The sequence below is a fragment of the Lycium barbarum genome, chromosome 1 (assembly GCF_019175385.1).
Source record: "Lycium barbarum isolate Lr01 chromosome 1, ASM1917538v2, whole genome shotgun sequence".
NCBI classification, from domain to species: domain Eukaryota; kingdom Viridiplantae; phylum Streptophyta; class Magnoliopsida; order Solanales; family Solanaceae; genus Lycium; species Lycium barbarum.
The window spans coordinates 165,711,798-165,783,886 of NC_083337.1; the positions used below are offsets into that span (position 1 = coordinate 165,711,798).

General features: G+C 33.9%; 4 protein-coding genes across 6 annotated transcripts; 2 read left to right on the forward strand and 2 right to left on the reverse strand.

Annotated features, from left to right (window-relative positions):
• The first annotated feature begins 12,507 nt into the window (after positions 1-12,507).
• Positions 12,508-24,341, forward strand: LOC132605215 (V-type proton ATPase subunit a1-like). Of its 2 annotated transcripts, XM_060318432.1 has the most exons (18): positions 12,510-12,961; positions 14,336-14,380; positions 16,409-16,531; positions 16,671-16,778; positions 17,074-17,187; positions 17,291-17,464; positions 17,848-17,985; positions 18,412-18,519; positions 18,646-18,753; positions 18,830-18,978; positions 19,556-19,709; positions 19,809-19,969; positions 20,730-20,936; positions 21,015-21,198; positions 21,690-21,773; positions 23,100-23,296; positions 23,386-23,445; positions 23,650-24,341. In XM_060318432.1, exons 1-18 carry the CDS (start codon positions 12,821-12,823, stop codon positions 23,852-23,854), a joined length of 2,460 nt encoding a protein of 819 aa, XP_060174415.1. In that variant the 5' UTR covers positions 12,510-12,820; the 3' UTR covers positions 23,855-24,341. The 2 variants fall into 2 exon arrangements, with proteins under 2 accessions (XP_060174424.1, XP_060174415.1); XM_060318441.1 differs by lacking the exon at positions 20,730-20,936 and having other exon boundaries at positions 12,508-12,961.
• A 6,651-nt stretch (positions 24,342-30,992) lies between these two features.
• LOC132605231 (uncharacterized) lies at positions 30,993-40,174 on the forward strand. 2 transcript variants are annotated; one of them, XM_060318449.1, is made up of 11 exons: positions 30,993-32,090; positions 33,457-33,648; positions 33,783-33,988; positions 34,099-34,181; positions 34,293-34,453; positions 34,687-34,817; positions 35,122-35,388; positions 35,508-37,942; positions 38,052-38,160; positions 38,636-38,716; positions 39,921-40,174. In XM_060318449.1, the coding sequence occupies exons 1-11, from the start codon at positions 31,766-31,768 to the stop codon at positions 39,993-39,995; spliced, it is 4,065 nt and encodes a 1,354-aa protein (XP_060174432.1). In that variant the 5' UTR covers positions 30,993-31,765; the 3' UTR covers positions 39,996-40,174. The 2 variants fall into 2 exon arrangements, with proteins under 2 accessions (XP_060174432.1, XP_060174435.1); XM_060318452.1 differs by having other exon boundaries at positions 35,146-35,388.
• A 573-nt stretch (positions 40,175-40,747) lies between these two features.
• Positions 40,748-48,731, reverse strand: LOC132605251 (protein NRT1/ PTR FAMILY 2.3-like). Its single transcript, XM_060318458.1, has 4 exons — positions 48,494-48,731; positions 47,643-47,860; positions 42,169-42,719; positions 40,748-41,676 (listed from the first exon to the last, which is right to left on the reverse strand). The coding sequence occupies exons 1-4, from the start codon at positions 48,594-48,596 to the stop codon at positions 40,857-40,859; spliced, it is 1,692 nt and encodes a 563-aa protein (XP_060174441.1). The 5' UTR covers positions 48,597-48,731; the 3' UTR covers positions 40,748-40,856.
• Positions 48,732-53,805: 5,074 nt separating this feature from the next.
• On the reverse strand, positions 53,806-60,081 carry LOC132626316 (protein NRT1/ PTR FAMILY 2.7-like). Its single transcript, XM_060341145.1, has 4 exons — positions 59,869-60,081; positions 57,574-57,791; positions 56,025-56,563; positions 53,806-54,825 (listed from the first exon to the last, which is right to left on the reverse strand). Exons 1-4 carry the CDS (start codon positions 59,936-59,938, stop codon positions 53,994-53,996), a joined length of 1,659 nt encoding a protein of 552 aa, XP_060197128.1. The 5' UTR covers positions 59,939-60,081; the 3' UTR covers positions 53,806-53,993.
• Between the last annotated feature and the right edge of the window lie 12,008 nt (positions 60,082-72,089).

Genomic DNA, 72,089 nt, shown 5'->3' on the forward strand with positions numbered 1-72,089 from the left:
TAACATCTGTAACTGTGTAAAGCTTAAATCATTATACAAACTGACATATCGGCTGATGGAGCCGCTGACAGACTGACTCCCGATACCTACGACTCTGTCTGCAAAGTCTCTAACATCGACTCAGAAATTCTAGCACACAAGCTCTGACTCGGCAGCACTCCCGGGAACAAGTGGGATCTACTAACATCGACTCAGAAATTCTAGCACACAAGCTCTGACTCGGCAGCACTCCCGGGAACAAGTGGGATCTACCAACTTCACTGGAACCCCTTCTATACTAGCTTCTCCTCGTCTGGGTGTACCTGCGCGGCATGAAACGCAGCCCCCGAAAAAGAGGGGTCAGTACGAGCAATGTACTGAGTGTGTAAGGCATAAATAGAAACATAGTAAGAGATGAATATATGAATATTAACTGTATGGAAACATAGAACATATCATAAGGTATAGGAATAACCTGTACATGTGAATATCATATGATAAGGGAATAACCTGTACATGTGAATATCATATGATAAGGGAATAACCTGTACATGTGAGTGCCTCTGAGGGCGGATGCCATGCATGCTTATCTTTCCTTTGAAAGGCATTTCTTGTTCATATATATATGAAAATAGAACATGTCATGTTGCCGAGGCGTCGGCAGCCGATCCATTTAACCATAATTGTTTATATATATCCCGCGTCCGGGATGATAGCATGTCAAATACGGATACATGTACCGTGTGTATATCCCAGCGTCTATAGCGCTCTGCCCTTTTTCCCATCTTCCCCATATACATATATCATATCATAGCATGCAGGAGAGCCCAAAGAAAAACTACAACTCTATCGGAGTGACGTAAGGTCGGTAACCTCCGATTGTATTATGGAATCATCATGGTCGTCATGTCTCATCTTGAAGGAACAATTAATGAGACTAATAGTAAATAACATAAGATTGGATCATAAATTTCATAAGACGTTGAATCATATGCTTTGAAGTTTTTGAAAAAAAATAGAATCGTTATCAAGGAGTAAAATTGAGAATCAAGAAATAACTCAATATTCTCATATTCGTATCGAACCCATAACTTAGGATTTCCCAACATGGAACTGTTATTACATACTCATCATCATAGACGTTTTCTCATATCTGGCATTGTCATTGTCATTATAAGAATCATATTCGTCGTTTTAGTCATAAAAGCTTTCAACTTCTTAAAACTTGTTTTTTTTTTTTTTGGAAAAAATATGGGTATTTTGGAAAACAGTTTGTAAACTATTAGGGAAAAACTTATACCTTAGTGTCATAGGCTTCTCACTTTTGAAGATAAGGAAACTATGAAAACATTCGTAAACTTACGACATAGAGATCATGCCATAGAAGGAAAGGGTCGAGCCTTAACATACCTGTGTCGCGCCTTACTAGCTACGCCTATTCGTCCAACTTGTTTGTCTACATTCAAGAAGATTGACATAATCATTAGACTCAGCATCATACACTTGTCTTAATCCTTCAAATGAATTCATTTATAATCTGCCGAAATTTCGGCAGCATCTCCCCTGTAAATACACCATCCCCGAGATTCTAGCTCGGCTAATTTTAATCAACAACAATCCAGGAATTCAACCCGGCCAAACCAACAACAATACCAACAATTATTCCAACAATATCAACATCACAACACTATTATTCATACCAATATATTTCATAAACATCCACACGATGTTTTTCAACATGCAACAACAATATGCACTTCCTTTCATCTCAATCAAGGAATATAATCTCACCAACAGACCAACAATTTTAGATACCATTTTTATACGCATAAATTAGTTCATCCACACGACCACAACATGTTCAAAACAGTCCATAAACACAACAACTACAACACGACACTTTATGACCCTTCTTCCATAACTATTTTCATTTTTAAAGCTTGCTAGACCTTCAAATAAATTCAAAATAAGAGATGGAATAAAAAACATACCTTAAACTTGAAAAAACCTCAGCCACATCAACCTTTTTCCAACACCAAGCGTAAGCAAAGCAAGAACAATCACCTTTCACGGACTAGTTTGGCGTAATCTTGCCAAATTCTTGATTTATTGGACTATAATATATGGGAGAGGTGTAGAGAATTTTCTAGGAACTTTTAGAAGGTTAATATGCTGAAAAGAACAGATTTATGGGATATTTATAGGCCCCCTAGGTCGGTTTCACCGACCTCCCCTTGTGGGGCCCGCGGAGCTTCTCTTTGTTTTTTTTTTTGGCTGCTTAAGGTCTGGTTACTAAAATGGCCATAACTTTTGATCCCGATATGGTGTGAGGGCCCACGACCTATGGTTGGAAAGCTATTTCAATTATCTACAACTTTTATTTCTTGGTGTTTTTCCAAATTCCAAACGTATAATGCCGTTTTAGCCCCTCCAAGTCAGGTCATCCGAAAACGTTTTCTTAAATCGTCCTTTTGGAGGGCATACACTCATTTTGGCTTATGGGTCTTTCTTAGGACTTGCTCAACCTCGCATGTACTACCCATATATCTCTTCATATGTATTTTATAAAGTCCCGATGTGTGGGCCCCACCTTAACTTATGGTTAAGAGTGCTATCATCAAGTAACTTGTTAACCGATTTACCCCGTACGATCTCCAAATGTCATATATATATATACATTCTTATACTCAGATAATATAATCTTTATTCCTAATCCTTGTGTAACTTTGCTCTCCCTTGAGCTCATACTAAGTCGTCGACAGTCTTGGTAACGCAAAAATTTTCGGGGTGTAACATTTATTATACTATAATTATAATTAGACATACACGCATAAAATATTGGATTTTTTTAAAAATATAACTTTAATATATTTCAAATATAATATATTATTATACCATCTATGTCTTTATTATACTAGGTATATCTTTATTATACTATATATATATGTTACATATATTTATATCTTTATTACTGAAAATACCATGCATATTTATGAGATAAATATGTTACATGAAAAAATACCATGTATATTTATGGTATAAATCTATTTCTTGTGAAAATATCATGTGTATTTTGTAATATATATATATATATATATATATATATATATATATATATATATATATATATGTGTGTGTGTGTGTGTGTTTATGTGGATAATTAGATATATACACAGATATTGGGCAGTTTTATTTTATTAGATATATACACAAAGGTTGGGCAATTTTATTTTATATGCAAAATACATCTTAGGAAAGGAAAGAACGAAAAAAAAATTTGAGTGATTGTTTTAGTTATGAAAGATAAATAATTTGTCCAAAAAAATAGGAATAGTTTCTTTTGGGTCTAATCCTCATGCTTACTTCTAGGGATTCTTTTTGAGAAGTTAATATTTACTTGCTATGAAATGAAAACTAACTAATGCTGCTACCATCGTGAAATTATTTTTGAACTATTGCCTAGTTATGTTTTTTTCCCTTTTTTTTTTAACCAACACGCAGCCCATGTATGTCTTCCAGCAACAGACATCATAGACTAGTCCAACAATAAGTAGTCTGCGATGTCGAAATCCAGGAACTAAAACAAATTTCGCCCAGTCATAGTGAATGGGCTGGATCAGATCCATCTAACAGCTTAGTCCAGGCCTTATTTGGACTAAGTGAAAGAAGGTAGGAGTAATAGATAAAAGACTTTTTGTTTTGGGAACTTTACATTATACAGCTTGTTTCTATTTACTCTTTTACTTTTTTCATTGTTTTCTTTTTCTGGATTTGCTCTATCAAAGTGTGCTCAATTTGGCCAGTTAACAATATGGCCAATAGCTAGATTGATGTGCTCAAAAGTCACATTTACAACTGATTAAAAGTATTTTACTCTCTATTCAAGTATTCTGGTATCAATTATTTCTACTATACCTAAAAAACTGATTCAATTCATTGACTATATACACAAGCTTCAAACTTTACTGGCCGAAGGACAAGTTGTGCTGGCCCAAAGTAGCAGGAGGGCTTCATATTTTGGATATTCAAACTTGGAACAAGGCTGTCATGTAAGCTACGATGGTATATTTGTAAGACGAATGACAACATAGGTGATCTTTAATTTTTACCCCTCAAAATGGTGGTCTTTAAACTTTGCCCTTCAGGCAGAATTTACATGGCACAGACAGAATTTTGCAAAGTTTGCCTTGCAAAATTCTGCATAGCGATTTTTTTTTTTACCTGAGTTGGGGTTCGAACCCACAATCCCGGGGTGTTAGGCGAGGGGTAAAAATTAAAGATTACCAATTTGAAGGGCAAAAATTAAAGACCACCCCAAATGAAGGGCAATCCGCGCAAAAAAAAATCTTTTATGTAAGAAATTGTGAAAGATATTTGTGTGAACATTTTCCTTTATCTTCAGAATTTACTTTCTGAATTTTCCGGTGATTATTTGGTTGTAAAAATTGGTGATGGTGGAAACAATATAAGGTGGAACACTGAGAGGAGTTCTTGTATTTGTTGAGTTGTTAAACATTGAGAGGGGTTGAGCTGGTGTTTCTCCCTTGGTTTTGTATTTCTCATATGGATAATTAATAAAAGTCTTTAATTCCCAAATTTTGAGTATAAAACTCAATGGCACTTGTAAAATATTCGAGTGATAATTAAAGTAAATAGAGTAATATTTACGAAGAATTGAAATATTTATAAGTAAAAAAAAAAAGACTTTTGCAATAAGGATACAAAAACACTTTTTATTTTTGGTGACATATTTTCGTGTGAAAGCATACTTTCGACAATTTACGTTAACCAATCACTGGATTTTCTAGGAATAACAGCACCACACCTTTAATTAAAATATACAACAAGTTATACCATCTTTTGCCAGATTATCGTTTTTTTTTTTTTTTTTGCGTCCCTTTGGAAAAAAATAAGAAGCTCAACTGGCAATTTCTTAATTACTAGTATTTGTATCCGCGCGATGCGCGTATCATATTTGTTTGAGCACATTAAATCTAATTATTTTAATATTAATTTTGCTTCCTATGTAATTTACAAAAACTAAAAATATATGAAATCAAACAGTGACACTTACGCGTACCGTACCAGTGTTTTGACAAACCTAATATATAAATGACATATGAATCATACATTCTAATCACTGAATCATAATTTATTAATACATATTCACACCTTAGCTAAGTTAATGATACAATAATAAATTAATATGAATTAGTGTAAACATTGGGCATAAATATATTTTCACCATAAACAATAACTTATCAACTACGTAATACTGAAATTTCTTTAATTACTTTAAAAAGTTACTAAGCAGCTCATATCTTTTTGTTGAAATAGACCTTTCTTTTTAATATGTTATAGTAAATAAGGTAAAAAGGAGGATTTATCTTGAATTTCTAACATTACATACTATTTAAAAGTGAATGTAGAAGAAAATTCGAATAATACCCATTCATTCAGTTAAGTCTTGATACTGCTAAATCCTTTTGCTTTTTAGGATGGTGTCTAGTATTTGTTATTTCTGATATAGTTTGAATAAATTCCTTTTCACTTCCTTGATGTATTACTTAAGCTCATTATAATTTCAACTTATGAAAAAAGCAAAACGACCTAAATCTCACCCTTAACTCAAATTGATAAATCAGTCAATGCTTCTAGTAACCACAATTTAATCTCTTTACATGCACATTAAGGAAATTCAGTTTTTGTCCAAATTGATGCTCACATGAAACCAATTCAAGCATGTATGACATAAAACTAATCAACAAACTAAACACCTCATCATCAAAATATAATAAGATACAACTGCGAACTTTGATAAATTCACAATCATATATATTGGGATTACTATTTATCCAACTCGTTTGGCAGTTCTAAGTTGGACTTAGCCAAAAAAAAAAAAAAAAAAAAAAAAAAGGCAAGAATGAAAAAGTATCAAGCAATCGAATATAAAGTACAATGTATGTGAAATTAACAAATCATAGTTCATGAATAATATTTCTGTTACTTATTTTGCTTTATAGTTTGTCATTAGATTTTAAAAACATTCTCATTACCTATTTTAATATATATAAATTAATATAATTTTTTCTTACTCAGGAAATTTGGTAGATATTGCTATATTGTAATACATATTTGCTGCAAAAAAGAAAAGAAAAGATATTAATTCTGGTAATAGCTTCATAAGATATATTTCATTTATTTTAGACTTTTATTCTACTATTTAAAATACTTTTTTTTTTGTTTAAATGGAAATAAATAAAATAAAAAAAGTTTTACATGGTCCTACAATTACGCACATGTAGTTGTGGGCAGTTTTAAATGTGTAAAAAGAGTTTTAGCTGGTCCTAAAAATATGCACTATTTTCACGCCTAAGTCTAAACCAACAGATACGTTTTAACTAATTTTAAATGTAATTTTTTTTTTATCATATTTCATATATAGTAAGAACATAAGCATTCTTTTACTGCCAAAAAAAGAAAATTAAGAATATATGAAGAAATTACGACTATTAATTGTGATATCAAGAATAATCCATAGAAGGACATGATTTTTAGTCTTAAAGCTTAAGTCTCTTCTTACAAATGACATGGCTCTGACAAAGTGAAATCTCTCAGGATCTGCTAAACTATAAAACATGTTAATATATTGACCTTAATTTCTTAGGCCGGTTAAAATACTGCGATTTTCAAAGCACGTCTCATAAAAGATTGACTCATCGTTAAAGAATATCCGTCGAAAGTCTGTCTAAAATGTTCTAACTTCTTTATAGGAAATTCATATTTACTAATGTACATGTGTGTATATACATAGGGTTTTCTTAACCTACAATACGAAGGTTTTGGGTTAGCAAGGTACCAATTTTTTGATTCACTAAAATACCCTTGAAAGCACATTGCTATCTCTTTATTAATGAGGGCATTTTTGTCTTTCCATAAGAAAATCTAATAGAATACTACCAAATAAGTCCAAACATCTGGGTCTCTATACTTTTCTTTTTTCACGTTTCCGGAAAGTCATCGGAAAGTTGCACCGGCCTATTTCTCCCGAATCTCTCTACTCCATTTCTATCTCAGGCGAATTGTTCCTCCACCATCTTTGTCAAAAGATTTCATGTGTTCTACATGCAGTGAGATGGCGGAAATCACACTCATTTCTCGTTTTTGCATCAATCTTCTCAAACTTCTTTTTTCACAGATTCTTTTAGTTTTTTCATAGATTTTGATTTCCTTTTAATCTTTGTTGTTGTAATATAATCAATATGATGTTTCTGATTCACTTTAATTAATACATAAAGTTGGGTTGTTTTATATTGACGCCCTCATTCATACTCAAACTATAAGTTTTGAAAAAAAGGAGAGGGGTTCTTTTTTTCCGCTGGAAGAAGAGAGTAATGGAACAACCGGAGGACTTTGTTTTCTATGCTGAAACAGACGAAGAGGACATGAGATTGGGGCTTTTTTTATTTGAAAATTTATCCCCTCAATAAATGAAAACGTTATATGCTTCCAAGCGTATTTAGTGAATCAAAAAGTGACTATCTTGTTAACCTACGACATGAAGTTAGCAAAACCCTTTTTATATAATATGGGTGGGAAAAAATGAATATTAAGATGAAATTTACCGTGAGCAAATTGGTACTCTGCTGTTCTTGTTTCATTTTCCCATGTCTTCCAATAACTCATCTGAAATTAATAAAACGCAACCTAAAAATGGGTCAAAATGCAAGAAGCAAATAAAAATAAAGAAGATTGAGAGATTTTCTATGTATTTATTAAGGAAAAATATGAAGTAATTTTTTTTTTTTTTTGATAGAAATACCTTAACTCTTCCCAAGCTAATGTGGTAACACAACAGTAGAATATGTGAAATATAGCCAGCCCAAAACTAAAAATATATATTGATGAACACCATCACAAATGCCACTTTCCCCTGCAAACAATCTAACAAAATAAACTCCCTCTTGGTTTAAATAATAAAAAATCTAACTTATATTCATTTAAACAACAATGATATTTTCCACGATACGTGAAACAACTTGTTATTAAAACTTAGATTTTTTGATGATCAGATATCCGCACACTTGGATCTCTTAGTCTTTTTGTTTGATTCTTCCTTTTGCTCTGTAATTGAGTGTACAACAAAATTGAATGAAAATTACTGAGAGATGAGAAAGAGAAAGAAGAAGTGTCGAGAGAAGCACAAGTAATATTGATGAGAAAAGGACCAAAATCATCCATAATGTTTGAGTTTGGATCAAAATCATACATATTCTTTCACATGGTGCACTAATAGTACATTATGTTTGCATAAGTGGTGCACTTTTAGTCACAATCCCAAATAAATTTAACGGAAAAGAACAAAAATGCCCCTGAACTTTTAGAAAAGGTATAAAAATACCCTTTATTCATCTATTTTGCTAAAACTACCCCTCAATTCAACTTTTTGAGAATTTATTCCCCTTGACTAACGGACAACACTAATTTTTTTTAAAAAAAATAAAAATAAATTGCACATGACATTTTATTACTGAAAAATTGATTTATTCTTTTAAAAAGAAATCTGAAACCTTGGAATTTTTTTAAATTTGGAAAACCTTTTTTTAACGAGTAAAACCTTGACTAACGGACAACACTAATTTTTTTTCTTTTCAAAATGTGAAAAATTGGATTTTTATAAAAATCTGAAAAAATTAATTTTTTTATGGAAAAACTGTGTTTAAAAAAAAAAACAGAAAACTATCTTTTTTTAAATCTAGAAGAAAATTATGGAGTATTAGTTTTTCACATTTTACTTAAAAAAACAATCAGTTTTTCAGATTTAAAAATTGAATTTTCTAAAAAAAAAATGGGGTTTCCACCCTTAAATTTTTTTTTCCAAACTTAAAAAAATTCCACATGTTTTAATGAAAATCCAATTCTGTTTTATATATATATATATATATATATATATATATATATATATATATATATATAAAAGGCTTACTACACGTTTTTTTTAAAGAAATGGATGTTGAAAAATTATTTTTCCTTATTCTACAAATAACGATTTTTCAGATTTCTTTTTAAAAGAATAAATTAATTTTTCAGTAATAAAATGTCATGTGCAATTTAATTTATTTTTTTTAAAAAAAAAATTAGTGTTGTCCGTTAGTCAAGGGGAATAGAGAAAGCCTCAAAATTTTCTAAAAGTTGAATTGAGGGGTAGTTTTAGCAAAATAGATGAATAAAGGGTATTTTTATACCTTTTCTAAAAGTTCAGGGGCATTTTTGTTCTTTTCCGTTAAATTTATTTGGGATTGTGACTAAAAGTGCACCACTTATGCAAACATAATGTACTATTAGTGCACCATGTGAAAGAATATGTATGATTTTGATCCAAACCCAAACATTATGGATGATTTTGGTCCTTTTCTCTAATATTGATCCTAAAAATGTCAGAGTAGTTGGTGGTTTATCTAAGTATGGTTCCATAAAATAGGACACATTTGAATTAGCAGTTTTTTTTTTCTTCCGTTTTGTATTAGTTTAATTGCACTTTTTTTTTTTTTTTTTTGTACTTCTAAATTGGAGTTTTGTTGTATTTATAATTTGAATTTTTGCGGTGATTACACTTGGCAGCCTAACAGCCTTTTGTCTCTCCTATTGTATATATATAGACTAGTGAATTTGTCCGCGCTTCGCGCGGTCTTATGAAATACCATACAATTTATATATAATAATAATAAATAAATAAAAACTATTGAGATAGAAGAGATAATCTTTTTCATGTATATGCATGCAAAATATGATTCAATATATAGATTAAATCACAAAAAAATTATCAGAATTAGAGCTTAGAAATGTGAGTCTATTATCACAATGACAAAGAAATAATACCCTATAATATATATGTATACACATCACTCAAAAATTAAGTATCTTGATATCTTGGAATTGTTTTTAAGCAATATCTTTTAAAATAAACAAATTTTCAACTAAATATGTGTTCCCCTTGAATTACTGAGCAGTGTTCCATTAAACTTCTTCTCGAGGAAAAGATGATGTTGATGAGTATATATGCGTCAAACTTTTCTCTTACTTTTGTCATACCAGCTTCTCTCCATTTATGGTCCAAAAATCTATTGGTTTCACCAACATGAAATAAATCAATATTTGTTTAATTATAATTTCAAAAACTTAAATTATCATCGTAATAAAATTTTAAGAAAATAGACTCCAGAGAACAGAGAAGGAAAAGTGTCAACACCTTTATATACTTATCCTACATAAAAATTTATGTTGTTTAGTTTCAACAAATTATTAATTCCCTTATACTATATCTCAATGACAATTTTGCTTAAATTTATCCACATTATTTATATTACTCCACGCCTATCAACACCTGCAAATTAAAGAAAATAGAGAGATCAATGAGAGCAAATTATCATGAACAATGGTAGTTAATGAGTTCTAAAAATATTTTAGATGATTGATAAAAAAAAGGAAAAAGCTAAACGTTACATAACTATGTTGAGCATTTAACCAGGAGGAGTAATCTTAACGTGGAAGAGGTAAAGAATTTCCACCTTCCTTTTATTAACATGGAATATGTAACGGATGGAAAGAGAAAAGTATCAAGATAATAAATAGATATGTGACGTTTTAGAATAAAGTGAGTAAAAAAAAATACAAAAAGAAGTAAAAAAAAAAAAGTTAAATAAATTTCTTGGCTAAAAAAAGGCGCAGAGTAGCTTTAATTTTTTGTTATCACAATCCATACTTCACAAAAATACTAACAAAAGCTGAGAAACAAATTGATACTATTGGAATTTTGTGAGATAAACGAATGAATCTTGTTTTGAAATAAAAAGCACAAAAAGTACTAAACATTGTTACCTATCTCCTCTAGAAACTTCAATGACGTTGGCCCTCAACTTCTGCTTAAAATAAACGAAATATAGAGAAAGTTTACTAATTATCATAACAAGTCAACATTCAAAATCATAAAATGCCAATTAATAAAATAGACTTTAAAGAAGAGAAGGAAGAGATTCTTGTGGAAAAAAAATAAAGAAGATAAGGAACTAATTTGGCTTAATCTTAAAATCAAAATAAAAATAATTACCTACCATCTAATCTACAATTTTATTTTCTTTTTTCCCTGGCCAAGATGATTCAATGTACACAATAAGAAACCACATAACCAATCCAAACGACCGATTCATGTTGATCACCAAGATATTTTTTTTTTCCCCCGAAATCTCCAAGATATCATCTTTAACCAAAATCTGATTAGTAAGCATTTTAACTAATCAGAGAAAATTACAAGTAGCTTATTTATTATTATAGATTTAGGGAGCCACAGAAGATGCCTCAATAAATCTAAATAATTAGCACAATACTAAGTAATGTAATAGATCTAAGAATCAATTGATTTACAGTAAATTATTGACTGTCATATCTTTGAAAATTTCAAAACAATACCTGGAGTTTTTCCTGAAGCATTAACAGTTTGAAAATTTTACTTGGATGATAATATTTGCGGGATCCGTGCTGAACAATACGATGACTTTAATTCATACAAGAAAATTTATCAATAGAACTATCTAGTAAGGATATTTTAAAAGTACCTGATGGAATGTAACGTCATGAGGTTGTCACCAAGGTTAGTTGTGAAAGCTGTTGGCGCCTTTTTTTTTTTCTTCTTTTTTTCCTTTTGTTATTTCTGTATCACGACTAATGAAGATATCTCGAGTGCATAGTTGGAGAGAAGAAGAGGAAAAATTGGAAGAGATGAAATTACAATATAAAGGAAACTAAAAAAAAATAAAAGAATGCCACAAAACAATACGTGGTCAAAAATTAAGAAATATCAAGAAATGAAATCTACATTGTAAATATGGGAGGAAATAATTAAGGTTAAGTATGGTATTTTTGCAAAATTCATTTGCCAAATCTTGATGTGATTGTGATAGCTGCCCTCCCACCTTGTGCAAAGCTTTCTTCGATTGAATGATCCACCAATGTTCTTAAAGTAAGCTTCTCTTCTTGAAATACTGGAGTTGTGCTGCCATAGATTAGTTTGTGAACATTTGTTTGTGTCTTAGCTTGTAAGATTTTATTGAGTGCAAGAATTTCCAGTAGTGCAACATTAATACCTATTAATAACAATTAATTATAGGGAACGGAAAGAGATTTCACGTCATGCAGTTTTTGGCACAAGAAAATTAATTATATTAAGATGAATTTTCTGGCACAAGAATTTCACGTCATGCAACATCAACACATATTAATGAAGAGGACAACTATAGTAGGAGGTGAAAAGTTGATTAATTATATTGAATTTAAAGATTTTTTAGATTGTTAAAATAAAATATGAATAGATAAATGAAGGGAAAATGTCAAAAAAAAGAAGAAAAAAGATAAATGGATTTTTAGGTCATAGAGAGATGCAGCATCACATTGTCTATGCTTAACTTTATATTATATATTATATATAAATATAGATGTAGATTATTTTTTTTTCTTTCCCAGAACTAGTTTTTTCTTGTTCAAATTTACTCAGACCTGCAATAGACCATAGAAATCAGCGTTCATTTTCCTTCAAAAAAGTCAGCGTGTATTAGAATTTTATGCGAGTGCCTTTTATCTTTATCCCAATGAAAAGTAAGAGTAAAAAAAAGTGCGAAAAATGCTCGATGCCCACGGAATTCATTCCCCATGGCAGTTACCTTTGCCCACTCTTAACGAAATCACGCAAATTAAACTAAAGTCCCACTAATAGGCGCGGTAGAGAGAATCCCTTTTCTCAGAGAGCAGATCTAACAAATATAGATCTTCTCTCTGTCTCTTCTTAAAAATGGAGTACATAGATAATATGCCGTCCATGGATCTGATGCGCTCTGAGAAGATGACTTTCGTTCAACTTATTATTCCTGCTGAGTCTGCTCATCGCGCTGTTACTTATCTTGGCCAACTCGGACTTCTTCAATTCCGTGATGTACTCATTTCTCTCTATCTGAATTTCATTTTTTTTTTGATATTCGTGATTGTGTGATTTTTGAGATGTCAATATATGTACGTGATTAATTCGTCTGATTTTGACTCGAATAGATTATTAGGCTTCGAGAGTGATTTCGGTTATGGTAGATGCAATGTAACAGGAGAGTGTTGTTTTTCTACTAAGTAACATTAATTCACGACTGATATTGTGGCTGTATGAATTTGAGATGTCACTATTTTGTTACCTGATTAATTGGCTTCGTTTTGACTTGAATACTTAAAGGCGCCTAGATTAGAAGGAAAGTCCCACATCGACAAAATACAAGAGAGAGATGCTGGGTATATAAGTAAGCATGGCTTACTTCCTAGTGACGCGTTTTAATGCCGCATGGGTGTAGGCCCAAAGCGAACAATATCACTAGTCGGCTGGGCTGTTACGGGCTTCGAGAGTGATTTCGGTTATGGTAGATGCTTGTAACTGGAAATTGTTGTCTTTAACTAAGTAACGATTCTCTAGTTTTATTTTCGAAGTTTGATTGTTGATTCGTGATTGTATATTGTGGTTGAATGATTTTGAGATGTCACGGTAGTTACGTGATCAATTGGCGTGATTTTGACTCGAAAACTTAGGCTTCCAGAGTGATTTCAGTTATGGTAGATGGCAATGTAACAGGAAAGTGTTGCTTTTTAACTAAGTAACGATTCTCTAGTTTTATTAGTCTATCTTGTGAAGGATTTCGAAGTTTGATTGTTGATTGACGATTGATGTTGTGGATGTATGAATTTGAGATGCCACTATATGTACGTGATTTTGACTCGAAAACTTAGGGTTCGAGAGTGATTTCGGTTATGTAGAATGCAATGTAACAGGAAGTGTTTTTTTTTGACTAAGAAATGGTTCTCTAGTTAATTAGTCTATGTGGTGAAGGACATAGTAAGTGCTTGTTCTTCAAGTGCCAAAGAGTACCTATTTGAGGGGACCTTAATTTCATTCTCTTAATATTGTTGTTCTAATAATCCAATGTACTATTTGTGCAAATTGAGGTGAGGTTTCAAAGGCATCAATTTACCGCGCTGATTCTTTCTTTTGGGTTGGGGTAAGGCCGGAATTAACTAGCATGTTGCAGTCAATTTTTTCATGATTATAAATTGTTGTCACTTTCAATAATTTGAATGTTACTGATAACTAGTTTTCTTTCCATCAAGGGGTGTGGAAAACTTTTAAGTGTTATTATCTTTTTTTTGTTACCATCTCAAAAACAAGTTGTTTTTATCTTTTTATGATCATGCCATCCTGACTTTTATCTCCATTTAACCTGCTTTATTTTCATTATTCAGCAAATATACTGACTACCTAGCTTCTTTTGCGCAGCTAAATGCCGAAAAGAGTCCTTTTCAGAGAACATTTGTAAACCAGGTACTTAGAATTTCTGTGAATACAGCACATTCATCTTCAAAATTCTACATGTTTGTTACTGAAGTGGAACTTTCACTGTAATTAGCTTAGACTTTTGACAAATTTTAATGTGCTTGTATTGTTGACAAACCATTATCGTTGCTAACTTTTGCTGGAAATGTGCTCTCTGATAGCAAATGAAAGCTAGTTGCTCTAGAAATTAGGTTGCTCTGGTGCAAGAGCATTTTACTTCCAAGTTCCAACCAAGAGGTTGGAATCTAATTTTCACCAAGGGCGTCAATTGGGAAAATGACCACTGCTGACTCCTAAGTTTTGGGTGGGTTACCATATCAAGAAGAAAGAGAAAACGAAAGGCCGAAAGCTAGTTGCCGTAGTCAAGATAAGATTATGTATAGGATTGTTATTGGAACTCTTAGGACTAAATAGTTACTAACAAGCTCCTGCTGTGTTTTCACCATCAGATTGGTCTTGATTTTTTAATAAATGGCCCGCCATTCTTTGTAAATAAGATAGATGTGCACATTTGGTGATATCTTCAATCATACCTTAAAGTAAATGCCAAATGTGTGAAACTTCTGATCTGCTGAAACTTCTTTGAAATGGAGTAGAGAGCAGGACTTTCTATGTGTTCTCATCTTTTAAGTTGGACTAATATCTGTACTTAAATATAAAGTTTCAACACACTAAGTGGTCCTTAAGGTCTTAAAACATATTTTCGTGCATGTTCCTGCTGCTTATTTCAATACCCGATGGCTAAATATGAAGCTTACAACATAAGATGATTTCGGTTATTGTCTTGACCTCTTTGATATAATCCAATTCACTCTTCTATTTTAAGCCTATTATTATATTATTGTTGATAATTTAAAGTAAATTTCATTAAAAGAGTAGCAAGAAGGTACTGCAAAATACAATCACAAAAGCAACAGTTCAAAGAATTGCGACATGTTTTCAATCATGCTGTTCCTACACCAAATATACCAATTTTGCAGACATCTATTTTTAATAACAGAAATATGGCTCCTGTGGCCTTCAAAGCATCGCTTATTCCTCCCTAACCAGATCGTCCATATGATGTAATATAGGGATGGTATTTCAGATATTTGTTTCAGTCTTCTTCTTACTCTCTGACTTGCCACCACCCCAACAGACTTCTAATACTCTGGGTATCACCCATAGCACACCACAGATATACAGAAAGGGATCTTAAACCTGTCTTGTTTGCCTGTAATGTGAAAAAGATGACTGGAAGAGTCTTGAGCTTCTTCACAAAAAATGCATCTGCTACATAGAGCTATTCCTCCTCTAGACGGAATCCTGGGTTAAGCAAGCATCCAAAGCAGAAACCTATCCAAAGCAAGCAACTAATGATGGTGCTTAAAACCATGAATTCCCTATGACCTGCTTGTTTCTGCAGAAGGCTATAGCAGCTTTTAATGGAAAATTTCTTATCTTTACCGGCAGTCCATGTCTGAGAATTTTCTGTTCATGTCTAGTGTTACAGGTTCCAACTAATACAGCAGTTGACTAATATCTTCTATTTTTATCGCGTTTTTCCTATAAAATATCTTCTATTGTTATCTCATTTTTATTTTTGCTAGAAATTATAGTTAAATTTTAGAAGTACTTATACACCTTTGAATTACTATATTTATTCAACAAATTTAAACAATAAATGAATTTATTAGTGAAACAATTATGGCATGTCAAGGATATCTAGTGTGAAGATACTAGTCAGTAATGAAAAAGTCCTATTGATGATGAAGTTCTATCCCAAAATTCAGAATTGTACTGATAGACTTTCCTATTATATGTCCTCTTTGTTGAAGACTGATAGTTTCCAGAGCACTGTTATACTTTTGAAGAGAGAATATTGCTACGTTGTACTCAAATTTCAGTTCATAATTTTGTGAAATTAAGTCAAACTGCTTAGAAACAGGTCTTTCCAGCCTTTATTGGACCTAGAGATGAGTACATATTGATTTGTCTTTTATGTTAATAATTACTATTTTGTTGATCGGTTTGTAGGTAAAAAGATGCGTGGAGATGTCAAGAAAACTGCGATATTTCAAAGATCAGATGCACAAAGCCGGTCTATTGCTGCCTCCTCTTCCTGCTTCCCAACCTGATATCGAATTAGAAGAAATAGAGGTCTCTTTCTCTAGCTGTTTTGATTTATTTGCTGATAAATGAACTCTCCTCTGTTTTCTTCTTCAATTATGCATTTATTCAAAAGCTTTTCCAATTCAACAAAAGCTCATATGGACAATGTGGGTCTTCTGAATTTCAGATACAACTTGCAGAGCATGAACATGAGTTGATTGAAATGAATGCCAATAGTGAGAAATTGCGGCAGTCATATAATGAGCTGCTAGAGTTTAAGATGGTATTGCAGAAGGTACATTTCTACCTTGATTTCTGGCAATATTATTAATGTGCAAGTGTTCCAGGTAAAAAATGGATTTTCTGAGTACTTGCTTTGGTGTTATTATCACTGAACATGCTTACCTGGGTGCTTACCTATCATATTCTCTTCCAAGTTTGAACTTGTGAACTGAAATTCGAAGCTTCTTAGATCACTTTTTTAGCAGAATTACCTGAAGGACCAAAGTTATGTTTTTCTTGGGTTTAAAATGAATCTGTTCCATTCAGGAATACTTATTTTTTTGGTCATTATCACTGTACAATTCCAGGCTAGTGGCTTCCTTGTTTCAAGCAGTAGTCACACAACTGATCGGGAAGTAGAATTGGATGAAAATGTATACTCGAATGATAACCATGCAGATACAGCATCATTACTTGAGCAGGTAACTGGCAAATAAAAGCTATTTCTTGTAGAGTAGCTACATTCATTAATTAGATGATTAAGTTTCTTAAAAAAAGTTCAGCAAAGTTATTTTCAATCTTCAGGAGATGCGTTCAGAACTTTCAAATCAGTCTGGAGTGAGATTTATTAGTGGCATTATCTGCACGTCCAAGGTTCTTCAATTTGAAAGAATACTATTTCGTGCTACAAGGGGTAATATGCTTTTCAATCAGGCAGTTGCTGATGAAGAAATACTGGATCCTTCGTCAAACGAAATGGTAATCCTCTTTCTTTAAAAATTCTCATAAAATTGAACCCACACGTGATGTTCTGATTGGGGGACATTTTCACTGCCATCTTTCTAAACCTGGATCAGCACAAAAGGAACTAGTTCATTGAGAAAACTTCCAAATAAAGGAAAATGCTAAATGCGTAAGATTTACTCACAGGTCATGAATAAATAAGGAAAGAGTAGAAGCATTTCTCCCCATTTGGAATGACCAAGCTCTAACTTCCTCCCAGTATGCAATGTGATTTCTTCAATGATTTTTATGTTTTTTTTTTATTGTTATTATTACTATTATTATTATTATTATTTTTAATTTGTTGGCTCCTTGCTGAAAGGAACGTCTGATTATAAAGTTCATCTTTGCTTCTGCAGGTTGAGAAGATAGTCTTTGTAGTATTCTTTTCAGGTGAGCAGGCGAGAACAAAAATACTGAAAATTTGTGAGGCATTTGGAGCAAATTGCTATCCTGTTCCTGAAGACACAACAAAGAGGAGGCAGATTACTCAAGAAGTATGTCTCTAATGGAAAGGAGTTTCATCGGCATTACAATTTAACTTTTTTGTCTACTAATTATCACTGCATAATTTGTTGAAATATTGCTAGCAGGAAATCAATAACTTTATGGTATTTCTGCCTAGTAAGCAAGCTAAGTTTTAGGTGCCTTCATTTTTATGCGTCGATTGACATTCAACATCATAATATATACATAGAAAAAGGGCCAATTTTCTGTTTTCCCCTTATTAACTCTCGTAGCGTCTGATTGCCTTCACATTTATTCCACAATCACCTTAGCCTGCTGTGCCACATTTGCCACTTCAATGAGTCTTAACCCTAAATCTGCTCAGACATACTGTCATATAGTATTTTGTTTGTGATCATTCATTCTCGAGTGCTCTAAAGTAAGATATGTGGATGAGATAAACTTCTTGATTGTAGGTTTTGTCTCGGCTATCTGAATTAGAGACCACTCTGGATGCTGGACTGCTCCATAGAGATAAGGCTTTGACCTCCATCGGATATCACCTTACAAAATGGATAAACATGGTAAGAGATTAAGAGTGAACATAATAGTTGGAGTTATTGCTTTATACTACAGTTTATTATTATCTGGTGGGAGCAAGTGTCTTGTGGTCTTGACAAATGAGTTAATGCTCCAATTCCATTTTCTAGGTTAAAACACAAAAGGCTGTGTATGACACATTAAATATGCTGAATTTCGATGTTACAAAGAAGTGTCTAGTGGGTGAGGGCTGGTGTCCAATATTTGCGAAGACCAAGGTAAATTTCTCTTTTACTTCTTTACTTCTTTTTGTAGCAGTTAAATATACCAAGTAATGACTCATGAAAATTTTAGATACAAGAGGCTTTGCAACGTGCAACATTTGATAGCAGTTCACAAGTGGGCATTATATTTCATGTGATGGATGCCGTGGAGTCACCTCCAACATACTTTAGGACAAACGGTTTCACAAATGCATTTCAAGAAATTGTTGATGCGTATGGGTAAGTTAAACATGCAGTAGCATTTCGTTATGCGAAGAAAATGATGTAAGCATAATTTAGTCTTGTCTTGATTTAGTTGATGCAGTAGGTCATGGGGATAAAATGTTTTTTGACAGCCTTAGTTCTTTTCCATCATTTTCGCTGATTCTACTGATACGAGCATGTCCATTTGAAATTGCTTCAACACAATCCAAGAGATGTGAAGGGGTGATGCTGTTAATGTCATGATACGAAATAGGCATGTTTGTTGAAGTTTCTTTTAGATGGTACAGTAACATTATTTTGAATTTCCTGTTTCATTGTACGCGTTCACCCATTTTCGCAGTAAGACCTTTACTTATTACGAAAATGTTCTTCATATGCCTGAAGAGGCAAAATAAAACCTAATCAAAAGAGAGTCTACTTTTCAACATAAGGCATGCCGTGGTTTTGGTCTTTCTTTAACAATGCTTTAGCTCTTCAGATAAATTTCAATTTCATTTGTTTCTCAAAAGAATATCTGAATATGAATATCCATGTGTTGTGCACTTATGCTGGTCCAAACAGAAGGCACTTATAGTGTTGTTTTTCTTGGCAGTGTTGCCAAATACCAGGAGGCAAATCCGGCTGTTTATACCATTGTCACATTTCCTTTCCTTTTTGCTGTGATGTTTGGGGACTGGGGTCATGGGATCTGCTTGCTCTTGGGAGCATTGGTTCTTATCGCAAGGGAAAGCAAACTTAGCTCTCAGGTTAGTACTCCTATTGATTTAAGCTTCTTGTTTGGAGGGTTGAATAAAAGCAATCATATAATTATATATTTCTTTCGTGAATCAACTTTGTCCTGACAGAAACTAGGCAGCTTCATGGAGATGCTCTTTGGTGGTCGCTATGTACTCCTGTTGATGTCAATATTTTCAATTTACTGTGGCTTGATATATAATGAATTCTTCTCAGTTCCCTTTCACATATTTGGTGACTCAGCGTACAAATGCCAAGATGCTACATGCAGGTATTGAATAATGACCATGCTACAATTTCTAGATAGAAACAGACTACAATTTCTGATTACGAGGAAAAATGTCCTTCTATTATTTTTCAGTTTTGGAATAGAACTAAATGCTGATTGTAAGAGTGAAACTATGGCTGCTTTGTTGCATTTTGAATCATGTTATCCTTCATGAATGAGAAATTGCATTTGCTGTTTCTCTTTTAGTAAACTTTAGGATTGGATGGTGTTTGTTTTCCTTTTCCGCACAGGCTTTTATCTGTGTGTTGGTTGTTATGGTTGCAGTATCATACCACTTTACAGGTTATCTTAAAACCCTCGACAACTTCTGGTTATTTTACAATCATTGTTTATCAGGTATTGGTGCTGCAATTGTTGGCAATGTGGTATTTTCTTTGTCTGGTTGCTTTTATAATTATGTACAACTTCTGGTGAAGTTGGCTAATTTCTTTTACATTTTGTATATTTACTTAAGTAGCAACGTTCCTATGCTCTCAAACACTAGATAGTGTAGCTATGCTAATTAATAGTTAATAATTATCTTCTCTCTATTTCATGAACAATGTAAGAGACTCTTGGAATAATGTTTATGACGGTCTGGGTTTCTCTTAATTATTTTTGCATTTGCGGTTTTACTCTTGCCTCCCTATCTCTGAGTGCATGTTGATCATGAATGAGCATCTATAGCACACTTTCTAGGTACCTATTTTATTCTCTTGTATTTTCTTACAACTATCTTGACATTACTGTGTGTACATTACAGTAATGCACAAACAGTAGGTTTAATAAAATACAAGGATCCATATCCATTTGGCGTGGACCCAAGCTGGAGAGGCAGCCGCTCAGAGCTTCCTTTCTTGAATTCTCTGAAGATGAAGATGTCTATTTTGCTGGGTGTGGCCCAGATGAATCTCGGAATTATTATAAGTTATTTCAATGCACATTTCTTCAGCAGCTCACTTGATATTAAGTGTGTAATCATTTCTCCTCTCTTTTTTCATGGTTTGCCTGTATGTAGTTATTTATTCTTGTGATTGATTGTTGTCAGGTATCAGTTCGTTCCACAAGTTATCTTTCTCAACAGCCTCTTTGGATACCTTTCTATTCTCATTGTTGTCAAATGGTGCACTGGTTCTCAAGCAGATCTATATCATGTTATGATTTATATGTTCTTAAGTCCTTTTGAAGCTCTTGGTGAGAATAGGTTGTTCTGGGGCCAGAGTGTGCTTCAGGTATGAGGTACCCTTCTATTTCTGGAACATGTGCTCTTAGAGGTTGTTTGGTTCTTAAATCATTTAATGGGTTATGGTAGAATTGTACTACCACTAACTTATAGTGAGAATATTGTCAATTCATGGATTATAAATGGGGTTTTAATACTTGCATCCCACGTTTGGGATTTTTTGAGGGAGTAGGGGTCTAAATTCTCTTAATAAAAATACCGTTGCATAATTTTGATAAATAACTTGTAATGATTAGTTCAATGTATATGTATGTATGTGTTGTGTATGCATTAAAGATATGTATGTATGTATATGTTGTGTATGCATTAAAGGCGCGATATGCAACTAATAGAAAGAACAAGTTACAAATAAAGAAATATGGATGACAAAAGCATTAATGAAGTTTTGTTTCTCCTTTTTCCGACATACAATTTGGTACCAAACAACCCCTAAGAAATATATCTACTTTCTTTTACCTCTGTTAACAATTACCGTTGCAGGTAGTATTGCTGCTTTTGGCACTCATTGCTGTTCCATGGATGCTCTTCCCAAAACCCTTTATTTTGAAGAGACTTCACATGGAGGTATTATGTCTGTTTCCTTTTGCTTTCTCATCTGTCTTAATGATGATTAATATTGTGTTGACTTTTCTGATTCAGAGAAAGGATGAAAGTAGTGGAACCCCTGAACTCTTTCTGAAAATAACTTTTGTTTTCTCTTAAGAGACATTTTAGTGGCATAGAATGGAGAAACCTTTTAAAAAAAACTTCTAATTTCTTTCTTCTTCTTCTTCTTCTTCTTTTTTTTTTTTTTTTTTTTTTTTTTTTTTTTTTTGGAGAGGGAGGGGTCCTGTTGGGATGCCATAAAATCTAGTAATAGTCAAGGAGGCCCTTATTGAATATCTTACTTTATTGAAGATATACTTCTCCTTTTTAAGTATGACTTCATTCTCGATTGTTGGTATAATGAACTTCTAAATCTATCTTTCCATGATTGTCGGGTTAAATTATTTAGCGTTCAAATTTGGAGAGTATAGTTTTCATCTAAAAATGGTGGTAAAAAAGGAATGACCAAAAATGTAAGTTTGATGTACTTGTGGAGGTACTAATGCTTTCAGTTGTTAAGTAATAGCTGTGAAGAGATATTAGGCTTCTAAAATGGAGGTTTGTGTCTTTGAGGTTCTTATGTCCTAAGATGAAGTTACTTAATGGGAAATTTGAGCATGGAATATGTGCTGTAGGTAGGGTGATTACGTTACTAGAGCTACTTGTGCCTTTAGGTGACTGCCTGAGATTGCAATCCCTGTTCCAAATGTTTTTTTTTCTCTTCCTTTGTTCGGAATTGTGAGAAAAGGTGCGATACCTAATTCCTTGTTATCAGAAAATCCTTTTCTAGTATACCTTTTAGGATCCTCCTTCCCTGTTTTCACTCTGGCAATTCCGTTCCAGTCAGACTTTAATTTTTTTTTGATGAAGTGTCAAAAAAAATTAAAAGGAAAAATGCAAAGTCTGACCGGAATGTCTTAACTTTTGATGCATTTTTTCTTTAAATTTTTACTATGTTTTAACCAAATATGAGAATACAACGAAGTTTTTATTCAGCCGACATCCCACCAAAAATGAACAGAGAAGGAATTTCATTCTGTACACCAAACAGTTGTCATTGGTTCCCGTATAGAAGTTGTTTAGGTGTCTACTGATGTTACTTGAATTAGCATTATGGTTTTATATTTTGACAGGATCTGAGGGTAGTCTTTTGGGGAGAGGAGAGAGCCTTATAGACAAAATCGTTTTTTTTTTTTTTTTTTTACTTTTGTATTTAATTTCTCAAAATTTCATGTACTCCTTATCAATAGATAGACTTAGTAGCTTAAAGGCTTGATTTCTCTTGCACCTTTTGATGATTCTCAGAGATTTCAAGGTCGGACATATGGAATACTTGGAACCTCTGAGATGATGAGTATTGATGATGAACCAGACTCTGCCAGGGAGCGCGCTGAAGAGTTTAACTTTAGTGAGGTTTTTGTGCACCAAATGATACACTCTATTGAATTTGTCCTTGGTGCTGTTTCTAACACTGCATCATACCTTCGGCTTTGGGCTTTGAGGTAAATCCATCAATTACTTATTTTTGTTATTAACTTGGTTCATGTATTTCTTTAAAATTTGCTGTACACACATTGTTTATTTGGTGCAGTTTGGCTCACTCTGAATTATCTACTGTGTTCTATGAGAAGGTTCTCCTCCTTGCTTGGGGGTAAGTTTTCATTTGACGTTTAGCTATGTTTTCATTTTCTTTTGACTGGCTGTTCAAGTTTCTCCAGTTTATAGTTATGGTTTTTCTTTCACGAAAAAAGAAGCTAAATATAGCTATGATTTGCTGTAGAAGTTGATTTTGTTCATAATTTACTCTTGGTTTCTCGAAGTTGAATTTATCTAATTATTATCATTCTAAGTTCAGGTATGATAACATCATCATACGACTAGTGGGGCTGGCAGTGTTTGCCTTTGCGACAGCTTTTATACTACTCATGATGGAGACTCTTAGTGCATTCCTTCATGCATTGCGTCTTCATTGGGTGGAATTCCAAAACAAGTTTTATCATGGAGATGGTTATAAGTTCAACCCATTCTCCTTTGCCTTATTAGCAGATGATGACGATTAGTACATAGCCTTTCTTTCTCACTTTTTACTTTTGGGGAATTCTGTGGAGAAGAAGAGTTTTTTTTTTATCTAGAGAAGAAGCCTGACAAGAATTTCGGAAGGACCCAATTTTGACTGACTGGTACATTGTACACTCTTTATTTGGATGAAGCAGCTGGATTATGTAGGATAGAATTGTAAAGTTGCAGCACGTAATCTTTTGGTATAGCAGTACGAAAAGGGTTCTGAGGTCGTAGTTAGCTGTTGAGGAAAAGATCTGTAAAGTTTTTCTGATTCATATAATCTTATCTTGTTGTCCCAAACAGGGATTCAGTCATAGTAATTTGTGAAGAGGGAATGTTTTATACCACGACATCTTCTGAGTTTCACATCTTTTTGTGGAGGAAACTTGCTGATTCTGAAACTATACGTGTACATCTCGCATTCATATCTGAAAGGGGGAGTTCTCCTTCCAGTTTTGTAATAATAAAGCCTTTCTTATCTGAAAACTATACTGTGTCATGCTCCTGACTTGACTCCTGAAATTTCCTCATTGAGATCATCAAAAAGTACTTATCTGAAAACGAAAAAGATCAAGAGTTTTACCGTTATAAGTTGGAGCTTAGTAGAGGTTGGTTCTCCTATCTTGATTGCCTCACATTTCTGACAAATAACTGAGCTGGATTGAATTTCTCATAAACTAATGAAACCCATCAATAAGCAATGGGTTCAATAAGTAGTTCTATTATTACATGTAAAGAATATCGCTTTGGTACTCCAAGCAAAGCTTAGGGGATGTTTGGTTGCTCGTTAGGAGCTAGGTTACTCATGTATTAAATCTTGCATAAGTAATACCATATTGGTAGTATTCTTTTGCTATGTATAAAATTCAACACATCTAAGACGGTATTTGACTTGCAATTTAGAAACCCGCATAGTTAATACATGAATAAGTTATAAGGAAATTTATGTATTATTGTATGTTGGATAAATTATGGAATGTCTAATACATTAATAATTGAATCCTGCATAAAATAATACATATATTTCCTCATAACTAATTCATGCATTACTAATACTTGACCCGATTCAACGCCAAAAAATGGCTTGTCCCTACCATAAAGTATTCATATTTCCTGAAGAAAGCATTTGTTCCTTGATCTCTAAGACATTTCATAAAACTCTATATGGATCCTCAATCACCAATCCTTGCATGAATATGGGTTGTGCTCGAGAGGCTATGAATCAATTGGACCTGCTAATTGAATGAATCGTAACACTCATAATGATTGAATTTACGAAGATTCCATTGGATTCCCGAAGCTCGTAGCATTGGTCCGGCACAATTCCCAAACTTAAGACGCTGGGGGCATGCCCGCCGGCCCTTGACTTGCCTCCGATTACTGAAAGTGAATTCGTTTTCAATTATCCTAAGGCGACCTATCTTTCATTGGTTAGGATTAGGGAAAAAAGCTAGCTGGAAGTAATCTCTTCTTCTCAGTGAAAGCTAAAGGCCCTGGTATAGTAAGAGTGTGGTGTGTGCTCTCTTTATTCTGTAGATGCGCTCCTGGGAAGGGAAGCCATAATTTTTGATGTAGATCGATCAATCCCGCCATGTTCAAGTGATCGCCCTGAGCCGAGCGAGATTGGAGATCGCCTTAATGATTGTTCGTAATGGGCCTACCATTTAACGTACGTATGTCATGTAGTTTTTGTTTTTGTACCTTTGCCGTCCCTCAGCCCCTCTCCCACCTTTTCTATCTATCATTAGAAGTAGGGAGGGTGGCATACCTCACTGAGCTATCGATGGCGAAGCTATCGCCCGGTTCAACCAATCGTCCGTCCTGGTGCCTTTGCTACTGATTTGACCGCTTTTCATTGTTAATCCGGGTTCACCTTGGCCCTCGCCCCAGAGTTCTTATGAAGACTCTGGTGGTGCATGTGTATGATAGGGCCCCCCATAAGCGCCAAAGAACGGTGATGTTGTCATGATAAGTGTGGAAAGTCGATAGTGTACTCGATGATTGAGGACCTATCGACTTGCATTAACTTCCCGTGGCTAGTAGGGGAACTTTAATGTAATTGCGGATACATTAGAAAAAACTTGGGGGTCGGCCTCCTGACTTCAATGCCTTTATTGAAGTGATGAGCTTTGAAGATATGATCTTCTCGTTTGGATTATTTGATTAGGCTTTCAATGACAACAAATTAACTTAGAGCAATAACCAAATCGGTCAATTTAAACGCCCCTTAGGGTTTGAACTGGAGCAGAGAACTAGTCGATACGAGTTATAAAGCTCACAGTGCCAGAAAATAACAAGGAACATGTTTTACTTAAGTGTGTATCTATCAGGCATGTGTGTTGTATGTTAACTTCCAAGGGTGGCTTTAGGGGGAGACTAACGAATTAAAGCCTTTGCTTTAGCACCCCTAAAAGTTTGAGGCCCCAAATTTCTTAATTAATAGTGGATTTTATGATTTTATTTTCGCTTAGATAATATTGAAATTTGTATAGAAAATAAAAAATAAAAAATATTTATAAAAAATCTGTCTATTCTTTATTGTAGAAATATGTTAGAATTTTACATTAAGCTACTCACATTTTCATATTAGTAAATAAAATTTATACAACACCATCCAATAGATTGTATTACAAACAAATGGCTAACATCTTATTAACTTAAATTTATTCTTACTACTATATATACCCAATAATATTACTATGTAAAGTTAAAGAAAAAAAAACATAAAGGGGTCAGATTTGCCCTTGTACCAAATAAGTTATTTGCGCATCGTTATACTTTTTCAACATATTTGCCCTTGTCATCTTACTTTAGAGTCATATTTGCTCTTGTACTAAAAAAAAGTCATATTTATTCTTCATATTTATTCCTACTCCGTTAAATTCTCATTTCCCACTTTAATTTTGTATGTGGTGCCTAGGTGATTTTTGTTCCAATTAAATCTACTCATCCAACCCACTAAAAATTAAAACCCAACCAGTTTTTGTTCTTTTCCATCTTCTTCGTCTTTTTTTTTAATAAGTTTCAAAGCTTGTTCGATTATGGTGGATTTCAATACACAACTTTCTTAAACGAACCGGTCGGTTCAAGCTGCCGGGACCGTCGACCTAGACCAAAGGTAATTAGCCCGGTAGGCTGAATTAGAGTCATAATCGGAGTTGGTGTGTTTGAGGCCCATCAGGCTGGAACTCAGACCGGACCTAAGGGACCAGTGTTAGATGATCCTTTTGATGAGGGATTGAGAAGTGGTGGTGGGGCCCACCACCAACACCTTATTTTCCCAAGCTCGCTGAAATTCTTTACGTCCCCGCCAGTGTACTGTAACACCTCATACCTCTAACGAAAGCTTTGACCATGATCCTAGACTTAGAAAATCAGATAAAGAATGTGGGAATTGGAATTTCCCTGTTCAGTTGTAAGATGGGGGTTTACGCCCATGAACAGTGATCGTATTTCAGTATACGGGCCGTAAATCAAGTCGTAAACTGGTACCAAGGATTTATGAGCATTCTGGAATTTGGCATTTGGATGTCAAATGGTTAAATACGGACCGTATTTTAAAATACGAACCGTATTTCAAAACGTATTTGGAATTTCAGAAAACTTCCTTGATGAAAGTTGTAGAGCTTTGAAATACCTTTCCAACGGTATATTATGGGGGTCAACGGACATCTGTACAAAGAGTTATGACCATTTTACTGAAGAGACGCAGTGCAGTCCGTATTTCAAAATACAGCCTGTATTTAACTGGGCGGAAATTTAATTTTCCAGAACAGTATATATTCGTCCGTATCAGTTCACATCATTATTTTTCATTTTTTCAAGCCCTAGAACGACCTCCTACCCTCCTCCATCATCAAGAACACCAAGGTAAGCCTATTCTAATTATTCGAACTCAATTCTAACATATATTCTAATAATCTAAGCAAGAAATTGTTGTTCCTAATCTAGGGTTTTCCAGAAAACCCATCTCAAGGTTCAAGAATCAAGATTTAGGAAATCTTCTTCAAAACTCAAGTCTCTAATTCAAGTTTTGGAACAATTAAGGTATGTAGAACTTCCATCCACATGTGGGAATCTCTACGTTCTTCCCCATGCTCCGTTTCTTGATATCCATGAAGTTCAAACCCTAGGGCATTAAACCCAACATATTGGTAGCCCGTATTTATGTATTTATGTACATGAATTTTGTATCTATATTCGTTATTGTATTCCTAATCTTCCATTACGGTTATTAGGAACCCTAGCTTAATCCATGAATCATGAATTCTTCCTCATGTGTTCTCATTATGTTTATATGAAACTTTATGATTTTATGTAGCCAGTTACAAGCATGTTTTCAAGTCAATTATATATATATATATATATATATATATGAACTATTGTTATTACTTATGAATCAAAAACATGTTTGCAAGACTATGACAAGTTATCTCATGAAACCATATTACAAGATATTTCATGAAACCATGTTGCAAGTTATTTCGTGAAATCATGATTACAAGTTATTTACAAGTTATTTCACGAATCATGGGCTTCTTAGCCAACTATATCATGTTCATGTTTTTGGGAATTTCTTAGTTAACCGAGAAGGCTCAGATAGCGTGAAACTACGTTGCCACCGTAGGATAAGGGTTTTCAGCAAGGAGGCAACACCTTCATTATGCAGTTTGGATCCTTACATGCTTATTATTACTTAAATCTCATATTCCTGGCAAGGTGTGAGTGTTCTGCTGATAGGACACAAGTACCAGATCATGTTGTCGGTTATACTATAGCGTTCCCCACGTTACAAGCAGTTTTACATACATGAATTTACATTGATTTACTGTTTTCAGACTTTACTCACGTTTCATGTCATGTTCAAGTTACATTCAGTTTCAGTTCATGTCCTATACCTATGTTGTGCCATATTCTTCATTTCAGTAGGTTTTACATACTAGTACTATTCACCATGTACTAACGTCCCTTTCGCCCGGGGCCTGCACTTCACGGTGCAGATACCGGTTTTCAGGAGCATACATCTGCGCAGTAGGATCACTTCAGTTATCAGCTTATTGGTGAGCCCCACTCCTCTCGGGGTTCAACATGGAGTCTGCATTAGTATTCAGTTTATGGTAGTCCAGGGCCATGTCCTGGTAGTTAGTATTCAGACATGTTTTAGAGGTTTCATAGACAGATGTCAGTTCACAGAGTCAGTTGTGTCTTTCATGTTTGCAGACTATTATGTTTTCATGATATTTCATGCTATGAGATAATTTCAAAACTTTATTCTGCAAATTACATTTTCATGATTCATTTAAATTGGAGCATATAGATTATATTGTTTTGATGACCATGTTGACAAGCAAGCTATGAGGTTCGCTCGGACACATGCAAGCAAGGCCCGAGTGCCGTGTTACGCCCAGGCCATGATTCGGGGCGTGACATGTACGGTACGGCGTGGGAACCCATTGTAGGTTGACGTTCCTTGAGCTACTGCTCGTGTCGATCTGAGACTATTAACCCGTTGCTTAGTTTTATTGAATCACCCTTGTTAACTTCTCCCGCCCTGTACGCATAATGAAACATAAAATAACAATAACGCAAAATGCAAAAAGAAATATTTCAAAGTGATATCTCAAAATTGTAAAACAACTAAACAAAATAGACACGCAGTACTTGAAGTTTGTTTCTAGTAATAAAAGGAAAAGAAAACATACCCCGCTTAGTATAACATATTAGCATATGCTGTGCCTACCAACACATCTAATGAAATCATCGGATCATTGTGAACCCTTTGGATTAAATGTGTTGCCATACAGAAGTTTGCATAGAACATTTTAGCGTTTGTAGGATAAAGAAAAAAAAGAAAAAATATCTCTGTAGGTTGTAGAGTAGTAGTTGTTTCATTAACTTAAGATTTTCAAACATATGATATTGAAAAACTTGGCATTAAAGAGCGAACCAGTGACATTTCATTGCGTAAAATATCATCCCACATTGAATCTTGAAAACCCTGCATGGTCCAATTATCAATATTTAACTAAGAAAAACACTTGGTAGAGTAGAGACATATATTTGCTTTATCAGAAAAGGAAATTGATAATTGCAATTGGAGAGGCATTGCAAATTGTGGTTCACAAATGATGGAGGAAAGTGCATATTCTATAGGATGCAATGGAATTGGTAATGATAATTCAGGGACTGAAGTCAGCACCTTAGCCGGTGCAAAACGTATATGAATATATCATGCAGCTCAGGGAGACCCTAGATGTAGCTCGATTTTCTTTTATCAGAAGGAATAAAAATAGGTGTACTCACCGTCTTGCTAGTTTTTCAAAGACTTTAGTCGATGCAGTTTCTTGGGATGAACAATTTTTTATATGACTTGTACATGAAACTCGTGACTCTTTTGTTGTGCTATCAAATGAATGAAAAGGTCAGTCTTTTGATGAAAAAAGAAAGAAAGAAAGAAAAAGAAACTGATAAGGGTTTTTTCTCCCCTTCAAATTTCAACTAATTCAAGCTATAATCTTGTTAGAAAAATAAATTATTCCCCGGGTTGGGAGTTTGATAGGTCAACCATTTAATTTTTCTTTTAGTTTAAATAACAATTCCTTAGTTCTTTTCAAATGAAATTTGTACTCCTAAACTAGACAAAATATTACTAGTAAAAGGTATTGATATACAAATAGTAATAATACGGGTAAGAAAGACGTTGAATACATTTTTTTCATTTGGATTCTGAGCTAAAACTTTTATCCATATTCGATATTTACACCAGTCTATATAGTTTATCAGGATTGAATAATAATATGGTGAAAGTGCACATTGATTAATTATCAATTGATTTGGAGGTTGTAAAGGATAAGTTTTTATTCGGAAAAGGGCCAAATATACCCCTGAACTATTGAAAAAGGGTCAAATATACCCTTCGTTATACTTTGGGTCCAAATATACTCACACCGTTATATTGACTCCAATATGCCTCTTCACCGTTAAAATTGTTCAAGTTGGAATCCAATCCCACGTGGCACTAAAATTTTAATGAGGTAGGCAATATGTGGCATGCCTACTCACTAATCAAACTCAATTTTAACCCCCACCTCCTTCTCCTTCCCTATGATCTTTCACCATTAACATCTCCCTCGTTACACCCTTTCACTAATATTTTTTTTCTACATTAACATTGTTCCAGAAACAGAAGTATGACCTTAGAAATTACAGCAATTAAAGAAAACTAATAATTGGGTATCACAATTTTACAAGAAGTGGGCGGAAAAACCACAAACAACGGACACAAAGACACCATATTTCACCCTCTGGTTGCGAGCAAAGCAAATTTTGGAGGTACTTGAAGGCGAATCTTATTAGAATATGAGTAACGATCTAAGGCGAGAGAAAAGGCTACCAAGTTCTTTTGACAGAGAAGTTTATGATGTCTTGGATGGGAAGGAAGTCACAGAAGAAGCATACCAACTAGCTCTGGTAACTATAACCACAAATGAAAAATATGACTATGGGATAGAAACAGAAGAAGTGGAACATGAAGAGGACGAGGATGGCGATGTTTCTCATACAGGGGAATATATCATGGCAGAAGATGTTCTACATCCAGCCATGGAGGAAATTGGAAGCAACCCACTAATGGTGAAAGATGATACGGAAGGAGAGGGAGGTGGGGGTAAAATTGAGTTTGGTTAGTGACGTGGCATGCCACGTAATGCCACCTCATTAAAATGTTAGTGACATATGATATTGAGTTTCAACTTAGACAATTTTAACGGTGAAGGAGCATATTTAAGCCAATAGTATAGTGATAGGGGCATATTTAGACCCAAAGTATAACGAAGAGAATATTTAGCCTTTTTCGATAGTTAAGGGTATACTTGGCCCTTTTCCCGTTTTTATTTGTAGGCAATTTTTGAATGAATGAAACAAAAGGGGAAAAAAGAAAGAAGAAGAAAACCGAGATTTGGCATTGGAGTAAGCAAGGCACGTGTGTGTGGTCCTACATTAGGGGACCCTTTCCCGCTTGCCCTCATTTCAAAACCAACAAACAAATCCCCCTATTCTTTCCCTTCAACCAAACAAACAAATTAGTCAGTCCTACTCCTACATACTTGTTTGATGATTTCTTCAACTACTATTTCAATCATCCAATCAAAATGGAATCGGATCTAAGCCCACTCCCTCATATGGATTCCAGTCCTGACGATTTCGCTTCTATTTCAAATTTCTTGTCTCCAATGAGTCAGTTATTCTACTTTTTTCTCTTTCAATTTCTAAATACATTTTCCAAGTGGCATTGCAATTCCTATAGCTTGCTTTGGGGGATGAGAAGCGTTGAGACGATTCGGAAGTTTCGTCTTGTTTAGATATGCCTACATTTTTTGTTTTATGTTGAAATAGGTCATAATGAGTTCTTAGGCTTAATTAGTTGGTTCCCGATAAAATCCGTAATTAGCCCACGGAAATTTTCAAAAATATACAATATTACGCCACGTAGCCATATTTTTCAGTTTATACAATATGATATCTGGCGGAGCATTATACATAATGTATCAACCTTGCGTAAAAGGTGTGTTTATACACAAATATGGGCTAAATTGGGTAACAAACCTCAAAATATGGGCTACATGGCGTAGAGTCATGGGTTGACAGCTAGTGACTTACTTTGATGAATATGAACTATGAAATGGGACTAAGTAGAGCTTAATTGATAACAAAAACCCTACCTAGGAGTTAAGGTGAATTTGATTGATCGATTGATTTATGTTATTACTTCTGTCAGTAGAAGTTTGATGCTTTCTTCTTTACATTTGGTATTCTGCTGCTCTTCTGTACTGTTAGTTGTAGCATACATATTTTCTTCAAAACTTTCCGTTTTATCTAAGTTCACTTATATTGGATCTTACGGAGCTTGTTCATGTACAACATGATTCGTACCTGATCAGAGAAAAGATTCTCTTTAAGCAAACCACCCTATCCTTTGCATAGGGCTAACATGGCGATTGGTACAAAGACACATTTGGTTGTGAGCCGGCATATATCTACATTTCAGCTCCCCTGAATAGTCCCATTTTTCCTCTAGGACGATAAGGGGGTAAAAGATCTACTACTTTAATTCCTATTTCAAAATTAGATAATTTTGTATCCAACTGTATAAAGGAGACGCTGTACTAGTATCTATAGGCCCTAAATTATCAATGGGCTCTCCGAGCTCGTCTCGGAGTCGCTCCGCCCACCGGAACACTTATAGGAGCTACTGTGTCAATCACTTCCATTCCTCTCGTTAGACTGTCTGTAGCACTCATAGCTACAACAATAACTCGATTATGCAGCTATCTTAACCTGAGGTTCAAGCTTACCAGAATACTCCAATTAAAGTAGTTATTCCAACACAGTAATGACTTTCTGCAGTGCTTCTTCCCCGCTCTGTACAGTAATAATAGAGGGCAAGCTAGCATTAGTAGCTTATGTTCAGCTTGAATTTGTTAGGTTTTCTGTTTAAAATTGGAAACACTTGGTCTCTTGAAGTAGAGGGAACAATTTCCCGGGAAGCTTATAGTTTTATTTATTTATTTCGTAATAGTTTATAGATTTCATCATGTTACAGGAGGGCTAGATGGTCGTGTAGATCCATTAAAATGCGGCAGTTCCTCTCGTAGAGGTTGCAGCTATAAAGAAAATATAGCAGAAATGCCTAAACTGAGTGTGGAGCCGCTGCATATGAAGAGGAAGAAAAGAGGTGGTGGTTTCAATATGCGGAAAAGTTTAGCATGGGATAGAGCATTTTCAACTGAAGAAGGTAATTATTACAGTACAATATCTCTATTTATCACATGCAGAAAAAGTTGTTAGATGCTGCAGGAGATTGATTACAGGAAAAAGCTACTTCATTATTTCTGCTTTTTTGATTTGTACTTTATTCTTTCTGTTTAGGTGTTTTGGATCCAGTAGAACTTTCTCTGCTTAGTGGAACATTAGTTAACACATGCGGAGAGGCCTTGTTCACCATCAATGAAGAAGAGCGAAATCCAACTTCAAATGACTCTCTATGTGATGCTAGTTCAGCTTATTTGAACTCGAACAAAAAGAGTACGTTTAAAGAAATTCGAGCTGCAACTTTAAAAGAAGATAAGCGGAAGGTCAGATCTCAGCTTAAGACTAGCAGTGACTTTTCAGCTCATAAATATGGCCATGACTTCTGATGTTACTCCATCTTATTTCGTTTGATTTGTCTTTTGCGTGGTTTCAGGTCTCAAGTAAAGTGCTTGCGTCTCCGAATGGTAGAACTATCTCCAAATCTATTGGCTGTTCTCGACCTCTGTCTTCAGCTTCATATCCTTGCACATGTTAGATATATTTGAGATTCAACTATTTCCAAGTAGTCAGTTTTTTATTTTACTATTTAAGAGGTTTTACAGATGATGAGCCTTAATATTATTTTAGACTGAAAAGGCCTGCAGACATGAATCATGGAAAATCTGCAACCAAGGATTCCAAGTTACCAAAGTGTCAAGTTTCAAAGCTACGTTCTTGTTTGTTGCCTACAAGCTCTAAGAGTACTATACCAAGAGCAAGTCACTTGAAGAATCAAGTAACTGATTCTGGTAATACCTTTACTTTTTATTATCTATCCTTCTGGCTTCTGCTGAGTGTGATTGTTTCCATTTCTATCATTGGGAATGGATGTATTCAAAATGTGCTGTAATAACTCACGCAGGTTATATCCATGCTCAAACTTTTAGAAGGCATAAAACTACATTTTGCGAAAGTACTTTTCGTATTTGCGTCACAGTTAAGAGAGTACGTCATTTTTATTCTCCTTTCCTTTCTCATGCAGCTGTTAGTATTCAGAAGAATATGGGATTAAGGAGCTACTCTAGAAAAGTGAGAAATAGCCAAGAAAAAGCAAAAGCTGTTGCTGAACCTTTGAAGGATAAATCTTCGTCATGCAATTTGAGAGGAAATAATGTAAGCTGCAGTTCAAGTCTAAGCTCAATATTCTAGAAAAATTCTGCGTGGTTAAGAACTTAAAAGAATTTTTAAGGTTCAAGGATAATTCTTTTTCATGTTTTTTAAGGAGAAATGACGTAAGAATTACTTCAAGTTTTGAGCTCAACATTTTAGAAGAATTCGGTGCGATTAAGAACTCACAAGAACTGTTTAAGTTCAAGAACGAAACACGAAAGAATTTAGCCTGGAGTACATTCAATATATTTGGTAGTTAACCAACAAAATCATACCCCTCCTTTTTGCTTAATTCTTATTTGCGCAGAAAAAATCAACATCGAAATTACAGGCATCAACTGAATCTTCTCTAGTTAATAAAGCTAGCAATACTGGTTTGGAGATGAATCCAGATGCCACACTTACATCTAGCCGAGCACATTCATCTGAACGTCATGATGTATGTACACCATATGCTCTTCGCCTTCCTCACAGCACTCGTACTGCTGTTAGCAGTACGCAATACCTGCCTGCACAAGCCATGAGACCATCGGGTTTGCGGATGCCTTCACCTTCATTAGGATTTTTTCGTCAGGTATTACCAGCACTATTCTGGCAAGCATTAGGTTCTTTCATTTAAGGTGCATAGGCTGCATGATGCTCATGCCGTAGGATATTATTTTAAAGTCATGATAACCAATATGGTGATTGCAGACAAAAGCTTCAGATACAAGCCGCTTGTTGAAAGGCGAGTCTAGTATGTGCCCGTTGCAAAGGTCTGGTGATCTGAGGCCACCAGTGGCACTAGCAAAGCAAGAAGGCAAGGTCAATTTAGCAAATCTGAACTGTAGGATACTAGGATTGGAAAAAGAAAGCTCAACAGAATCCTGCAAAGTAATCAAACCAGGCTTGGAAGGAAACAGTGTAGAAAAAGTGAATATTCCAAGTGTTGGTAAGAAGCTTGATCCAGTCAGTGATAAGCTCAGAGATCCTGCAGGTAATTTTGATGAAAAAGTACCGGATCACATCAAGCACAAAGAAAAGAAGCTTCAGGATGCAGGATTGCTGATGAATGGCAAGCAACATCCACCACAAACTGGAAAACATGAACATATAAACAAAGATGGTGATCTCATGAACTCCATCCCTGGTTTTATAGAAAATAAAGGCTCTGCTGGATCAGATTTTAAAGATGCTCAGTTTCCACAAGCTAGCTACAATACACAATCTCTAGTTCTACGTGGATTGCAAGGTGCCTACTGCAATCAAAATGAAGCAGAAGAATCTGGCATTTGTTCAGTAATTGATGGTTCGAAGTCGCAGTACCGGAACATGATTAATTTTAGTGAGGAGGTGAGGGAGGAGGGTTATGTAGGTTGCTGCAATAATTTACCCGGTGGAGAATTTGAAACAGTCAAGTCCTTTGCAGTTGAAGATGATGGGATATTTGATAATGATAAGCACATTATGAAGATTAAGAGCAATGTGAGCAAAGCCCAAAGAGAACCAAGGAATAATGGAGGTGGGAATTGTGTGCCCTTGAATTTCTCAGGTTCAGACTTCAGTGAAGAAAAGATGGAAAAGTCAGAAGTAGCATCTCAGTATGAAGATTCTCATAATCTGAAAGAAGCTTTTACCAGCAAGCAGATCACTGATAGAGTACAAACAGGAGGATTAGTAGCAGATGTCCTGAGTGAAACTTTATCTGATGAAAATTGCGAAACTAATCCTGGTGTACTTTCAATTTACTCGGAACATAAGTCCTCAGGTGGTAACTTATTGCATTCAAGTGATCGGTCCCTAAGTAAACATATTTGTATAGATCAAAGTCAAGATGAACAGATTGTTGAAACTAGTTTATCTGCTCTGGCATATCGACCAGATGATAGTGGTTTTGATAGGTTTGATTTTACAAGTGCACAGACAGAATTAGATAGTAATAGAATTACAGTGGTTCAAGAAGATCATACAGATATCATGTGTTCTAGCCATGTCAAAATTACTCTTGCTAAAAATTGTAATCATTCAACAGATGAAGAGATTCTTTCAAAGTTAACTACCTCTCTGGATTTTGGTTCATTGACAAGTGCAACAACAGACAAAATGGTATCAGGTGTACCTGGTTCAATTGACGAATGTAGAAAACCAATTAAAGAGTCTGTCTTGGAAGTGGTGGATGAAGCTGAAATTCGCGATTCATCAAACTATCAGAATGAGGTCAATTTAACCGGCTCTATGGAATTTGGTTTATCTTCCAGGGGAACGCAAGATGCAATTGGATATGGTACACTTGGTCCAATGGGTGAAGGTAACAAACTGATCAAAGACATGTTTCTCCTCAAAGAAATGGATGAATTTGAAAATCGAGATTCATCAAACAATCCTAGTGATGGTAGTCAGATGATCAAGGTGAAGCTTGGCATGCCATCTACGGAAAGCTTGAAAGTTGAGGAGTCACAAATGTGCAGCCATGCGGATTTGATTCGTTCCAGTTCAATGGAAATGAGGTGTCATAAGGCTGTATTAGAGAGTCCTCATACTCCACCACTCGGAGATACAAGACAAGAAAATGAAATTGGAAAGACAACAAATGCCCTCACAAATATCTTACAGATGGAGGATGTACACGTGGATACACATGGTAATGATGCTCAGTTGCCTGGAAAAAGCCCTAGCACTGTGGTGGAAGAATGTGAAAGCAGCAATGTCTTCGAGAATTTTGGAGATGCTCTTCCAGTACGAAAGAGTGTTAATGAAAGTGGATTAGAAAGCCCATGTTTTCTGAACCAGGAGTCACCTTTGATTCATGGGAGTGGTAGTGTTGCTGATGAACTGGATGTTATCCACTGTGTTGAGGATCAACTATCATATCCATCATCAATTGAATCTTTATCTGTGGAACTTGATTCATCTCAGGGGACAAGTACAAACCAAACAGCAAGTGTGACAACTGATTGCATAGAACTTGTTGAAGGAGATCAGACCTCATCAAGAATACAAAGGAAGGTAGCTGACATATTGAATCAAAATATTGTGGTGAAGGAATCTGAAACTGGAAAACCTAGTGGATATGAGAGTTCTCACAATGAATTTTGCCATGGGCTGGAAAATCTCGAGCCATGCACAAATGAAAACACCATTTCGCCAGTGTAAGTATTGCATAGACTTTTCTCATCCCAAAGTAGTCCTTTGGTTTTTGTAGACCTAGCCTTTATTACAATCTTTTGAGAATTTCTAAACACATTTTGTTGATGGCAGCAAGAACACGGAGAGCTGTCTGAAGAAAGGCAATCTTTTGATATTACCCCCACATGATGCAGTTCCATTTTCTGATGAATGGTTGGCAGCAATGGAAGCTGCTGGAGAGGTAATTTCTTTTTGGAAAATGATCTGTATACTGGGATCTGTCTGAATGAAGGAAAATGTAGTTAACCTTTCAAGCATACTTTTGTTAGTTCCCCGACTCATCTTCAGTTTCCTCAAGAGCAGTTTGCTTCCACACCTTTATCCAGAATCTTCACCTATAGCACCTGGTGTTAAAGAGCAAATTATGAGACATTAGCTGTTCATCATATTTCTTTTAGTGAGCATACCTCTCTATTCATAAAATGAAAGACGCCTGGATCATCCAGTAACAGGTCCAGAACAGTCGGCAAGCTTGACCTCCCTAAAAGTTTTGTTCTGAACCATAGGCAGTGAGACAAACTTGGCTTGAGCGTTAAGCTCTATCCCTCTAAATCTATTGTTGGAGCATGATTTATCAGAAAAATAATTGAATAATTTTTTATGGTGGTAAAATGTCTGCAGGTTTGTGTAACTGACTCTTTGTTCTGATTTTACAGGACATATTAACCATGAAAAGTGGTGCTGTACAAAATTCACCCCAAGAGAAATCCTTGCCTGAGCCAAGCCCGTGGTCTCCGGTAAGTCTCTATTTATAGATTCTTCTTTTCTTATTTGAGGTAGCCTATGCCATATCTAACATAGTGACATGTGTATGCTACAAGCTAGAATGAGAATGCATTCAACTTTATTCGGTCTTTTTTACATGAACTGGTTTTCCCTGGCATATGCTACAAATTTGGGTGAGAATTGATTTAGTTCATTTTAACTTTTGACATTGATAATGTTGCTGGTAATCATTTTGCAAATTTAGATGCCTTTTGGTCAGGCTTCTTACAATAAACCCTATGTGGTTCGGCCCTTCCCTGAACCTTACGCATAAGGGGAGCTTAGTGCGTACAATATTGTCCCACAGAAATGCATTTTGATACTTGGAGGAGCTTTTATCTCACTTGTGATAGACTGATAGCTGAATTATATACTTGGACCAAAGCTCGACATGATGTAGTAGTCCTCTGATGGGAAAATTTAAAAGTAACAACAAAATAATAAAAGCATATTAAGTTACCAGCAAAAGTTTGATATGATGTTTTAATATATACAAGTTTCTGAGTTCCACACATCTTTTGCCAGTCAATGTTCAAACCAAAAAAAGAAAAGAAGAACTACACCATTTCGGCCATTAAAATGATTGGCAAACTAACTACACCATTTCGGCCATTAAAATGATTGGCAAACTAACATGAGCAAGATTATTAGAAAAGTAGATAGGGTGAATATGCGATCAGTTATGTGCTATAATTTGTTTAAATTGTTTCGAACTAATAAAAACACTGGGTTTGTAATACGCACATTACAGGAAAAAAAATAAAAGCTGGATACTGGGAGGATATGAGGATCCGTGGGACTTCTTGTTTTACCTGTGATCCTGTTACTGATCTTTTAGGTGTTCATTCTTTTTAATCTTCTTAAAACCGAATCAATATTTTCTTCATATTCCAAGAGTAGAGCTTTTGGCAGGTGTATGGCTATACTAGAAACTGTCATAATTTATGTCCTTAATTTATCACTTGAAGTACCCTTAATAAAAGAGGGTAGCTTTTACCAAGACTTCTTTCACCTAAGTTTATATTTTAATTATAACAGTTGTTGCTTGGGACGATATACATTGGGCGCATTGATCGGTAGAAATGGAAAAATAGCGTACTGTTGCACATGTTATCTTGACTGGTTCTGCCAATGTCATATTAGTCTCTTAAGCTGTTATCTTTCTTTGATTTACAGGTGAAAAAGAAAAACAATCAGCTTGGGCCTTTTGACTGTACAAAGTTCCACCACAATGGGCCTCCTGAGTCCTGATTCTTATTGACTCAACTTGGTCTCGTTCAAATTCTTTTATTCACCTAACATGTTCCTGATGTAGATTGACACTGCTTTGCAAGCAAAGCTGCTAATTGATGCATTGCTCTAAAAACACACGGTTTATATCCTTTATATGTAATCCTTTTACATCCAATTTAAAGGATTAATTTAGTTTCCTTTCCTGTGCAATATCTCATTCATGGAAGCTTGTCTCTTTATTCCAAACCATAAGTGAAGCCTGGAGATCTGGTGCGGTACTTATCGTATCCATACTTACTAGTAATATTTATCATTCACTGGGTGCATCAGTTGTTTTTTGGTCCATATTCTTATATTTGTAGGAGGCAAATGCAAGGTAATTCATGAAATATGCTGATCCCAAACAACAGACCAGAAGACATTATCCATTCTTCCATCATTGATATTGTCTGGCAACCATGTAAGTCGTTCTCTGAACCAGATCAATCAGAGTGTTCCCCATGTAGTATCCAACACCAATGAACACTGCAAGCCGGCCCATATGAATAACGGCTGAGACTGTTCGTTCTCCATGCAAAATTCACCTGCCAATATACCGTTGACCAACGGAAATGGACATTCTGAGCTAAAGCTTATCTTGATTGTTCTTGTATTTTTTGGGGAACAAAATGGACTGTTTTCCTAAATGCATCTGCTGTTCATTTAACTAATGGGGTAGAAAACATCTGTTTCTTGCGAAAAGTCCACAAGCTCGTCAACAAAAGAAATTGTTTCAATAGTGGTACACTGTCAGCATATTTATTTTTTATCTTAAAGAGCTATGAATTGAGAATCATTGCTTGTTGAATTTTACATAGCATCCAGGCCTATTCATTTATGCTAGTTTCTATCTATTTTGTCGATAGAATCATTCAGTTCCTGGTCAACATTTTTATACTCGTACAACGAAGTACATACAAGGTAATACACAAAGTCTAAAGCTCCTAAGACACAAATCACCCAGAAAACATAATCCAACCTACCATTATCTATGTTCTCCGGCAACCATCCTGTCACTCTTTGAACCAAATCCATCACCCCATTCCCAAAATAAAATGCTGCACCCACAAAAACCGCCACCATTGCCGTAGATGTGCTTTTCAACGACCCTGGAAATTCTTGGTAATAAAATCCCACGTATCCCGGAGAATGAAAAGCTAGCCCGATGCCTGTAATAGCTAGCTGTGGTGCCAGCCAGAAGACTGACATTGGCACCAGAGATTTTGACAATTTTATCCTCTTTGACTCGACCAGGGCGGAGAAGGCCATGCTGACAACCGTCAGCACGTGGCCTATCCCGACCCGTTGGAGCGGTGTCATAGAAGTACGGATACATCTATTCAACAACGGGAATATGAATCGGTCTGCGAAGGTAATTGTTATGCATGTGGCGATCAATGTAAAGACTGTGACAGAACCCGCGGGGATTTTGAAATTCGATCCTAAATGCCGGTCCATTTTCAGGGCCTGGAGGACTGCTAAACTGGATTGTATGACTAGTGGGGTGTATAGAAACAAACCAGTAGTCCATATTGGAAAAAGCTTTATCAAGAGTTTGAGATCTTCCACTTGTTGCACTGTACATAGTTTCCAAGGCCCAGCAGTGACTCTGTCCGGTTTCTTATCTCCTTCCCTGATCAAAGCCGCACGGTTCAAGAACCTATTAAAACATAGAATCCAACACATTTCTCGAGTGAGGAAGTGAGTAATCCTAAGAATCAGGACTATAAATCACTTAAAAGAACAGGAATTAAACAAACAACTTTTGTCACAAAACATAATTCTCTCTACCGACGGATTATCAAAAAATCTGGTTAACTATGAGCTATTTAGCGACGAACTTCATAGTTAATTCCAGTTTTTGTAGTGAATTTTGATTAGCAAGGGGTTTAAATTCTAACAAAGGGATTAAAAAATATGCAAAAATGCTACACTTAGTCACTTAGGATTCAAACTAGTGGACCTAAAGCAATACCGTTGCCGCTACACAACTTTCCCTAAAGTCGTAGGAAATTCAACAATTTATAAATATAAAACTTTCTTTTACCTATCTGCATAGTACTATAATTTTTCCACAAAGGAATTCAATTGGATTCCCTGCTACTAATAGATGTACTTTGACAATATTTGGATTCGGGAAGAGTGTTGTTACCTGAAGAATTTGCTAGGATTTTTCAGGTCAGTTCTTGTTGCACTATCCAGTGGTTTCATGCCATGGTGATAATCTTCACCTCCTAATGACAATGGTTCTCTATGCTTCCTGATAGCAGCAACGAAGACCCGAGCCAAACTCATGAAAGGGCTTTCCTGTTGTGCTTCAATATGGCGATAGAAATGTTGGCCCGACAAGAAAATACCCAGTCCAAGGATGTTGAAAGCACCACATATGGCGAACCCTAGTACCCAACTAACATTGTCCTCAATATACAAAAGGACTGTGCTACCAACAATATTGGACGTGTAGAGCGCGAAAGTATACCAATTGAAGAAAATTGCTTGATGATTTGGCTTATTGAATTGGTTTGCTCCCATTGATCCGATGGTGAAACGAGTTCCTCCGTTTCCCAAATTTGCTAGGGCTAGAGCTGCATATAATATTGTAAGATGGAATGTTGATGCATTTCTGCAGTCATTCGAACCATCAAAGCATTTTGTTGGTCTCAATGTATCAATGGCTGCTGTGAAAGTGAGAAGCAACACTCCCTGCAAGCCAATTTGCAAAACAAAATAGTAGTATATGGTATATTAGATTAGTTTAAAACAACCAGGTCACTTAAAGATAATTACTAGCAATTGTCGATAATAAGCACGTCGAATCAGTTACCTGAAAAATAAAACAAACAACATGTTCTGACAAGCTAAATCATATGATAAGTAGGAAGTAACCTGAGTAGTAAAGCATGCAACCTGCAAAATCCTAGTACTTATTAAAAACTGTCGCGGAACGTGTTATACATAATTCTATGAAATTAAGAGGGTGAGCGGGAAGCATTTACACCTTGGTATCTGTCCCTAACCCACGCTCTAGCCCTCTTTAATCGTCCAAGTCGCATACCTGCTAAACAGTCTATTTGATTTTTTAACACGATTGACCTAAATGACAGTGTAGACTTTGCTCCACGCAAGTTACATCTGGCCTCTATCTTGATATTTTTTTTTTTTAGCCGGGGTACCACACCATCAATATAGATTTATTTTAGTTGCCAATGAAATGATATGCTGAAGGATGCGTGAAAAAAAAAATGAAAATACTTGTCCTTTCCCCTTCGAATATATTATCATACAATCTCCTATACGCATCATTGAATGTGTGAAATATTCTTTTTGTTTTTCATATTTGAAATGTATATTCTTTTAATGGTTTATAAATCTCCCCTCCCTTTTACTAAACCATGGGAGCCTCGAGTAGTTTACCGGACAAATTGAGTTGTCGTGACGATACGTTCGATGTGTCTTAAAAAATTAGTAGGTTCACATCTTAACCCACTTATTTAGCCGAAGTAATATTTAAGCGGTTTAATAATCTATTTATTTATTAACTTAACTAATTTTATTCCTTATCAATTTTGGTTAAGTTTTTTTTTTTTTTTCTTATCAAAAAAAATACAAACTTAACTCATTTTATTCTGTTTAAATTCAGCTCTAACACGCCAGTTTAACACTGCCACACAGCCACACTGGAGCTAAGGTTTATTAGCCCCTACACGAAGTTCAACTCCTAGTGCATCTTCCTACTGTAAAGTGTGTCATACACAAGAAATATAGTTCTGGTACTCATTTGTCTTTGTCCTACTAAGGGCAAGCTGAATATTGGTCGTTGTCGAATCATTTTGTCTGATGATTTTTGTGTCAGTTTCGTTGTAACAAATTGCTCTACTCCATAGACATACACATCAACATGGATATTGGGCTTGCTAAATAGGGTCATGTAGGACCCTCCTAAGCAAGATGGATAACTCCGTTGGAAAGCATTAAGTAACCAGTACTCTTTGTAGCTACACAGCAATGGCCTAAAAAACAGCAAAATGATGAAGTATTGAATCAGAGAAATATGATGAGGTGGCGCATGCTGAGGAAATTATGGTACTCGTATGTCTTTCTACAACTGCCATTTGGAACCTTGAATTCTTATCTCAAACAAGTTATTCAACCTAAGATAATTGCTCATATTCTACTCTTTTTCTTCAAAATAAGTGCATCTGAAATAATTCTTTAGCTAGAAAAATTAGTCAGGCTCATCTTATACAGTTTTTAATATGTGTCTTAGCCGCAACAGATCGTTGAAAAGCGATACTGTAATTAAAGCTTCGTGACTCTATTTTGGTTTCCTCCCAAAGTCCTACTCCTTTTTAAAAATATTTTGTTCGTCATAATAGAAGTTTAAAAATATATTTATGCTCGTCGTATTTGTTCTTTAGACACCCAAAGCCAGGGATCCATTCCCTTTATTCGTACCGATAAGAATTAGACTCCACGAGAATTCGAACAAAAGGCTGGAGGCATTATTAAAGAGAAATGTTTCTTAGAATCTTTTTATAAGACCTTCACTTATAAATATGTAATAAATTGTTGGGAGATAACAAATAACAAATACCTCATAAAATTAGTTGAGGTGCATACGGACTCAGAAACACCACGGTTATATTTTACTAATATACAGAAGTGAGAACAAAGGGCTTTTCATCGTCCTCGTAGACCTATTTTTGGAATTTCTTAAACTTTAGTTTGATGGGAAGAGCGTCACTCTCTGTTGAGCTAATAAGACCTTTTGAATAGTTACTAAAAGTAAACATCCTTTTTAAGCTCTGCATATCAAAGTTAGGGAGTGACACGTGTTGTACCAATTTAAGATTTTGTGCTGTTCTCTTTTATGTTGCCCCTATTACTTCTTCCGTCCCAAAATAAGTGTTGTTTTAGCTCATTTCACGCTCATTAAAAAAAAAGTACTCCATAAGGCATAGCTTTATTGAATTACCCTATTTATTAATTATATGTTTCTCGAGAGAATTGTTTCCAACTATAGTTTTATATTATAGTCGGAAACAATTACTTGTTTTTTTTTTCTTGAATTCTTAAAGCAACAAATATTTTGGTACAATTTCTTTTTTTGCTACAACTATACTTATTTTGGGACGGAGGGAGTACGTACTTCAATTGTCATCACACAATTTGGTAAATGAGGAAAACTTTTAAGATATTTCGCAAAGGTAGCCACGAGGCCAAAAGTGTTTTTTTCTTCCAAAAGTGTTTATTTTTAAAAAGTGAAGTGTACAGCGCCCAAGCTTTCAAAAGCTGTTTTTTCATAAGCTAAAAAAATAGCTTTTCTCTAAGAGTACTTTTTCATAAGAAAATACACTTACAAATACTTTTTAAAAGCTTGGTCAAATCCTAATTGCTGCTCAAAAATGCTTTTCAAATTGATTAGTCAAACACAAATTGTTTCTCATAAAAAAAAAAAATTAAACATATAACGGTTCATACAGAAGTTTCTATTTGAATGGAAGAAATCAAATCTGGGTCAGTTGCACAAGTTGAACGAATAAAACTTATTAAGACATCCGTCCAATATTTGGATATATAGTTTATATAATTGATTATCATAAATTAATTCAAAAGCTTACTTGATACCTTTTGAGAAACTATTAGAATTGCCATATTTTATGATAACTTTTACTTTATTCGCAATCATCGTGATAATATAAGAGACAAATATTTTTTAAATATAAAAGATAATAATTTAAAACATTATGTGACACTTTTTCCTTTTTAGTTAGTCTAGAAAGGAATAATATCTTTTCATATTTAGTAATAATTTAACTTCAAACTTCCCATTCATGAAATAATTTATAGTCACACAAATTTCTATGGCTTAATTTAGACTATAAATTTCTAAAGTATTTTTTTTTTAAAATAATTCTGTGCTGGGCCAAACACCTTCACATGAATTAGAACTGAAGGAATACATATTAATACAAAGTTTGACTTTCGTTGAATGCATAATTTTGCATGATATAATGTATTACAAAAACATGCTATTATATTTTTATCCACAAAATGTACAATATTGTGGCATGAAAATGAGTTTCAATTCTAGTAAAATGTATTAAGAAAAACTATTTGTAGAGATGAAGTTCCAGTAAATATTACACTGCTATAAAATTTCATTAGATAGGTTAACTTTTTCAAGTTAACGAGCGTAAAATTGTTAGCTCTTTAGTTTTTTTGGAGTTCTCCCGTTATATCTTTTTATGGTTTCATCTCTAAAAAAAAACCTCTATCACTAAAACGATCGAACCATCTTTTTCATGACTTTCCTAAGTGCCCTGCAGTTTGGTCCTATTGCTCACGAATTTTGTGCGCAGAACCTAGTTTTGTTACTTTTTTTTATTGCCACTATTTTGGTTCCAAATGTTACTTTTTAGCCTACTTAAGTCGCGGAGTCCCTCTTTTCATGACTTTCCTAAGTGTCCTGCTTCTTCACCTTTTTCTCCTCCATATACAGATTGTGTAAACTTGTGCCCACTCATGACAAAGATGTTATGTTACTGCTATGATATAATATTGGTCATTACGTTTTTTGACATTCAGGTATAAATAAATCTTAAAGTTTAAACGACATCCAGTGAAAAAAAAGATAAAACATAATTATAAATTTAGCTTTTAATGTTAGTTTTGGGCCCTACAAAATTTTAAAAGTTCCGGTCAACAGTTTTACACACCGCTACGTACAAAGACCTCACGCTTATGCCCTCATGGGAACTTTCAGGACATAATGATGAGATAATGGCTTTCTTTTTCTCATGAAATGACATCTTTTCAATCAGGCAAAAGGAAAATGAGAACGGGATCAAAGCTACCACCCATAACCCACGAAAAAAGATTTCAGTTAGCGTAATTTTTTTAATTATTAGTGCATTTTAATTTGCAATAATAAGTTAGTTATTCCCTTCGTTTTATTCAGGTAGCATACTTTGTTTTTATAGTATGTTTCAGATCACACTATTTCTTTTAAAAATAATTTAGTTTAAACTTTTTATTTTAAATCATATAAAAATATTAATAAAATATTCAATACCACAAGTTTCAAAAACTTTTTCTATCTATATATCCTATATTCAGTATCCAATCAAACACTACTACAAAAATTAAGATGAGAGAATAGCATTCCCCCATTTTATGAATTAATTTAGTTATAATTACCTAATAAATATACTTAACAAGTGTCTACACCATCAATACAAAAATTAAAATCCCAAAACTAGTAAAAGCCAAACAAGTTGCCGAAATGACTAAAGCCGACTTACCGCAAAAAAGGGCTACAACAAAACATTGATAAGATAGAAGCTTTAATGAAATGACTTATCTTTTCATGAATTTGACCAAAGGAAAAAAAAGGTAATGGTAACACACCCGTGAACTACGTTTTTTCGTTAGTTTATTATTTGAACCAGTAGTTGTGCGCGTTTCTATTAGAAGTATCTCTAATTATTTATTAAAATATATTTTAATTATTAATTATTCTCTTTCCTATCTGAATAGTTGAAGAAACTCACGAAAAGTGATAATTGAAATGTGTTTCTAATCATTAACTCAAAGAAATAAAGGAAAAAGTAAGAAAGTAATTACCAGCAAAGACATGAGAGAAGAAATCCAGATGACAGAGAAACAGCCCAGAAATGAATCGGCAACTACGGCACCCAAAATTGGGAAAATAGTGCTGCAACCATTGGCCATGTTGTATACTTTAGCAGCACTTACACTATTCATGTTGAATTCTTGTATTAAATATACTATCAAGTTGTTATTCCATCCTGCTGCAGCCAGTGATAATCCTGCCATGCTCCCTAATAATATTTCAAAATTTTTAGCGGAGTCAAAAATATTCATTCAAAAAAAAAAAAAAAAAAGAATTTCGGTAACAACTTTGGATATTATTATTGACAACAACGAGAAAAGCAATACACCTAATCCCACAACCACCTTCTTAGGAAAGAAACTTAGGCCTCCAATCAGTCTCTAGTTACACACTAATTATTTATTTATTTTTGGGCAAGAATCCACTACAACTATGCATTTCCTTTTGACATTTAAGCAAATCTATTATTTCTACAATTTGTTTATCTATGTCACTATCATCTCAGTATTTATATCAACTCTTTTAAACAGTATCCAATTCGTATTCTCCATGTATATATGATAAATCATAGCCCCCCTCCCCATGTTGCAGCTACCACCTCTTTCTTAAACTGCTTTCAGTGCTTACTTTTGATTTTGCCTAGGAAGAAGTAAAGAACCTAAGAGAAATCAACATTTGTTATTTATGATCTTATATATACAATATAATTTTCTAGTGATAGGGATCGAATAGCTCCGCCCTGATTGTTAGCCTTAGAAAAAAGAAGATTATAGCTTTATACACACACAAAAAAAAAGAAAAAAAAAAAAAAAAAAAAAAAAGAGGAGGAAGAAAGTAGGACCTATGATGAAAGGAAAGGAAGTCCAACCGCCATTGTTATTGGTGGAAGAAGATTGGACATGATTTGGTGCTCCTTCATCTACAAACTGCACTGATTTCTCCATTGCTGTATTAACTCCTCTTTATCCTCGTTTAGTTTCTCTAGGACGACTGGGATACCTTTTTTAATTTTTATTTGGGTTTTGCTAGTTGGGTTCGGGATATATATACTCATATGTTTGTAAATAAAACTTACACAGTATTATGTTTCGTTCCAACGTTTGGGGGTAAACTTAATAAGTTGAATACACTATCTTATCAGTATTTTCTGTGTATGCATACGACAAAAGATGCTACTACGTTACTTTTTAAGTTTAAATAGAAGAAAATAATATATGCTTTATTTATAATATACACTATCTTTTCAGTATTGTTCTCTTCTAATTTCTAAAAAGAATTGATTTATATATAGATGGTCATCAAATTGTTTACTTTATTACACTAAAATCAATGAACAAATTTTGTTAAGAAAAAATCCACTCAAGTTTACCTAAGTATGATGATAGTCACTACATTATTTTCTATACAAAAATGTTACTCAACTTTATCTATAAGTATCACGAAAAGTTATTAAGGAAAAATAAAAATAAAATGTTATATGATACTTAAATAAAGTTGAATGGCTTTTTGGTCACAAAAAATTGTTCAGCGACTTGTTATGATCGCTAACTTTGTAACAAAAGAAATTCTTTTGTGGTTTTCCATAATATTTTGAGCAAAGTTGAGTGATTTATAGTAACAAAAATTAATTTAGTAATTTTCATGCTAGAAAATAAAAATTGGATGACTAACTATCAGATCAACCCTCTATATAAAAAGGTCATTTAAAAATAATAACCACTGTAATGGACTAAAAAACCTAAATCTCCCCTAAACATAAACTAAATCAACCCCTAACTTTGTGATTTTTTTTCTAATTTATAAGAACTTATGGTTTAAGAAAGATTTTTATTAGTTATCTCGATCATTTATTATTCACAAAATACTTTTTCTGAGACAAAATTTCTTGTTCGACCTTTTCTGGTAAAGATAATCTTTCAATTTTTATTTTTATTTTTTTGTAAAAAATAATTATCTTAACGGAAATCGTGTATATACGGTTTTTATAAAGTTAATTTTACCACTTAAAAAACTTTTCAATAGTAACACTTACTATCATTCGGTTGGTCAAAATTTATGGAAAACATTGTCCCTAGGAAAATAAGCTCCTTAAAAATGTGAAAAATGGCTTGTAGGGAAATAACAAGTTTTATACGTGGCATTCCACATTAATTATGTTCTCCACACCCTTTAATACAACTCATCTCACCCCCCCCCCCCCCCCCACCTCTCATAGTATATGTCTATATTACATACAAATGCTTTTAGGACAATATTCTTTGTTTATGTACCAAACACAAGAAAATAAATGAGAAACATACTTATTTTGTAAACATTTTCCTTTGTAATACCAACACACCCTTACTTTCAATCAGAAAATCAAAAGGGTACCTTCCTTGCGCCCATAAAGTCAAACCACCCTTTTGTTGAAACGTTTTGTCATGATTCTCTGAAAATGGCATAAACTCAGCAGCGACACATTCTTTTTATCTTCCACCAGTCACAAATTAGAGGATACATATTATAGTGGGACATGTTATCCGATCGACAGCGTTTGATATAACACTTGCATGCGATCGATGACAAGGTGGTCCAATAGATTCAACCAACCAATCTTAGGCTACTTGAAACGTTTTGTCACTCTCATAAAGATGGTATAAACTCACCACTCAATGACTTCCTATTGCGGTATGTGTGTATATATAGTGCGACATGTTATCTGATCTAACACAGTAACACTTGCACTGCCCATGATACATATTCCAATATACTTTTCGGCCCATAGCAATAATCCATATATTGAATCAGCCATATCTGCTCTATATAGGGTGATTTACAAGAATACTTTTGGAGGTGACTGATCTTAATTAAACTCTTAATTATGTTTGTTGAATGGGCAAAATTTTAAGTTTAACAATTTTTATATCCCATGGGCAACACTTTTAACATTTGTGCTTATAAGTTTACTCATAGGGCAAGCTGAGGTTAAAAGTTCAAGACTGCCTGTAATTTCAAGATCATTATATTGATAGTAATATCTTGCTCTATATAGCAGTGATCCGTCCGGTATTTTCTAATTTCTTTATAGGATTTTAACATTTTTAGCTAGCCGGCTAAAAAGAGTTTCAACCTCCTAAGGGTGGGGAGGGGGGGGGGGGTGCAGATAGGTGTAAGGGGTATAAATGAAACCCCTTCCTTTGGTGAAAATGAATTTTTCTATTTTGCATGAATCCCTTGGCATAAGATTTTTTTATATATATTCCCTTGTGTGAATTTTTGCTCCACCACGACCGCCAGCCGTAATAGTTTGTAGTCGTCGTCGGTGTATACTTGGGATATAAAAAGTATATAATTAGTATATACTGATTATATAATAATCTAATTACATTGATTATATATACAGTGCCTAGAGGCATCAATTATGGTTATTTTTTGTTGTGTGCTTTTTTGGCTTATTGTGTTGGTGTAAAAGTCCTTTTCTAAAATGAAGTCATAAATTGCTAATTAAAATGCTATTTTGTTTCCTTAATTAATTATAAATTCTAATCTTTGTGTAAGAGATTTCTAACTAAATACATTTTAACATTTAATAGAATTATGTGCTTTTAATCCATCCACTAATAGGTTTTAATATGATGACCAAATATTTAATTATTAAGCTATGTGATTATTCATCTTTCATGCTAAAAAATTACCATCTTGCTACTTTTTCTCCTTGTTTTACAATTAATTAATTTGCAAAATAGATACTGATATTATCATGACATGAGCTAAATCAGCCATTCATAAGAGTGATATCGATCTTTAGCGTGAACGCAATTATTACACGAACTAAATCACCATATAGTTCAGTTGTTATGGACTTTCCAGGCCATCTTGAAAATGACAAAACCAACAATGATTGTTACTACACACATAAAGAGCCAACATAAACTGACATTGTCTTCTATATATAGAAAGATACAGCTCTATGGGCTTACACACTAGAAGTGTAACTTAAATAATAAGGGAATTTTCATAAATATGTAACACTATTTATCCCTCTGATAACAAATTATGATGATATTATTGAGTTTTCAAAACGTAGCAATAATTTTTCTTCAAAACATATCACATATACACACATAAAGGGGTGTTCGTAGTTTGGTTTAGGTCGATTTTTCTCTAAATGGAAACCAAATCAATTAAGTCGAGTCGGCTTTTCATCGATTCAATATTTGTCTGGTTTTTCGGTTTTTGTCGATTTTTATTTGCTTATAAAATATATGGTATTATGCTTCCAAGCACATATTAAGTTGACTATATTCTAACATAATACTACCAAATCAATTACTCTTTAAGAAAAGAATGAAATATAAGTATTTAATATATACAGAAAAGAATGAAATATAAGTATTTAATATATACACACACTAGTATTACTCTTTAAGAAAAGAATGAAATATAAATATTTAATATATACACGCACTAGTCGTTGTACATAAATCATATATACATACACTAGCCATCATACATATATACATACCGTAAAAAAATGCTATAAAATGAAAATCTAGCTATTTTTTTTATAAGAATTTAAAAATATTACTAAAACGAATAATAAATGGACTTAAGTCTGTATATCACGTAACTTTTCTGGAATAAAAAGCAGGCCTTTTTCTCATTGAAAGGCTGGGCCCTTGCACGTCCCGAAAAGATCAAGTAATGTATATCTGAAATTATTCACAAGGCCTAGAGTGCAAACCTTATGGATTCATATATAGTTCACCATTAAGCTTTTCGTTGGTAGGTTGCACCTTCCACATGGTTATTTCGAAATACGCTGGTGCGAGTGTCTAACTTATTTGGGGTAATTTGCAGGATTGTCCTATTGAGGTGGTCTTTAATTTTTGTCCCTCAAATTGGTGGTCTTTAACTTTTGCCCTTCGCTAAAAATCTCTTGGTTTTGGATTCAAATCCACGCTCAGTCAAAAATTTTAAAAAAATTCGCAAGGTAGAGTTTAGATTCGCAAGGCAGAGTTTTGCCTTGCGATTCCAAACAACTGTCTTGCGATTTTTTATTTTTTTTTACTGAGCTGGGGTTCGAACCCACAATCTCGGGGCATTAGGCGAAGGACAAAACTTAAAGACCACCAATTTGAAGGGCAAAATTAAAGACCACCCCGAATTCGTAAGGCAGAGTTTGGCTAGAATTTTGCAAAATTCCGCCTTACGAATCCAAACATTTGCCTTGTGATTTTATTTTTTTACTGAGCTGGAGTTCGAACCCACAACCTCAGGGTATTAAGCGAAGGGCAAAACTTAAAGACCACCAATTTGAAGGGCAAAATTAAAGACCACCCCAAATGAAGGATAATCCGCGCCAAAAAAAAAAGACTTATTTGAGGAATTATTTTCTCTAAACTATCAAATTTACGAGCCTCCTAGACCTTAGTTTATGGTTTAAAATGGTAGTGAAATTACCTCATAAAAATATGACCTGTTTAACTCATTCAAGATTAATACGCACATTTATTAACTAAGTTTATTTTGACCCGCTAATTTTTGAGCCGATGGTCTATTGGAAACAACCTCTCTACCTCTCAAGGTAAAGTTAAGATCTGCGTACACTCTATCTTCTCCAAACCCACTTGTGGACTATACTGCGTACACTCTACCTCCCCAAATCGACCCATTCGAGACCTTATCAAAATATTTTTAGAAATCCCTTTTTTTTGGTTGACATATCATATAAAGGCATAACAAGAAAAAATTATTCGGAGATTAAAATAAATTATAAGAAAAAAAAAGAAATTAAAATTTGATAAGAATTGAGCGGGCCGGTAAGCTATGAATGTTTAACCCATTTCAGTGACACATCCATCTCAGTCCTGCCAGTTTATTAACTTAGCCTAACCGGCTCAAGTGATACCTTAGTCTAAAGCTTTAGAAAAATTTACTAAAATTTACATTAAATCAAATTTGCATTAATGCAATAGATCAACCAATCAATAAGTATTTGACTTTAGAGAAGGGAAATAATGAGTTCTAATGCCTGCTAGCCTAGGAACTCAAGAGCCAGAAATTTCAGGACAGGAGACAAATTGAAAATGCATAATTACATGTGATGAGCTAAACAATATATTGAATAAAACCAGAAAAAAACCAGCAAAACAAACTTAAATTGATCCCCGCATTTATTTACAAACATCCAAATAGGTGTAAAACGAGTGGTTTACGTTTTTTTATTCATAAATCATATATAGATGATTTAGGTACTGACTTTTTTTTATGTGAAAAAAATACTGGTAATGGTTCCATTTGATTGTCAAACCCCAAACAAAATTATACGAATTTGTCTTTTATTCTTTTTGACCCGTGAATCACTCATCAGAAGTAGACCCATAGTGATCCAGTTCCTTCATGTTTTGGTACTTGTAAAACCAAGCACATGTTACATAGTAACCAAAGTTTAAAATTCCCCCCACAACTAATACCCAATACACATTATCCAGCCTTCCATTGTTTATGTTAACTGGTAGCCATGTAGTTGTCCTTCTAACAACATCAATGAGAGCAGTAGTCAAGTAAAATGCGACCCCTAAAATCACTTGAAGCATCGCGGTCGCCATGTTTTTTAAGGTTGTTGGAAATTCTTGGTAATAGAATGCAACTTGTCCAGGAAAATGAAATGCCTCTGCAATGCCAACAAGTGCTAATTGTGGCACAAGCCATAACACAGACATAGGCACAATATTGGAACTTTGATTGGATTTTGCTACCTTTAGCCTCTTTGACTCGACTAAGGCTGAAACACCCATGCATAGGAAATTGAGCACGTGCCCGACTCCAATTCGCTGGAGGGGAGTAAGTGATTTGCCAGTCAATTTCTTCCACGTGGGAAAGATAAATTTGTCGAACAGGGCGAGGAATAGAGCAGTAGAGACCATAACAAAGACAAGTATGGAACCAGCTGGGATTTGGAAATTGGGTCCTAAGTGACGGTCCATTGCTAAGGCTTGAAGGACTGACATACTTCCTTGTACACCAATTGTTGTGCCAAGAAAAAAGCTACTTGACCATAATGGCAAGATTTTAATTAAGGCTTTGAAATCTTCTACTTCTTGTACTGAACAAAGTCTCCATGCCTTATTAGTTGTAGAACCATTTGGTTTAATGTCACCTTCACTTTTAATTGCTGCACGGTTAAAGAACCTGCATCACAAGGAAATTCAATACTCATATAAAAGAAACTGCCACATATTCCTGGCATTGCATCGTTAGTTAGTGATTTGGGCTATGTATGTAGGTCAAACTGAATCAAGAGATATCTTGTAATCCCTCCGTTCACTTTTACTTGTCCATTTTGAATTTTTCACATTGTTTAAGAAATAATAAATGAAGTGCATAATTTACCAATGTACCCATATTAATTGGTGCATATTTTTATTGGATTTGAAAAATGATTTGAAGTGACTATTTAATACTATGGGTAAAAACAGGAAAAAATAAATTGTCTTTTCTTGATATGCTAAAAGTGACAAGTAAAAGTGAAAAATCTATTTTTAAAATACTGGACAAATAAAGGTAGCAATTAGACAGTATAAAACAAACAATGATGCAAAAAAAAAAAAAAAACATAATTAAGCGACAAGGGATGCCCCAAGCTCCAGGATAAAGTCATGACTCATGAGTAGTAAACACGAAGAGAGAGAGGTAATTTTTCCTGTTCCAAATTTTAGTATACGTTATTTTGAAATTTAAATTTGTTCAAAATATTTGATCTTTTAAAAAATAAAAAGCCATTTATTACGTAGTAATTTTCTTTAACAAATCATAGTGGAGTATTACATTAAATAAGTAAAACTTTTAATGAGAGATAAAGAGAATTTCAGACAAATATTCTTATGATTAACGCTATTATATACTCCTTCCGTCTCAATTTATGTGACACTCTTTTCTTTTGAGTCAGTCTAAAAAGGAATTACAAATTTCTATATTTGGTAACAATTTAACTTCAAAAATAATCATTTTACCCTTAATGTAATGATTTATAACCACACAAATATCTATGATTTATTTTAGACCACAAGTTTCAAAAGTCTTTCGTTATTTCTTAAATCCCCGTCTCAAATTACTTTTCATGATTACTAAAAATAGTTGTCTCAAATTATTTGTCGTTTTAGAAGTTCAAGGCGCAATTAATTATTTTTCCCCATTTTGCCCTTAATAGAATTTTGACATTAATGAAGATGACGCATAAATAGAGTAATATTTAATAAAAAAAGATTATAACCAAAACATAAATAAGGGTAAAGTTAGTCAAATACTCCTCCAATTAATATTTGTTAAGGAGCGTGTAAAATAAAAAAGCCACAAATAATTTGAGACTGAGGGAGTACAATATTACTTACCTGAAGGTTTTTGAAGGGGCAAAAGATATTGCTTCGGGTGCTATGGTATGTCCGTGGTAGAAATCTTCACTAGTCGATGGGAGCGGGATTTTTCTTTTCCTAATACTAGCAAACACAACACGTGCCAAACTGGTAAATGGACTCCCTTCTGGCTTAGAATTTGTGTAAAATCTGCTTCCCACTAGGAACATGACTAAACCAAGAACATTAGTTGCTACACAAATGAAAAATCCAACTTTCCAGCTCACATTATCTTCAACATAGACAATAACTGTGGTGGCTACTACATTAGAACCATAAACGAAAAAGAAGAACCAGTTGAAGAAAATTCCTTGATCTTTTGGCTTATTAAATTGGTTGGCTCCCATCGTTGAAATTATTGATCGGAGACCACCATTTCCCAATGTTGCAATAAATATGGCTGCATAGAGTACAACATATTGAACTCTTGGGGTAGGGCTGCATGAGGTTGAGCCAACTTCACAGGGTTTAGGCCTCAAAGAATCAATTGTAGCTGTTAAAGCTAAAAGGATTGTGCCCTACCAGTAAAACCCACAAAAGAAACTTTAGGAATATTGTGTAGAATATTAAATTAAATACAAAAATAATTACGTATCTAGAATCTTTTTAAGACTCGTTTGGCTTAGTCATTTTGGATATATAAAACTCTTCTCAAGCAAGAAAGTTGAAGAAGATGCTAACTTTTAGATTTTTGCTTATTGTTTGGCCTAATATTTTTGTGAAGCCGGCTATTCGTTCAATAACTTGGTGGACATATTGGATTGACTACCTCCATTAATTTTTCCATCAATAAATTAGCCAGTGGCGATAACAAGGTGAGAGCAATTGATTTATCAATAAGGCTAGTTGTTCCTCCGACCGTTATACTCCCTCCGTCTCAATTTATACGAAGGTTGACCAGTTTGGGGAGTCAAACAACTTTTATTTTTACTACAATTTTCTTCAACTCTTTTCATATATAATGAATTATTAATTATGCAAACACTTTTTATATAATTTTCAAATATGTAAATTTTATTTTAAAATACTCGAAGAATCTATTTTTATAATTGGGTCAAAAAAAAATCTGTTTGACTACCCAAACTGATAAACCTTCATATAAATTGGGACGGAGGGAGTAATATTTTTCCATATTTGTATTTCTTATGACGCGCGAGATTACTATTGTTAATTAAGTGGAGAATCCAAGTACACAAGTTTGACTTATGATTATAGCATATGCATATAGTAAACCTTGAATTAATTAATTAGTTTTTTTTTTTTTTGGTTTTCCACCGATGTCCAATATATATATATATATTGGGGTCCCGACTAATCCGTTCTCGCCGTGTATGACCTATTCAAGGGGAAAACGCTTCCTAACAGGATGTTTTCCTTTCTCATGATTTGAATTCAAGACCTCTGATTAAAGATGGAGAGATCTTATCCATCAAAAGAGGGAGTAGTTATTTCTTTCACGAACCCATAATGTAACTAGGCCAAACAAACAAAAAAGAAAATCGTTGCTAGAAAGAAAATGCAGTGGTACCAATAAAGAGATGAGGGATGAAATCCAGATGATAGAGTAGCAACCAAGATATGAGTCGGCAATAATTGCAGCGAGGACAGGAACCAAGCATCCAGCACCATTCACCAAGTTTGATATCTGGGCAGCATCGATGCTCTCCACATTAAATTCCTTTATCAGATACACAATTAGGTTGCTTGTCCAGCCTCCAAATGCTAGGGTCACGCTTACTGTGGTCGCTGTTTTAATATCATCATAGAATAATTGAGTATGTGAGAAATTAGACACATATTTTTGTGCGTTACTAGCAAGATACTACAAAAATCCAAACATTTATACCGAAGTGCATCGTTAGAATAACTAATAGTCTGTTTGGGCATACTTCTAAAATCAGCTTATAAAAGTACTTTTCAAAAAAACACTTTTGACTAAAAACAGTTTGTGTTTAGCCAATTATTTAAAAAAATACTTTTGAACAACAATTAGTGTTGGGCCAAGCTTTTAAAAAGTGTTTCTATTTGTATATTTCTCAAAAGTACTTTTTTAAAAAAATGCTTTTGGGCAAAAATAGTTTTTTTTAGCTTCTGAAAAACTGTTTCTGCTACTCCCCAGAAGCACTTATTTTTTCCCAAAAGCTTGGCCAAACACCTCACTTTTTTTCAAATAAGCATTTATTGCAAAAATAAGTATTTTTTGGCAGAAAAATAAGCTTGGCCAAACAGGCTATAAGTGCTAAAAAGTTCAGAATACTTAAAGACCCCTAAACTTGCCACGTTTGCTCAAATTTTGTCATGTCTAGTCGAGAAATTTTATTTTGTGAGTCACATAACCAACACTACTTATGTGAGGATATCTCATTAGTTTACAAGTGGACACTGGCTTATTTTAAGCATAAAACAAAAAAGGCATTGTTGTATTTAATATTTTCCTTCCCTAATTAAAAGGCTTAGCTAGAAACAAAACTGAAAATGTATCTAAAAAATCTGCAAATTCGATAATGGTAACAAAAATTTTCATTCGGTAGAATTTTAATTGCAATGTTTTAGAACCTTTGCTTTCACTATTTTTTATTGAAATTTTAAAATAGATTATTTCTCTAAAATTTTAATTATTTGATCAAATATTCAACTGCCAAATATTAACAGTCATCGTAGACAATAAAATCTATCATGCAAAATTGCAAATGTCCTTATCTATAACTTTATTTAATTAAAAATCATATATTCATTTAACATTTATATATAAAAAAAAGAAGCACCTAGAGTTTAATTTAACAATAGAAATTCACACATACAATACCACCTAACCACCTGGGTGGTTAGTTATAAAAAAAGAAAAGAAAAAAAAAAGGAAAGATAGAAGATCAATAATATCTAAGACCAAATTCCGAGAAATTAACAATGATTATTTTGAAAAGTTTTTTCTCCATTGTATAATAGATATTGATGTTACATAGAAAATAATATAAAAAGATCAATAATGTAGTTACCATTCTCTAATAGCCATTTTGGGAGATATTTTTAAACTTTATTTCTTTTCTTTTTGTTTCTAACCAAGAAATTTAATTAAGAAAAAATGTGGACTTTAAACGCATTGCCTTTTTTGTTTTTTTTCTTAAAATAAGCAAGTTTCCTAGCCTCACATAAATAGTATTGTTTATGTGACTCACAAAATAAAAATTTTCATATCTAGTCCTAATTACCCCGTACTTGGGTTTTTTATGATCATTACCCCTCAAACAATAAATGGCCCTAATTACCCCCCCCCCCCCCCCCTAATTTGGCTTTTTTTATAATCAAAGTGATTCCAAATGACATTTGGTGCGCGAGAGTATTGTAAAATAACAACCACATTGATTATATTACTCTGATGTGCCAAAACTCTAAAATACCATTTTATTTTATATTTAGTGATTCCAACGACTATTTTCTTATCTTCTTCCATATATCTTCTCTATTCCTCCATTAAAATACAACTATCAATTTTTTCCTTTCTTACCATTTTTCTTTTGAGTAAGTAACGATTATAAAAAGGCCAAGCATGGGGGAGGGGGTAATTAGGACGGGTTATTGTGTTTGAAAGGTAACAATTATAGAAAAGTCAAATACAAAAGGATAAGTAGAACTAAGTATAGTTCAAAGGGGTTTCGAGTCCAGTTTAGGAGGGCCTTTAGCCATTCTGCCAAAGTTAAATTGAGGTTTAGTGGTGGTAACATGTGCAAGGTAATCAATGGACTAATTAAAGACAATTCAGACATCCGCACGTGTTACAGTTATTTGTTCCTAAGTGTGTGTGTGTGAGAGAGAGAGGGCGGACCTATGATGAAGGGGAAGCTGATCCAGCCTCCAGTACTTCTTGATAACTGTGCCTCCGATGGAGCTTCCATGGCTGAACAAGTGAACTTATAATGAAGTTACTGTTGTGTATCACCAATGGAATTTCTGATGCTAATTGAGCATTTACAAAATGATAGTTCAATTGTTTGAGAGCACTAATATATATAATACTACTCAATATTGTAAACCAGCATCGAACAACCAGGCCAAGAAATACAGTAAAATTACAGTTTTGTTGACTTTCAGGATACACTTATCATTCACATTGTTATGCTTTCGTGGGCCCTCACGTCTTTCCGTAAATATTAAGTAAAGTAGTATAAGCATATATTACCTCATGTTCATATTTACTTGTTATATTTTTCTTTTTCAAAGTCAATTTGACAAATTTTTAAAGCTAAATTAAATTAAATTAATTTAATATTATAAAATTAAAATTAAAATATTCAAACACTCTATGAAAAATACTATAAGTTGTAATTCTTTTAATAGTGATGAAAAAATAAATCTTAAAATGTTAGTTAATGTTCATATAATTTAATTCTCGAAAAGACATACATGATAAGTAAAAGTAAACGGGAGGAGCATAAAGCATACTAGCAAATGCATGCCCGTGAGCCCGCGCCCAAGCACTTTGCAGTATATTCAAAATGAGTTTTATAATCCTAAATAATTCATTTTAAACCATAAATGTATGGGCCAAAAATAGAACTCCAGATATCAAACTAAAAGGGACACGGTGCATATTAAATTGAAAGATCATTGTTTCCCATCTACTCAAGTCAGCAGTCAAAAAAAGGCCTGGTTTGTGTGTCAAACAGTCAATTCCATGAAATAGTCAAAGTAATGTACAAACACCCGAAGCATAGCCGGTGGTACCTTTGTGAGGATGACAAAAACTTTTTGTTCTCGCTTATATAGTAGAAACTAGATGGCCTATGCACGGCTCAACACTTTAGATTGTATAGTATATCTATGTGTATGTAGTGTACAATTGTAAAGAATTACGTATTGGGTAGTGATAGTATATATATATATATATATATATATATTATACTGCTAATAAACATACCTAAATTTGCACTGTCGATGCATATATATAGATGAACATTAATACATATACATAAATGTTATTTGTTTATTAAGTGAAATTATGTGACCATGATAAAATAGTGACAAGTAAAAGGAGTGTAAAAGTGACACGTGGCCAAAAACATAATTAATACCTACCACTTGAAATGACATTGTCACACCCCTTTTTAACTCCGGAGAGTTAAAAGTTAGAGGTACGACATATTGGTGATTCCTGTTTTTTGTTGTTTTATTAAGGAGTCGCCACCTAATTATTTATGGTGAATTAGGACACCTAAAGTTTATTAAAGTTATGTTTAAAGTTAACTCTGTTTAAGATCCGCGAAACTTAAGATTCTAGGTAAGGGTTCAATTAGTCTAAAGGGAAGGTATTAGGCATCCTTTAAGACCCATTAACAATGGTTAACCGACCGGACTTATAATTAATTAGGCTAAGTGTAAATATAGTATTATAGAAGAAAAAGAAAGTAGCTTTGTAAGTATGCTTAAAGTTATAGATAGATATGTAAAAATGCTACTAAAAATAGAACTTGTAGAAAGTAATGATTTGTATAAAAGGGTACTTTTAATGCTATTTTAAAATACTTATAAATGTTGTTAAGGTTTTGAGACGAAAGTAATAATAACGTTGTTTAAAATAATACCTGTAGAAAATAGCAATTGCATAAAAGAGTTTAGTTGAAAATAAAACTAAAAGAAAGCGGGACATATAATGTTTATATGTGGAGGAAATGACTAAAATTTAAAAGAGTTATTTAATAAAGTTTTAAAAGTTGTTCTAGATAAATATGTATTTCTAAGTGTTGGAAAAGAACTAAAGCGAAAGGGTTGTTCGTTAATTTAGTTTGCCCTTTTATTTCCCAAAAATAAGCTAACGTTAGTGTGAAATTTGTGACGTTTTAAGTTTCTAAAATAGTAAGCATAGATTATTATTCCCTAAGCCAAAAGATGTAGTCATGCTATGTTGAAAATCAATTACTCAAATAAATGTTATAGATACTACAAATAGTTTTAAGAATAGAAATGAATGTAATTTGTGAAATTAACTACCCATTACTAAACTAAAACCCTTAATATTACTAATCTTAATTAACAAGCACAAATGTTAGTCATACAATACATGTTAAATGCACACAAAAATAAAAATAGAGGAGTAGATATAAATGAGAATGGGCTCAACCCATTTTGAACTGTTGCAATCTGTTTGCAACTGGGCTTCGGCCCCATAACAATTTATGTATGTTGCTGCTGAATTCTGATCCTGTCTATTGGGCTGACTCGATAGAGATTATGTTGGGCCTTCTCTCCCAACGCCGAGTGCGGGAAGAGATGACGAGTCACTTGGACTCGTATGCGATGTTCATGCATAAAAATAAAAGAAAATGATTAGTATGTAATCTGTAAAACTTAATATATGTAATGCAAATCTGAAATAAGTCAATAGATTTCAACTAAACAGCCTGTGATTGATATATTAGATAAGTAATAAGAGGAGAAGCTAAATAAATGCAATGGGTCCATATTCGAATTAGATGTCCACAAAAGACGTTTCAACAGCCATACGAGTGACTGAACAGGAACCCATAACAGTAAGTAACAAATAGCATTAGTCAACAATGTTTAGCCAAAGTGATATACGGCAGTGATTCAGCCAGATAAGCAGCAATCCCTCTTCGAAACAGGTACCCAAATAGCAGAACTAAACCAGACAAAGGTAGTGAACATTTACTAAAAATATGCAGCATCGAATAATATATCCAAGTAACGGAGAAATGAATAAAGCAGTCCCAACATAAATGGAGCAGTTTTCAGTTTGGTCACAGGCAGAGATAGCTTAAAATGAACCAGATTTCCAGATTTCAGAGCTAAGGGGCAGTGTAATACGAGCAGTGCAAGGTCGACATTTTAATTCATGATAAACCTTTTGTTTAGAACCGTGAAGAAGGCAGAAATGAATGGTCTTAAGTACAGAATCTAGGTAACCAAACAACCTCTCCAGGCACTAGTTAACACATAAGCCTAAGTCCAGTGCTACTGTGTACATACATGATCCCATATGAGTCAAATTGAAGGAGCAACAAAGTCATGACATGCTTCAAGAGAAGTGTTTCAGGTGGATGGATGGGTGATAAGGTTACCAGAGAGGTAGCATGCACTCAAATAGCCCAGATAATCACACTATGAGCATAAGATATAGATATATTGTTAACAGCGACTGATGACTCACAACTCTCCTTCAATCTTAATTCTCAAACATATAAGATTAGTTTGGTTATAAAAACCACATTGTTTTAGGCCATAATGATCATATATTGACTCTATAGAATCTTTTGCGAACAAATTTGGACCTTTCAACCAATAAACCAAAACCTGGATAGGACTGAATTCAAATATGCATACTTAATTAAGGAATAACATTATCAATATGCCAAACAGCAATAATCAATCAGACCCATACTCCTTTGAAGGGGCCAAGACAAGCAGTAGCAGCAGTTTCAGTCCAAAATATGACAACAAAGATTAGAAATGAAGAAAAACTAAGGGGGTCACCAGCATACTGGTTTCAGAGCGAAGGATATTTAAGCCATATATAATCATTTTTTATTAACATATTGCATCAAATGGAAACAGTTGAGCGAGACTCAAAACCGTAAACACATGGACAGCATCTGTAAGCATATGATTAAACAATACTCAGACTGAACTACAATTTTCTGACTTAAAACAGGGCAAACACTTAACTCATAAGACTCAGATGTTTAATCTCAAGTAAGTTACTGAAAAGTCAAAACAAGTATAAAGCAGTTCAAACTAACACAACCAAACAGGATTTCACTTATCTATATTAGATAAGAGTGACACCTACAACTGACACAACCAAACAGGATTTCAACATAGGCTAAAGCTAAATAATAACATATACAAAACCACTAGCACATGAACCTTCTCATAATTAAATACATATTAGAGATAATCAAAGTAGCCAAGTAAATATCTTATTTTGAATCAACGGGTTAAAATACAAATATGAGTCGATCACAGATTTATAAGGTATGTGACTGACCAAGCTAGACATGGCTCATGTTCAAACAAGCTAGGGACTAAACAGCTTCTAATGAGTACATAATTGGACAATTTCCATTTTTTTAAACAGAATTTATAGGAAGGCCAATGATTAGGTAAATTTATCTTAACTCAGGTTAGGTTGGAGCAGTGACTAAACCAGGCTAAACCAACTAATAGATACAATATAGCATGCATGATTTCTAAACTAAGCCACAGAAAGAAAAAAACTAATGTTGATTAAATTTGACTTAAATAAAACTCATGAATTGACTAAATTATGGATTAAGCAGAAAAACACATCAAACAAATATAAAAGGGGCCATTAATAAACTAATCTCCAGAAATTGATGAAATTGCACTAGACATCATATTAAGCCAGCCAAACAGGAAACTTAAACTTACAGATGAAAGACAATCATGGAGATGATTCAGGGCCGATCTGTTTTAATCACATACCCAATATACCTAAGATATACACACCGCGGTGTGTATATCAGATGTATATCGACTGTATATATCTTTCTTACCTTGATAACACACGGTATATCTTATGTATATTCGATTTTAAATAGGTTCTAACTCCGACAATTCAACCTAAGCACCCAAAATACAGTATATATTTTAATTCAATTAGCAATTAATCAATCCATCCTAATAGCCCCAAACACATAATAGAACATGCACACATCAGAAACTTCTAATTCGAAATAAAAGAGAAATGTACTGACCTTTTGTTGGTACAGTGAAATGGGGCGTCGAGGCCTCGAATCTACTCTCGATCTTAAAGTAACAAGCCGAAAGAGTAAAACGACTTAATTTTCAAATGGGTATCCCGGTATAGTGATTGAAAGTATGAGTATTTCAAATGGGATTTTGGTGACTGACCCCCCCCCCCCCCCCTTGTGGGATTAAAACGTGGGTATTTATAGGCTAAGTAACTAGGGTTTCTCGGACTCCCGGTTCTTGGCTCCAAAACAAGAACCGTTTGAAATCGAATCCGAATCTTTACAGTTGTTTTCCCTTTTTCCCCAAATTTCAGAAAAACTTTGGCCATATATGTTGACTCGAATGTTGAAGGTAGGAGAGAGAGGAGCGTGGGGGACAGACGGGACAGAGGCGTGGGGGACAATGGTGAGTGGGAGAGAACGTGAGCAGAGAGAGGAAAGGGAAGGGGAGCGGCCACGTTGAGGAGGTGAAGAGGACGAGAGAATGAAGGAGGAGAGAAAGAAAAGGGAGAGAAAAGTGGGGGACAAGGGCGAGTGGGGAGCGGAGAAGAAGGAGGGAAAGGGGGGTGAGTGGGAGCGGCGGCGAGGGAGCGGGAAAGGAGGAGAAGGGGAGAGGGAGATGAGCGGCGGAGGAGGAATGAGGGGAAAATGAAGGGGAAACCCTACCTTATTTTGCTGAAAATGAATTGGACCCGGTCCATTTGTGAACCGGGTCAAATTTTAGACTGGGTGTTTAAAAGAATGGACTAGTAAATTAAACATGGACTGATCTAAAAAATTGAGATAAAAATATGGTGTAGTCCAAAAGTATTAGGAATTAATCGAACTTTGATTTGGGGTCCGGTAAGTCAAAATACGGACTGAGTGCAAGAAATAGTTTGGCTTCTAAATTTGAATAAGAGACACATTTTGATTAACGATGTACTAAGGGTGCCAGAATATCACCTGGTACGAAAAATGTGTAATTGTAAAAGACCCGGATAATAAAGTTATATCATGTTGCAATGACCGCGCAATAAAAAACGCTATCATTTAAAATGTGCGAAATAAATGCGATGTGTATGCGGAAGTTGGTAGAACGTTGAGAAATGCAAGTTTCAATAATACTAAATAATAGTAGCAAATAAATAGCGGTAGTAATACTGCTAAATAGCAATGATAATGGTAATAATGATAATGTTGATGATAATGGTGATAATAGATATAATAATAATGGTAAATAACAAACATTGATAATTAAAAAATGATAATAATTAATAATAATAATAAAGATGATAGAAACTAATAAATAAAAATAATAACGATAAATAACAATTATTGATTATAACAAAATGATAATAAATTAATAATAATAACAATAATGGGATAATAATAAAATAATAATGATAATAATAATAATAATGATAATGATAATGATAATGGAAATAACAAGAAATAATAATTAACGACAAAAAATGATAATTTAAGAATAATAATAATAATAATAACAATAATAATAATAATGATAATAATAAACTGCAGAAGAATAAATAAAATGTGGGTGTTAATAAAAGACTAATAATTATAGTAAAACTTAAATGCATATTTTTAATTTCTCGAAATACCAGAAGTATAAATAGGTATTTCGGAGGAGATGCGGGACAAAATTGGGTGTCAACAGACATCATCTGTTCTGATGCAATTTTTATGAGCAGGGGCAAAATAGGGAAAGTACGAATATATTTAATACTAAGTTACAGTAAGATTCTACTTTTAACTAATGGAATTATTCAATGGCAAATGCTTTGACCAAATTGCCCTTTGTTGCCCTTGGTCGACGATTCACTTCTTCAATTCATGAGTTTATATACTTTAGTTTTAAAAAAAGGGAATTTGTCTATTACAAATTAAAAACTAAAAAAATGGAAGAAATCACACATATTGTCCTTCAAATGGGCTGGTATTTAATTTTTGTCTTTAACAATTAATTTTAGAAATAATTTCAATAATATACAATCCAGCATAAAATATTATATCCACGTAGTTATATTTTTAATTTACATATGTATAGCCAACTTTTTTTACAATAGTGTTTACACACGATATACAACATTATACATTTACTGTAAATAATGTGTCGATCTTATATAAAACTGTATGATAATGTATAAAACGGTTATTTTGGGTAATATTAAAAATATGAGTCATTTCAGGTAAATATTTTTTCCAAATAGACATAGGCTATTATTTTTCCTAAATTTTATGCCTAGTGGCCATAAGTTTTTAATGGTGCGGAATATAACTTGTGAGATATTATGATGCAGAAATATAAATTTATACCCCTAAATTTTTTTTTTAGAGGGACAAAAATTAAACAGTAACACAAAATAAGGGCATAAGTGACAATGACCTTAAAAAATATGGAGAAAGTTTTGGTAGGACCTACAGCACACATGTGGATCCCCACCTTATTTTTTTTATTTTTTATTTTCACATGAGTAGGTGTTAGATTTATGGTATAAGTTTTAAATCTTTTGGTTTTATGACTTCTTTAGCAGTTTTTGTGTTCAATTTAAATCATTATTTCTTTTTTTCCGAACTTCTCTTTTTTACGTGATCTCTAAGCGTACCTTTATCATTTTCTGAACTTATTATCATTATTTAAATATCTTTTTTTTTCTGTTGCAATTGTCTCCTACTTTTTCACGTGCACCCCACCTTAATTTTTTTCTTAGCAATTGTCTCCTACTTCTTCACGTGGACCCCATCTTTTTTTTTTTTTGCAATTGTCTCCTAATTCTCCACGCGGACCCCGCCTTATTTTTTTTTAATATCTACCATTATAGAAAAGCGGGCCTCACCTTAATTTTTTTTTTCATTCCTACTATTATAGAAGATTGGGCCTCATCTATATAGTAGAAATATATACTAGATACCAGAGCCCGTGCCAGCACGGGCCCAACATATATTTATAATTTTATTTTATGCAATTATAAAAAGAATTGATATATTCTACAACATTTCTTGAAAGTCACTGTTGACACCCAATTTTGTCCCGCCTCTCCTCCGAAATACCTATTTACGCTTTTAATATTTTTAGAAAAATTAAAATATATATATTTATTTTTTACTATAATTATTAGTCTCTTATCAATATCGGCATTTCATTATTCTATACAGTTACTAGCCATTATTATTATTATTATTATTATTATTATTATTATTATTATTATTATTATTATTATTACTATTATTATTATTATTATTATTCACATCTTTATCATTTCAGCACATTTTACCAGCTTACGCACACGCATCGCATTTATCTTTGCATAATTAAATAATAGTATTTATTTTACTGGGGATTTTCGAAATATTATTGCACGGCTATTACAACGCCATTTTTTATCTGAGCATTAATGATTGCATGTCTTATATCGAGTAATATTTTAACACAAGTTATTTAAATAGGTCTTTTATTAAAAATGTAGTAGCCCAACCAACTCATACTATTTTCGGATCAATTCACAAAATCAGTCCACATTTTAAAATTTACCAGCCCATTGTTAATTCATCCCAACCCAAGTCAAAGCCCAATCAACAACATTATTTTCGGACTAGCCCATTATCACTTAAAATAAAATCTAGCCCATTCATTTAATACCAGTCCAAAAGAAATTGACCCAGCCCACAAATTTCGGATCCGACCCGGTCCAGCCCATCCCTTATTTTTTCTTTAACCCTAAATCCCTAATCCCCTTCATTTTTTCGTCTTCTCCTCCGCGCCTCCCTTCCCCCTTTCCCTTCTCTTCCTTCGATCCCTCTCTCTCCCGCTCCACCTTCCTCTGTCCCACCACGCCGCACTCACCCCCACCACCGCCGCTCCTCTTCCCTTTTCCCCACCACGCCGCTTGTCCCCCCGCTCCTCTCTTCTTTTTCTTCGACTCAAACGAGCCAAAACCCTATAAATAATTGTGGAGTGGAATCGATTAAGGGGGACGGTGGGGATTCAGAAAATTCCCCAAGAATTGAAACCTTAAAATCGTTGAAATCCCCCTAAGAACAAGTCATTTTTTTTACGGCAGAAATCCTCTAGAAATTAAGGGAAATTCGGAGAAATCGCAGAAATTTCCCATATAAGACATTAATTCTTTAGCTGTACTGTTCAATATCAAGTCAAAATCCACACCTTTTGTTCTGTTTCGTCCTTAGCATCTGTCTAGATTCGAAGGGTATGCAAATTCGGGGTTTTAGTGTTTCGAAATAGATTTGAAGTGTTCGAGGTGGATCGAAACTCGAAGCCTCATTTCGCTGCACCCGAAGAAGGTAATTCCCATTTCCCTTTTACTTCGCATTTTATGTGTTTAATTTATGGGAATCGGTTGCTTTTGTTGTGGTTTTGATTAGCTTATCATGCTTAGATTGTGTTGGTTGGTTTCCTGTCTTGTTAAAGTTTATTAGGCATAATTTGTTGGAGATTAGTCCCCTGTTTGTTCAGTCTCTTTTCTGGTAGTTGTTTGCTTATTTTGGTTCAGTTTAATATACATTAGTTTGGTCCGGACAAGCATATTTATGTTAGCTTGAGCATGATGGTCAATTCCAACTATTAAAGTTTCTATGCTAGTTTAGCTTAGCTGATGCAACATGCTTGTGTTGGTTTAATCTGTCTATTTTAAATATGAAAGCTCAAGCCGTTAACTATGCATGGTTCAGTCTGTTTGGTTCTCTTTTAGTTCAAGGTACTTATATGGTTGTCTTTGTGAGCTTGTTCATGTCAAATTAAACCAGCCAAGCATGATAGCTAGCTTGCTTAGGTGTACTTAAGTGTTAGTTCAATTCGGTTAGCCAAATAGCTGCTTATCTAATTTATCCCCCGTATGAGTAAATCTGACCAAAATGGGCTCAAGTGAAGTGTTCAGTTAAAAGAGCTCCTCCCCTTTCCTCTCTTTCACTTTTTTTTTTCTCAGTTTTGGTTGCTACATCTACTTTGGGACTTCATTTTGTATGGTTATGGTACTCGTATGCAGTAAGAATATGCAAGGATCATTTATATAAGGAAAATCCATTTCTGTCTCATTTCACTTATCAATATAAAGATTTAGAAAGTTTCTCACCAATTCTTTAGTCCAGTTGGTTTAAGTTAATTCAGATTCTTAAAAAAACTTCTTAAATCTTTTAAATTGCCTCTCACTTGTGTAGGCTTGTTCCTAGTTTTCTGTCCGAGTGCTATCTGTGGATGATATACCTTTGAGACATATTGGCCTTTTCTATAATAAAGTATGTTGCTTAGATAAACTAATTAAATGAAATACTGGACCGTAGAATAGAAATCAGGACTTCTCCTTTTATTAGTCAAAGCCTTCTGTTCTCAAAGATAATTTCAGGATTTTGCTAATAACAATGAGTTTAGCATTGTCTTCACCCTTGGAAGACATGATTGGTCTGCCTAACAGTGAGGCATTTTTCACTTTCTCCTCAAAATATTGAATAGAAATTTAAAGTTATGTGGCAATTGATTTTTTTTATTGATTGTATGGTCTTCACATTAATTCTAGCTCTACATTATCATTTTTGGGCTGGAATTTGTCTGATTGACAATTTTTTTTAATAAGAATTGAAGTCTTTGCTTCATGTTATGGTTCGCAGTTTAAAATTACAGTCCCAATCAATCTGTGCCTATATGAGTCACTCTTTATGCAAGTATGCTAATTGTTAACCTTGCCTTAAGACCATTTCATGTAGAAGTTGGATTTTAAAACCTCTTATAGACCTGTTTTCAGCCTGGTAAGGTATTACGAAAATGGTTACTGTCCTGGGCTGATGAACTGGTTATCTGTTTTTTTTTTGTTTGAACATTATCAAGGTAGTAATTCGGTATGGAAAAAGGATAGGTCTGAGAATGAAATCCTGGTCAAGTCCTCTATTGTTGACACTCAGTTGGGATAAGATTGTCACTCACATAGCTTTTGCATTGCTGCTACCTAAGGCTGCTACTTGGTTCTGCTTGCTGGTGCTATTTTTTGCTAAAAATGAATAGATCACTATACTTTAAAAAAAAAATGAACACATCTTGTACTTGGTCAAAGATCATTGATTCGAACATGATACTACGCTTGGGCCGATGAAGAGTTGCTTAACTTGAGGCCTCGCTTTTAAAAAAAAACGAATTTCTATACTTGATTTTATTGAAAGGAACAAATATTCTACTGAAAAGAACAATACTACATTTGATCCACATTACGAGTTTTAGTGAACAGCTGCGTCTATTTACTGCAATGTCTTGTATATGGATGTTTCGATACAGTTGACGCAAATCGTTGTTGCAATTTTAAGTTTGCAACTCTGCACCTGGTTTGGCAGATCCTGCATCGTGGTATAATAAATCCTGTATTTCAGTTATTTGCTGATTGAATAAATGTTATCAATGCCCCATAATGTATACGTGCACGCCGTGTACTGTTCTGTTTATGAGATATATATGCGTATACACGAGATATACATATAATATATACAATCTATTGATTTGTTTCGAGTTTATTTTACGTTTAGTCTTATTATTGATTATATACTAATCATTTCCTTTTCCTTTTATCTTTTGCATGAACCTCGCATATGAATCCGAGGGACTCGTTCTTCTCCTGCATTCGTTGTTGGGCTAAAAGCCCAACGAAATCCTCTCGAGTCATTCCCCATCAAGCCAATCCGCAGCATCAATATATAAAATCTATTGGGTCAAAGCCCAAAGCATGAATAGTTCACAGCAGTTGGGCCTGGAAAATGGGCCAGATTCATTTAATTTTCTTCCCCTCTATCTTATTTTATTGTTGTGTATTTTTATTTGATTTGTATGACTAACCTCATCTTATTTTTTTTCTTAACTTAGAGGAATTCTAGTAAATTAGTGGGTTTAGTTTTTTGGGATAATTGGTAGTTAACTTAAAGGAAAACCAATAGTTAATTACCTAAGATTTCTTCTCTTTTGTTAAATTTTTTCATAGTATCTATAATATTTATTTTCATTAGAATAATTGACTTTCAAATAGCGTGAGCACATGCTTTAAATTAAAGGATTCCTTTTGTTTCTTTATTATCTTAAAAATTGGAAATGTGGTGGATATGACAAAAATGAATTCACGTATGTTTATAAATAACTTTTTTCAAGATTTGTCCAATTAGCCGAATGTAGTTGAACTAGTTAAATAGCAAGAGGAAAAGAAACTCACGTCCTTTATAAAATAAAGTTAGATTTTGTTTACACCGTCATATTTTTATATAAGATAATTTTATTCAAAGTTTAAATTTGCTAGAAGCTATTATTTATATGCAAACTATTATATTG

Coding starts and splice junctions, on each gene's coding strand:
- LOC132605215 (XM_060318432.1), top strand. CDS start 12,821: ATGGAGTACATAGATAATATGCCGTCCATGGATCTGATGCGCTCTGAG. Junction 17,986..18,411: donor GGAGGCAGATTACTCAAGAA/GTATGTCTCTAA, acceptor TCTTGATTGTAG/GTTTTGTCTCGGCTATCTGA. Junction 21,199..21,689: donor GGGGCCAGAGTGTGCTTCAG/GTATGAGGTACC, acceptor TTACCGTTGCAG/GTAGTATTGCTGCTTTTGGC.
- LOC132605231 (XM_060318449.1), top strand. CDS start 31,766: ATGAATGAAACAAAAGGGGAAAAAAGAAAGAAGAAGAAAACCGAGATT. Junction 33,649..33,782: donor AGCATTTTCAACTGAAGAAG/GTAATTATTACA, acceptor CTTTCTGTTTAG/GTGTTTTGGATCCAGTAGAA. Junction 34,818..35,121: donor GCAATTTGAGAGGAAATAAT/GTAAGCTGCAGT, acceptor TTATTTGCGCAG/AAAAAATCAACATCGAAATT.
- LOC132605251 (XM_060318458.1), bottom strand. CDS start 48,596: ATGGAGAAATCAGTGCAGTTTGTAGATGAAGGAGCACCAAATCATGTC. Junction 47,861..48,493: donor TTCCTTTCCTTTCATCATAG/GTCCTACTTTCT, acceptor AAATATTATTAG/GGAGCATGGCAGGATTATCA. Junction 41,677..42,168: donor AATCCTAGCAAATTCTTCAG/GTAACAACACTC, acceptor ATGTTTTAATAG/GTTCTTGAACCGTGCGGCTT.
- LOC132626316 (XM_060341145.1), bottom strand. CDS start 59,938: ATGGAAGCTCCATCGGAGGCACAGTTATCAAGAAGTACTGGAGGCTGG. Junction 57,792..59,868: donor CAGCTTCCCCTTCATCATAG/GTCCGCCCTCTC, acceptor ATATTAAAACAG/CGACCACAGTAAGCGTGACC. Junction 54,826..56,024: donor GCCCCTTCAAAAACCTTCAG/GTAAGTAATATT, acceptor CTTGTGATGCAG/GTTCTTTAACCGTGCAGCAA.